The sequence below is a fragment of the Triturus cristatus genome, chromosome 7 (assembly GCF_964204655.1).
Source record: "Triturus cristatus chromosome 7, aTriCri1.1, whole genome shotgun sequence".
Taxonomy (NCBI): domain Eukaryota; kingdom Metazoa; phylum Chordata; class Amphibia; order Caudata; family Salamandridae; genus Triturus; species Triturus cristatus.
In genome coordinates, this window is record NC_140590.1 from 326134883 (window position 1) to 326206971 (window position 72089).

Genomic DNA, 72089 nt, shown 5'->3' on the forward strand with positions numbered 1-72089 from the left:
GCTTGGTTTTTCAAGCTTGTCTTCAAGCCCTCCTGGTTGCCTTGAATCTGACTGGGAGGCGAGGGCAGCACTACCCGCAAGACCATCGGACCACCTCCCATATATGGCATTTGGAAGCTCTATCTTTTTGTCTGCAGCAGTTTGCAATATGGGCATGTATTAGAGTATTCTGAGATTTGGCAGTGATTGAAGGAATCCTACTCATCTTTCCCGCTAGGTGATCGATGCATACAAAAATTTGAAAGAAACAAAGGGAGGAGACAGATAAAGAAATATTTGATAGCCTCTGGATACTTCCTCATGAGATACCTTACCAGTATATTTGCTTGGCTGTGAGATTTAATCCTCTGATGTATCCTGACTTGAATATATGCAAGAAAAAAGACTTGACTATATGGAATGAAATATTTTACAATTATAGCATAGTGGAGACTGCATTCAAGAATCGGTCACTTCTCATTAATGGCAGTTCGCTGGAAATATGTATAACAACATAAGATATTATATGGTTAAACATCCTGGTGAAGGTAGAGCAAATGTATTAAACTACTGAAACATTGATGTTCTGTATTACTGCCAACACATGGGAAGAGCCTAGACTGTACATGATAAAGATCACTCTTGGATGAAACAGTGCACATTCCATTCCATTACACTGAAACATAAAACTGTATAAGACACTATTACATTTAGTGCAGAATCTGTTTTATAGGTGAATGCATTTTTATGTGAAATTGTTTAATCTGGACATATTTTTAAATCTTGTGAAAAACATGTGTCTGATATATTGTTTGTGTGTACTAGCCACAGGTTGATTCGTTTAGGTAGTCAGTGCACGACTACCTGAATAGTCACAACTGACGGAAGTTAATTTTGACAGAAGGGCTGCATCCCTTTAAATCAGGAAGGAACTCTAAACTTGCCAGAATGCTGTCATTGCTATGAATTTCTCCAAGCAGCTGATGCCGGGCAGATGAAATTAGCCTGCGACTTCAGCTGATAAATAATCCACAAACTGTGTTTTTTCAGACAAAGATTGTTTTTTCCAGACCTGACCTCAGCTCCCAAGACACGATCAGAAAGAGCAACAACATTTGTCTGGAGCCAGTTGGTGAGGTAGACCCTTCCCTTGGATTTCTTCAGGAGAGTGAAGGAAAAACCAGTTTGACCCTCATTTTCAGCACCAATGCACCGCTGCAAATAAGGTGAACCGAGTGCTTACCTTTTGATGAAACTATTTGTTTCTCTTATCACACAAATTAATTCCCCCCCTTGAATCCCCTTCCAATGAAGAAGATGATGGAAGCAACCCTTTTTGTGCTTTTATCCCATTTATGAAAAATATGCTTACATCGCTCTGACAATAATGTGCACACCGCTTTCATGGGGCAGTGAGTCAGTGAGAAACATTAAAGCTCGTTTGGCATTGGGTTCCCTGAGAAATCTTATCTCTGTCCACTAAATTCTATGATTAGTAGGTACAATAGCATATTTTTGAGCATGCGGAAATATAAGGAGACTAGAACGCAATGAAGAGGAGACCTCAAACATCGCAAAATTGAAAATAGTAATAGCAGCCCATATGACTTGTGCTGACTTTGCCCCTGGTGACCAGGAAACATTTCACCTCTATCTCGAGCTAGTGATATGTTTACTTTAAAGGAAACTTCCTGCGGATCCTTTTCTCCTACACTGTGGTCCTCTGGTCAGTAGATGTCCTCCTAGAGAGAATGTACCTACCTAATGTTCACTGTACAAAGACACACTGAACCCAATTCTGCAAGATAAAGGTTCACATGTACATTTACTCATATGCATACTTACTCCTACATCTAGCATGTATCTCTCCACTTTTCACCATTTCCAAGTGGAGATTTACATCTAGGTGCTGACTTAGATGTCATCACCCCCTCCAATAAGGGGGTGAAATCCAATCATAGAATATATGACTGTAAAGTTACTCTTAGTAACTTTTCACCTATTGATGCATGTCTCCACCAGTGGGGTTGAACATTTCTCTATGGGAACATTTTGGGAAATTATTAAAATGTATTATTCTTTAAAAAGTTTAATACAAATGTTTTAATATAGAATGTAAATGAAAATTAGTTTAAAATATTGAGTATTAATTCAAAATAATGAAATAACATTTTACAGCACATTAAACCATCAAATAAAATCTGAACTAAATAATAAAACAATGTCATTATATATTAAGTTCTAAATATCAATTTTCAAACAAGAATGAGAAAATACTTCTCTATCTCTAATATTTAGTAAGTTCTTAAAAAGTTGTCTATTAATTCAGTTAAACATATTCTATTTAAAAAAAGCCATTATCTACTGGCAGTCGCCAGTAGGTAGTTATAGTTAGGACCTATTATCCATAGGAAAATCGTAACATTCTTTTCGCAATAACTTTGGCGCTGGTTGACGAATCTTCGCGAAATTTTCAAAACTCGTGGGGCGCTCCGGTCAGCTCCTATCTTAAAAGTTTCTGGGTGATTCGGCAAGCGTGGGCCGAGGAAAAAAGGGGGGTCACAAAATGTGTTTTCTTCATGTTAATTCTCATAGGAAACTTTAGACACGGCTACAGCCCGTACTGCTGAACGGAATTACACCAAATTTGGCAAAAAGGTAGCCCTTGGTTCAGAAAGATCTCTTTTTGTTAAATGGTGTAAATCTGTTTGGTAGTTCATGAGAAATTAGAAAAAGAAAAAGTTTCAATATCTGGGTGGAGCCTGATGACACATCTCATCGTGAGATCTGATTGGCTGTCAGCACCTCATCCTGGAATTTCTGGCAGCAATCTTGGGACCAATATACATGATAGTACCCCATTGAAATGCATTGTAGTGAATCGAAGATTTTGAGGGTTACCAAAAGGAGAACTATAAAGGGTGATAACAGACTTTAGTTACATTAGAATTCATTTGTTGATGGTACCATACTAATTTCAGGAATTGTGGTGTGTTCTAAGGTGATTTTACCCTGTGAAAAACCTTCTGCTGGGATATCATGAATCATGTGTGAGAGAAAACTGAAGCTAAAATGAGAGCATATTTTCTGTAAAATCACATTATCTTTCTCAGTCATGTGAGAATGAAGTCTGTCATTCTCAGTAAATCATGTACATCCAACAAGGGCAGAGATTGTCAGTTGATTCCTTTGTGTTCTACTGCAGCTCCCAGAGTGTTCTAAAGAACAACTAGAGCGCTAACAGCCTTTCTTATGACAAAAGTATAGCACACCTGAAGCCATCTTGATTGGAATAAACTGGTAACACTTAAAACATTTAATTTAAAAAGGAACAGAATGATGGGGTTCATTTTGTCATAGAAATTATGGTTAGTGCTGTAGAAAGAAAAATTAGGACATGTTTCAAATGTGATCTCAAATATCTTCCTGTTATATTTCACCAGGAGCAGCCTGTCAGTTGATGCCTTTGTGTTCTACTGCAGCTTCCCAGAGTGTTCTAAAGAACAACTAGAGCATTACCATCCTTACTTATGACAAAAGTATGGCACACCTGAAGCCATCTTGATTGGAATAGACTGGTAACACTTAAAACATTTAATTTAAATAGGAACAAAATGATGGGGTTCATTTTGTCATAGAAATTATGGTTAGTGCTGTAGAAAGAAAAATTAGGACATGTTTAAGTGAGATCTCAAATATCTTTCTGTTATATTTTAACAGGAGCAGCCTGTCAGTTGATGCCTTTGTGTTCTACTGCAGATTCCCAGAGTGTTCTAAAGAACAACTAGAGCATTAACATCCTTACTTCTGACAAAAGTATGGCACACCTGAAGCCATCTTGATTGGAATAAACTGGTAACACTTAAAACATTTAATTTAAAAAGGAACAAAATGATGGGGTTCATTTTGTCATAGAAATTATGGTTAGTGCTGTAGAAAGAAAAATTAGGACATGTTTCAAGTGTGATCTCAAATGTCTTCCTGTTATATTTCAACAGGAGCAGCCTGTCAGTTGATGCCTTTGTGTTCTACTGCAGCTTCCCAGAGTGTTCTAAAGAACAACTAGAGCGCTAACAGTCTTACTTATGACAAAATTATGGCACACCTGAAGCCATCTTGATTGGAATAAACTGGTAACTCTTAAAACATTTAATTTAAAAAGGAGCAAAATGAGGGGGTTCATTTTATCATAGAAATTATGGTTAGTGCTGTAGAAAGAAAAATTAGGACATGTTTTAAGTGAGATCTCAAATATCTTCCTGTTATATTTCAACAGGAGCAGCCTGTCAGTTAATGCCTTTGTGTTCTACTGCAGCTTCCCAGAGTGTTCTAAAGAACAACTAGAGAGCTAACAGCCTTACTTATGACAAAATTATGGCACACCTGCGGCCATCTTGATTGGAATAAATTGGTAACACTTAAAACATTTAATTTAAAAAGGAACAAAATGAGGGGGTTTATTTTGCCATAGAAATTATGGTTAGTGCTGTAGAAAGAAAAATTAGGACATGTTTCAAATGTGATCTCAAATATCTTCCTGTTATATTTCACCAGGAGCAGCCTGTCAGTTGATTCCTTTGTGTTCTACTGCAGCTTCCCAGAGTGTTCTAAAGAACAACTAGAGCATTAACATCCTTACTTATGACAAAAGTATGGCACACCTGAAGCCATCTTGATTGGAATAGACTGGTAACACTTAAAACATTTAATTTAAATAGGAACAAAATGATGGGGTTCATTTTGTCATAGAAATTATGGTTAGTGCTGTAGAAAGAAAAATTAGGACATGTTTAAGTGAGATCTCAAATATCTTTCTGTTATATTTTAACAGGAGCAGCCTGTCAGTTGATGCCTTTGTGTTCTACTGCAGATTCCCAGAGTGTTCTAAAGAACAACTAGAGCATTAACATCCTTACTTCTGACAAAAGTATGGCACACCTGAAGCCATCTTGATTGGAATAAACTGGTAACACTTAAAACATTTAATTTAAAAAGGAACAAAATGATGGGGTTCATTTTGTCATAGAAATTATGGTTAGTGCTGTAGAAAGAAAAATTAGGACATGTTTCAAGTGTGATCTCAAATGTCTTCCTGTTATATTTCAACAGGAGCAGCCTGTCAGTTGATGCCTTTGTGTTCTACTGCAGCTTCCCAGAGTGTTCTAAAGAACAACTAGAGCGCTAACAGTCTTACTTATGACAAAATTATGGCACACCTGAAGCCATCTTGATTGGAATAAACTGGTAACTCTTAAAACATTTAATTTAAAAAGGAGCAAAATGAGGGGGTTCATTTTATCATAGAAATTATGGTTAGTGCTGTAGAAAGAAAAATTAGGACATGTTTTAAGTGAGATCTCAAATATCTTCCTGTTATATTTCAACAGGAGCAGCCTGTCAGTTAATGCCTTTGTGTTCTACTGCAGCTTCCCAGAGTGTTCTAAAGAACAACTAGAGAGCTAACAGCCTTACTTATGACAAAATTATGTTACACCTGCGGCCATCTTGATTGGAATAAATTGGTAACACTTAAAACATTTAATTTAAAAAGGAACAAAATGAGGGGGTTTATTTTGCCATAGAAATTATGGTTAGTGCTGTAGAAAGAAAACTTAGGACATGTTTTAAGTGAGATCTCTAATATCTTCCTGTTATATTTCAACAGGTGCAGCCTCTCAGTTGATGCCTTTGTGTTCTACTGCAGCTTCCCAGAGTGTTCTAAAGAACAACTAGAGAGCTAACAGTCTTACTTATGACAAAATTATGGCACACCTGAAGCCATCTTGATTGGAATACACTGGTAACACTTAAAACATTTAATTTAAAAAGGAACAAAATGAGGGGGGTCATTTAGCCATAGAAATTATGGTTAGTGCTGCAGAAAGAAAATTTAGGGCATGTTTTAAGTGAGATCTCAAATCCTCTTCTATTTCATTAGAAAAGTCTGACATGCAGACAGAAACAATCACTTTCAATACCAGCAGTAGACTTCCAGTTAACTCCCTGGTGAGCAGTAGCTTTACTACAGTGATCTAATGAACAACTAAAGTGCTAACATTCTGAATTTATGGCAAATGTTTGACACATCTGAATGCCTTCTTGATGGAATCAAAGTAAAAAACTGAAAGCATTTCCTTCTGAGGAGACTGCAGTCAATGAGGAAATTAGGAAACGTAATAACAAATAAGTCTCCTAAGAAGGCCACCAGAGAAAAAAGAGCCCACATGTAGCACAAATACCACCCAGATGTAGCCCACATATAGGCCAATGACAGAAGTGTGCAAAACACTTTTTATTTTTAGTTTTTCTGCAGTTTTATATGGTGCAGACTGGTCAGGTATTGGAGCGTTACATCTTACTTGGACCCCTTATTACGCATTTTGCACGAAGTACATGATATTGACCTTGCGAAACATTGAACTTTACGATTCTGTTAACCTGATGTTGCTCTGAACCTTGCTCAGTATCACCCGTTTTTACCTACTGGTTTTAATTAATTCTCACTGTATTTTATTAGGAAAGAGGATTTACTGTTTTTATGTACACTTTTATGATCTATGTTTCTAAATCAGATCGAATAAAGTTTAATGAATTCTATGGCAGGACAGAGGCGAGGATTATGCATATCTTTCCTCACTTTATTTGCATAGCAGTTCAAAGAAAACGTAACACAATAATCATTAAACAAAAGACTACACAACCCATGAACCATTGGGGGGGTAGTCTCCAAGGCAACTATAGTCCAATCATATCACAGTCCATCGTATATAATATCGTGATGTCCCTTCCGCTTCCTCTTTCTTCACTGCTCGTCAGTTAAGTGCATTCCTTACATTCTTGGCTTAATCTGACGTTGTTGCTGTTTGTATAGCGGTTTCTTGTGCACGTTATTAGCATTATTGCCTTGGTATTGTTTCATATTCCCTGTGCAGCAGGCTCTTGCCCGAGAGCGTTCTCCCCCTCGCAGTTTCTCCCGCTGTGCACTCTGCGCGCAGTGAGATCCTGTCAGACGCGTCTGGTCGAGGCAGCTCCGTCGAGCGCTCCCGCTGGTCTTAACGCGCGTTTGGGAATCCGGTCACTCCTTTAGTGTCCGCTTGATTCCCGACCATCCCTCGCCTAATTTTGGCACCGCTACACAGTGATTTCCCCACACGGCCATGTTAGTGATTGGTATTGCGCCTCAGTTTATTCTTATAACAGCTTCGGGGAAAGCCCAGCCTCAAGGATTTTAAGTGCATTTGTTCTGTGCTCACAACGTCTGCTATCATGTCTTCTCCAGAAGACCATTTTTACTCAAGAGTGCGCGAACGCTAAAACATGCACCCTGCCGGGAGGAGGAGGAGTCCGGAGAAAATTGCGATGCTGTCACCACTATTGTAGTCTCCGACGGCGGGTTTCCCTTAGAGGGAGAGGGTGTATCGAAGGACGATCGATTTCTCCTCCGATGAGGATAAGGACTCGGGGCATCCCTGGCTTCCAGAGTCCCACTCCTCTCAGCCCCGGGTTGGGGACAGGGTCCACTCGGACATGTTTGAGCCTACCCAAATTTACCATCCTAGGTCGGCGGAGTGGACCCCTGACACCAAAGTGGCAGAGTATGAGGTGGGGAAAATCCATCAACCCCTTGAAATGGAGGTCAGGAATAGAATGAGGGGAGAATGCCCCAGGCCCTCACTGAAGGGGAAGGTGGCACACACGCCTGAAATTGATGAGAAACTATGTACCTTTTTCTCCAAATATATGAGGGATCCCAAGAAAGGAATTGTTAGGTCTTGGACGTGGTAGGGCCCTTGACCCAAATTATTCAATTGGCGGAGCGTTCAGAAGAGTCAGGATCCCCTTTGTCCACGGATATTGTGGCTCGTTGGGCGCACTACCCTAAACCCTAAAACACTACCCCCTCCACTACCCAAACACCACTGCACTACCCTAAACCCTAAAACACTACCCCCAGCACGACACCCTACACTACCGAAACATAACTGCACTACCCTAAACCCTAAAACACTACCACCAGCACGACTCCCTACTCTACCCAAAAACACACCACTGCACTGCCCTAAACCCTAAATCTACCCCATCACAACCCCCTACACTACACAAACACCACTGCACTACCCTAAACCCTAAAACACTACCCCCAGCACGACCCCCTTCACTACACAAAACACCACTGCACTGCCTTAAACCCTAAAACAGACCCCCTTCACTACCCAAACACCACTGCATGTCCCTAAACCCTAAAACACGACCGCCTACACTACACAAACACCACTGCACAACCCTAAACCCTAAAACACTAGAACCCAGCACGACACCCTACAGTACACCAATGCCACTGCACTACCCTACACCCTAAAACACTACCCCCTACACTACACAAACACCACTGCACTACCCTAAACCCTAAAACACTACCTCCAGCACTACCCACTACACTACACAAATACCACTGCACTACCCTAAACCCTAAAACCCTACCCCCACACTAATCCCTACACTACCCTAACACCACTGCACTACCCTAAACCCTAAATCTACCCCCAGCACGACCCCCTACACTACCCAAACACCACTGCACTACCCTATACCATAAAACAATACCCCCAGCACGACCCCCTACCCTACACAAACACCACTGCACTACCTTAAAACGCTACCACCAGCATGACCCCCTACACTACTCAAACACCACTGCACTACCCTAAACCCTAAAACACTACCCCAGCACGACCCCCTATATTACCCATACACCACTGCACTACCATAAACCCTAAAACACTATCCCCAGCACGACCCCCTACACTACTGCACTACTCTAAACCTGAAAACACTACCCCAGTACAACCCCCTACACTACCCAAACACCACTGCTCTACCCTAAACCCTAAAACACTACCCCAGCACGATCCCCTACACTACCCAAACACCACTGCACTACTCTAAACCCTAGAAAAAAAAAACACCCGATGCCCAATCCCCCTTACCTCTCACTCCTCGTGGTTCCTCTGTCCTCATGGTTCCTGCTTCACGTCGTCTCTGAGGGGCGGTGCACGTCGTTGTGAGGAAACAGAACAGCCTCTGTTTCCTTACAACAACGTCGATCGTCTACATGTTTTTTAGAACGCATGGTCATTTATCATACATACCTTTACAACAAAATTTGTTGTAAAGGCATGCGTGGTAAATGACCATGCGTTCTAGAAAAATATGTAGTAATGACTTCGCGATGTACAACGTATGCGTGATAAAGCACGTGTTGTAATGGTATCGCAAAGTAAAAAAGTCATTGTAACGGCTGTTTACCGATCAAAGCTGGCCCCTGTTCTTCAGTGAGACGTTTATTTGATTAACCCCTTCGCTGCCAGGCCTTTTCCCCCTCCTGTGCCAGGCCTTTTTTTGGCTATTTGGGGTAGTGCGCGCTTAGGCCCCTGTAACTTTTTGACCGCATTAGGTAGCCACGCCAAATTTGCGTCCTTTTCTTCCAACATCATGGGGACTCTAAAGGTACTCAGGGTTTGTGGATTCCCCTGGAGGGGTCACAGAAAAGAGCCAAAATACAGCAAAATTCTGTTTTTTTTCGGAAAAATTGGAAAAACGGGCTGCAAATGAAAGCATCTGGGTTTTTCCCTGCAAATGTTATCAAAAAGGGTTTGTGGGGTTGAAATCACAATTTTCCCAGCTTTTCGAGGATACCTGACTTTTGTCAGAAACCCAACATTTTTTACACAGTTTTGGCATTTTTCTGGGACATAGCCTATTTTTGCTATTTTTTGTGCTTTTGACCTCCTTCCAGTTAATGGCAGAAATGGGTACAAAAGCAATAATGGATCCTGGAAAGCTATACATTTTCGAAAAGAAGACAACATTCTGAATTCAGCAAGGGGTCATTTGTGTAGATCCATCAAGGTTTTTTTATAGAAACAAACAGTTAAATGTAGTATAAATTGAAATTTAGTTGAAAAAAACAGCCTTTTGTGTCAACGTTTTCACCTGTAACTTCTTCTAATTATGACAGCTCTTTGAAAGCAATATACCATTGCATCCGCTGGACATTACTGGTTGTGGGGATATATAGGACTTGTAGGTTCACAGAGAACCCGACGAACCCAGAGCCAAAAACTGAGTAGTAACTTGCAATGGTTTTTTATTATGTACCGGGTATATAGTAATTATTCTGTAAAAAAGTGTACATGGAAAAATCGGTATGAAAGACACCTATGTATTTCTGAAATGGGAACAAAATATAGAGTTTAGAAACAGTAGATATTTGCACATTTCTGAAATTGGGAATACTCATACTAGCATGAGAATTATCAGTCATTTTTTAGAATGACTTCCTTTTTACACAATATCTTTCATTTGGAAAGCAGAAATGCATGGAAAGTCAATAGATAATAACAGTTCCTTTACAAATCTGAATTACCCTAAGTCTCCCGATAAAAATGGTACCTCACTTGTGTGGGTAGGCATAGTGCCCACGACAGGAAACGGCGCAAAACGCAACGTGGTCACACCACATTTTCACAATGCAAAATTACCCTTGTTTTGCAAAGTGCCTAGCTCTAGTTTTTGAACCCTAGCTCTGCGGGCACCTTGGGAAACCTAGCAAACCTATACATTTTTGAAAACTAGACACCCAGGGGAATCCAGGATGGGGTGACTTGACTGCCTCCCACCAGGGTCTGTTACCCAAAATCCCTTGCAAACCTAAAAGATTGTAAAAAAAACCACATTTTCCCCACATTTCTGTCGTGGAAAGTTCCGGAATCTGCGTGGGTCCACAAATTTCCACCCACCCCGCGTTCCCCAAAGTCTTACAAGAAAAACGGTACCTCACTTGTGTGGGTCGGCCTAGTGCCCGCGACAGGAAACGGCGCAAAACGCAACCTGGTCACACCTCAATTTCGCAGTGAAAAATGACCCTTTTTTGGAAAAATGACTAGCTGTAGTTTTTGAACCCTACCTCTGCAGGCACCTTGGGAAACCTAGCAAACCTATACATTTTTGAAAACTAGACACCCAGGGGAATCCAGGATGGGGTGACTTGACTGCCTCCCACCAGGGTCTGTTACTCAGAATCCCTTGCACACCTAAAAAAGTGTAAAAAAAACCACATTTTCCCCACATTTCTGTCGTGGAAAGTTCCGGAATCTGCGTGGATCCACAAATTTCCACCCACCCCGCGTTCCCCAAAGTGTTACGAGAAAAACGGTACCTCACTTGTGTGGGTCGGCCTAGTGCCCGCGACAGGAAACGGTGCAAAACGCAACCTGGTCACACCTCAATTTTGCAGTGAAAAATGACCCTTTTTTGGCAAAATGACTAGCTGTAGTTTTTGAACCCTACCTCTGCGGACACCTTGGGAAACCTAGCAAACCTATACATTTTTGAAAACTAGACACCCAGAGGAATCCAGGATGGGGTGACTTGAGTGCCTCCCACCAGGGTCTGTTACCCAGAATCCCTTGCAAACCTAAAAAATTGTCAAAAAAACCACATTTTCCCCACATTTCTGTCGTGGAAAGTTCCGGAATCTGCGTGGATCCACAGATTTCCACCCACCCCGCGTTCCCCAAAGTCTTACGAGAAAAACGGTACCTCACTTGTGTGGGTCAGCCTAGTGCCCGCGACTGGAAGCACCGCAAAACGCAACCTGGTCACACCTCAATTTCGCAGTGAAAAATGATCCTTTTTTTGAAAAATGACTAGCTGTAGTTTTTGAACCCTACCTCTGCGGGCACCTTGGGAAACCTAGCAAACCTATACATTTTTGAAAACTAGACACCCGGGGGAATCCAGGATGGGGTGACTTGACTGCCTCCCACCAGGGTCTGTTACCCAGAATCCCTTGCAAACCTAAAAAATTGTCAAAAAAAACACATTTTCCCCACATTTCTGTCGTGGAAAGTTCCGGAATCTGCGTGGATCCACAAATTTCCACCCACCCCGCGTTTCCCAAAGTTTTACAAGAACAACCGTACCTCACTTGTGTGGGTCGGCCTAGTGCCCGCCACAGGAAACGGCGCAAAACGCAACCTGGTCACACCTCAATTTCGCAGTGAAAAATGACCCTTTTTTGGAAAAATGACTAGCTGTAGTTTTTGAACCCTAGATCTGCGGGCACCTTGGGAAACCTAGCAAACCTATACATTTTTTAAAACTAGACACCCAGGGGAATCCAGGATGGGGTGACTTGACTGCCTCCCACCAGGGTCTGTTACCCAGAATCCCTTGCAAACCTAAAAAATTGTCAAAAAAAACACATTTTCCCCACATTTCTGTCGTGGAAAGTTCCGGAATCTGCATGGATCCACAAATTTCCACCCACCCCGCGTTCCCCAAAGTCTTCCGAGAAAAACGGTACCTCACTTGTGTGGGTCGGCCTAGTGCCCGCGACAGGAAACGGCGCAAAACGCAACCTGGTCACACCTCAATTTCGCAGTGAAAAATGACCCTTTTTTGGAAAAATGACTAGCTGTAGTTTTTGAACCCTAGCTCTGCGGGCACCTTGGGAAACCTAACAAACCTATACATTTTTGAAAACTAGACACCCAGGGGAATCCAGGATGGGGTGACTTGACTGCCTCCCACCAGGGTCTGTTACCCAGAATCCCTTGCAAACCTAAAAAATTGTCAAAAAAAACACATTTTCCCCACATTTCTGTCGTGGAAAGTTCCGGAATCTGTGTGGATCCACAAATTTCCACCCACCCCGCGTTCCCCAAAGTCTTACGAGAAAAACGGTACCTCACTTGTGTGGGTCCGCCTAGTGCCGGCGACAGGAAATGGCGCAAAACGCAACCTGGTCACACCTCAATTTCGCAGTGAAAAATGACCCTTTTTTGGAAAAATGACTAGCTGTAGTTTTTGAACCCTAGGTCTGCGGGCACCTTGGGAAACCTGGCAAACCTATACATTTTTGGAAACTAGACACCCAGGGGAACTAAGGATGGGGTGACTTGACTGCCTCCCACCAGGGTCTGTTACCCAGAATCCCTTGCAAACCTAAAAAATTGTCAAAAAAACCACATTTTCCCCACATTTCTGTCGTGGAAAGTTCCGGAATCTGCGTGGATACACAAATTTCCACCCACCCCACGTTCCCCAAAGTCTTACGAGAAAAACGGTACCTCACTTGTGTGGGTCGACCTAGTGCCCGCGACAGGAAACGGCGCAAAACCCAACCTGGTCACACCTCAATTTCGCAGTGAAAAATGACCCTTTTTTGGAAAAATGACTAGCTGTAGTTTTTGAACCCTAGCTCTGCGGGCACCTTGGGAAACCTAGCAAACCTATACATTTTTGAAAACTAGACACCCAGGGGAATCCAGGATAGGGTGACTTGACTGCCTCCCACCAGGGTCTGTTACCCAGAATCCCTTGCAAACCTAAAAAATTGTCCAAAAAAACACATTTTCCCCATATTTCTGTCGTGGAAAGTTCCGGAATCTGCGTAGGTCCACAAATTTCCACCCAACCCGCGTTCCCCAAAGTCTTACGAGAAAAATGGTACCTCACTTGTGTGGGTCGGCCTAGTGCCCGCGACAGGAAACGGCGCAAAACGCAACCTGGTCACACCACAATTTCGCAGTGAAAAATGACCCTTTTTTGGAAAAATGACTAGCTGTAGTTTTTGAACCCTAGCTCTGCGGGCACCTTGGGAAACCTAGCAAACCTATACATTTTTGAAAACCAGACACCCAGGGGAATCCAGGATGGGGTGACTTGACTGCCTCCCACCAGGGTCTGTTACCCAGAATCCCTTGCAAACCTAAAAAATTGTCAATAAAAACACATTTTCCCCACATTTCTGTCGTGGAAAGTTCCGGAATCTGCGTGGGTCCACAAATTTCCACCCACCCCGCGTTCCCCAAAGTCTTACGAGAAAAATTGGACCTCACTTGTGTGGGTCGGCCTAGTGCCCGCGACAGGAAACGGCGCAAAACGCAACCTGGTCACACCTCAATTTCGCAGTGAAAAATGACCCTTTTTTGGAAAAATGACTAGCTGTAGTTTTTGAACCCTAGCTCTGCGGGCACCTTGGGAAACCTAGCAAACCTATACATTTTTGAAAGCTAGACACCCAGGGGAATCCAGGATAGGGTGACTTGACTGCCTCCCACCAGGGTCTGTTACCCAGAATCCCTTGCAAACCTAAAAAATTGTCAAAAAAAACACATTTTCCCCACATTTCTGTCGTGGAAAGTTCCCGAATCTGCGTGGGTCCACAAATTTCCACCCACCCCGCGTTCCCCAAAGTCTTACGAGAAAAACGGTACCTCACTTGTGTGGGTCGGTCTAGTGCCCGCGACAGGAAACGGCGCAAAACGCAACCTGGTCACACCTCAATTTCGCAGTGAAAAATGACCCTTTTTCGGCAAAATGACTAGCTGTAGTTTCTGAACCCTAGCTCTGCGGGCACCTTGGGAAACCTAGCAAACCTATACATTTTTGAAAACTAGACACCCAGGGGAATCCAGGATGGGGTGACTTGACTGCCTCCCACCAGGGTCTGTTAGCCATAATCCCTTGCAAACCTAAAAAAGTGTCAAAAAACACATTTTCCCCACATTTCTGTCGTGGAAAGTTCCAGAATCTGCGTGGGTCCACAAATTTCCACCCACCCCGCGTTCCCCAAAGTCTTACGAGAAAAAGGGTACCTCACTTGTGTGGGTCGGCCTAGTGCCCGCGACAGGAAACTGCGCAAAACGCAACGTGGTCACACCTCAATTTTGCAGTGAAAAATGACCCTTTTTTGGCAAAAAGACTAGCTGTACTTTTTGAACCCTAGCTCTGTGGGTACAGTGGGAAACCTAGCAAACCTATACATTTTTGAAAACTAGACACCCAGGGGAATCCAGGATGGGGTGACTTGGCTGCCTCCCACCAGGGTCTGTTACCCAGAATCACCTGCAAACCTCAATTTTAGCTGAAAAAATCACTTTTTTCACACTTTTTTGTGTGGGAAAGTTGTGGCATCACCGGGCTCACTCAAATTTCCCACCTCCAAGCGTTCCCCTGGGTCTCCCGGTAAAAATGGTGCCTCACTTGTGTGGGAGGCCCAAGTACCCGCGACAGGCAAGGGCCCAAAACGTAGTGATGCGACATTTGGGATAGGCAAACCCAAGAGACCCCCCTTGCAAAACCAGGTGGTTTTGAGATAGGCAATGTTGATGTCGCATCACTACGTTTTGGTCCCTTGCCTGTCGCGGGTACTTGGGCCTCCCACACAAGTGAGGCACCATTTTTACCGGGAGACCCAGGGGAATGCTGGGAGGTGTGAAATTTGAGTGAGCCCAGTGATGCCACAACTTTCCCACACAAAAAAGTATGAAAAAAGTGATTTTTCAGCTAAAATTGAGGTTTGCAGGGGATTCTGGGTAAGGAAACGTTGGGGGATCCACGCAAGCCATACCTCCCTGGAAGCCCCCGGGTGTCTAGTTTTCAGAAATGTATGGGTTTGGTAGGTTTCCCTAGATGGCCGCCGTGCACCGGGCCAAAAACCCAAGAGACCCCCCTTGCAAAACCAGGTGGTTTTGAGATAGGCAATGTTGATGTCGCATCACTACGTTTTGGGCCCTTGCCTGTCGCGGGTACTTGGGCCTCCCACACAAGTGAGGCACCATTTTTACCGGGAGACCCAGGGGAACGCTGGGAGGTGGGAAATTTGAGTGAGCCCGGTGATGCCACAACTTTCCCACACAAAAAAGTGTGAAAAAAGTGATTTTTTCAGCTAAAATTGAGGTTTGCAGGGGATTCTGGGTAAGGAAATGTTGGGGGATCCACGCAAGCCAAACCTCCCTGGAAGCCTCCGGGTGTCTAGCTTTCAGAAATGTATGGGTTTGGTAGGTTTCCCTAGATGGCCGCCGTGCACCGGGCCAAAAACCGAAGAGACCCCCCTTGCAAAACCAGGTGGTTTTGAGATAGGCAATGTTGATGTCGCATCACTACGTTTTGGGCCCTTGCCTGTTGCGGGTACTTGGGCCTCCCACACAAGTGAGGCACCATTTTTACCGGGAGACCCAGGGGAACGCTTGGAGGTGGGAAATTTGAGTGAGCCCGGTGATGCCACAACTTTCCCACACAAAAAAGTGTGAAAAAAGTGATTTTTTCAGCTAAAATTGAGGTTTGCAGGGGATTCTGGGTAAGGAAACGTTGGGGGATCTACGCAAGCCATACCTCCCTGGAAGCCACCGGGTGTAGAAATGTATGGGTTTGGTAGGTTTCCCTAGATGGCCGCCGTGCACCGGGCCAAAAACCCAAGAGACCCCCCTTGCAAAACCAGGTGGTTTTGAGATAGGCAATGTTGATGTCGCATCACTACGTTTTGGGCCCTTGCCTGTCGCGGGTACTTGGGCCTCCCACACAAGTGAGGCACCATTTTTACCGGGAGACCCAGGGGAACGCTGGGAGGTGGGAAATTTGAGTGAGCCCGGTGATGCCACAACTTTCCCACACAAAAAAGTGTGAAAAAAGTGATTTTTTCAGCTAAAATTGAGGTTTGCAGGGGATTCTGGGTAAGGAAACGTTGGGGGATCCACGCAAGCCAAACCTCCTTGGAAGCCCCCGGGTGTCTAGCTTTCAGAAATGTATGAGTTTGGTAGGTTTCCCTAGATGGCCGCCGTGCACCGGGCCAAAAACCCAAGAGACCCCCCTTGCAAAACCAGGTGGTTTTGAGATAGGCAATGTTGATGTTGCATCACTACGTTTTGGACACCTTGCCTGTCGCGGGTACTTGGGCCTCCCACACAAGTGAGGCACCATTTTTACCGGGAGACCCAGGGGAACGCTGGGAGGTGTGAAATTTGAGTGAGCCCGGTGATGCCACAACTTTCCCACACAAAAAAGTGTGAAAAAAGTGATTTTTTCAGCTGAAATTGAGGTTTGCAGGGGATTCTGGGTAAGGAAACGTTGGGGGATCCACGCAAGCCATACCTCCCTGGAAGCCCCCGGGTGTCTAGTTTTCAGAAATGTATGGGTTTGGTAGGTTTTCCTAGATGGCCGCCGTGCACCGGGCCAAAAACCCAAGAGACCCCCCTTGCAAAACCAGGTGGTTTTGAGATAGGCAATGTTGATGTCGCATCACTACGTTTTGGGCCCTTGCCTGTCGCGGGTACTTGGGCCTCCCACACAAGTGAGGCACCATTTTTACCGGGAGACCCAGGGGAACACTGGGAGGTGGGAAATTTGAGTGAGCCCGGTGATGCCACAACTTTCCCACACAAAAAAGTGTGAAAAAAGTGATTTTTTCAGCTAAAATTGAGGTTTGCAGGGGATTCTGGGTAAGGAAACATTGGGGGATCCATGCAAGCCATACCTCCCTGGAAGCCCCCGGGTGTCTAGCTTTCAGAAATGTATGGGTTTGGTAGGTTTCCCTAGATGGCCGCCGTGCACCGGGCCACAAACCCAAGATACCCCCCTTGCAAAACCAGGTGGTTTTGAGATAGGCAATGTTGATGTCGCATCACTACGTTTTGGGCCCTTGCCTGTCGCGGGTACTTGGGCCTCCCACACAAGTGAGGCACCATTTTTACCGGGAGACCCAGGGGAACACTGGGAGGTGGGAAATTTGAGTGAGCCTGGTGATGCCACAACTTTCCCACACAAAAAAGTGTGAAAAAAGTGATTTTTTCAGCTAAAATTGAGGTTTGCAGGGGATTCTGGGTAAGGAAACGTTGGGGGATCCACGCAAGCCAAACCTCCCTGGAAGCCCCCGGGTGTCTAGCTTTCAGAAATGTATGGGTTTGGTAGGTTTCCCTAGATGGCCGCCGTGCACCGGGCCAAAAACCCAAGAGACCCCCCTTGCAAAACCAGGTGGTTTTGAGATAGGCAATGTTGATGTCGCATCACTACGTTTTGGGCCCTTGCCTGTCGCGGGTACTTGGGCCTCCCACACAAGTGAGGCACAATTTTTACCGGGAGACCCAGGGGAACGCTGGGAGGTGGGAAATTTGAGTGAGCCCGGTGATGCCACAACTTTCCCACACAAAAAAGTGTGAAAAAAGTGATTTTTTCAGCTAAAATTGAGGTTTGCAGGGGATTTTGGGTAAGGAAACGTTGGGGGATCCACGCAAGCCATACCTCCCTGGAAGCCCCCGGGTGTCTAGTTTTCAGAAATGTATGGGTTTGGTAGGTTTCCCTAGATGGCCGCCGAGCACGGGCCTAAAAGACAGTTGACCCCCTTGCAAAACCAGAACGTTTTGACATTGTTTCTACAACGTGAGAATTTCGGCACAATATTGCATGGACAATGTGACAGATATTTTGAGGGTTGCAGGACATTGAGGATAAAAAACCTTTTTGGAATTCACAAGAGAGACATCACCATGAACTCCCATGGGTTTACGACAATATCTACAGTTGGTGGGTTATTTTTACATGGAACATACACCTTGGCAGAGAAACTAAAAAGACAAAGAATCCTGCACAGCCACCTATTCCTCAAACGCACACACATACTGGTTGGATTTGGCACGAGGGCGAGTGATGGTTCAGTATATTACATTTTATTAACAAGAGACTTCACAAAAATGAAATGCACTGTCAATAATTCAATGGAGAAAAAACTGAACCAATGACTCGCAGCTCGTGAGCTGTAAAGCCACGGCAAGGCACCAACCGCTTTACAGGCCATTCACACACCTTTCATACGTGATACACACAAGACCATTTGCACCACCAGGCACAAAAACAACACATTACAAAATTCACAAAAGGGACAAGGTACACACTGCTTCAGAAAGGCAAATATTACTGCACAGCCATCTAATCCTCAAGCACACACACATACTGGTTGGATTTGGCACGAGGGTGAGTGATGGTTCAGAATATACAATTGTATTAGCAAGTGATTTCACAAAAATGAAATGCACTGTTAATAATTGAAAGGGCGAGAAACTGAACCATTGACTCACAGCTCGTGAGCTGTAGAGCCACGACAAGGCACCAACCTCTTTACAGGCCATTCATACACCTTTCATACGCGTGAGACATACAAAACCATTCACACCGCCAGCCGCGGGCCCATCACATAACAAAACTCACACCAGCACACAGCGCCATTCAAGGGCCCATCACTTTCACACGCCCACATTCCTGACACAGCAACTACACAAGCAGATGGATTGCGTGGAGTGGCACTCAGCTAGCAGTGTGTGTAGTGACCAGCAGCAAGTCACTACTCACACACAGCCAGCCGAGCGCCAGTCCACGCACACCGCTAGCCAAGCACCAGTCCACGCACACCGCTAGCTAAACACCAGTCCACGCACACCGCTAGCCAAGCGCCAGTCCAGGCACACCACCAGCCAATCGCCAGTCCACGCACACCGCCAGCCAAGCACCAGTCCACGCACACCGCCAGCCAAGCACCAGTCCACACACACCACCAGCCAAGTACCAGTCCACGCACACCGCCAGCCAAGCACCAGTCCACGCACACCACCAGCCAAGCACCAGTCCATGCGCACCGCCAGCCAAGCACCAGTCCACGCACACCGCCATCCAAGCACCAGTCCACGCACACCGCCAGCCAAGCACCTGTCCACGCACACCACCAGCCAAGCACCAGTCCATGCACACCGCCAGCCAAGCACCATTCCACGTACACCGCCAAAGAAGTGCCAGTCCACACACATTGCCAACACATTTAGGATTTTTTTAGACAAAAATAAAAACACAAACAAATCACAAATAGATACAAATCTACAAACACAAAATCAGAAACTAAACACATTGCACTAACGCCAACCTTGAAACAGAATCAAATTTTTCAAAGAATACAAACCAATCAGTTAACTTTACCACTCATGAATGCTCCCAAAAATTCTTTTGCGTATGGTACGCTCTAAAACAAGCAGGGACACACAGCCCAGGTTTAGATGGACAGTCGGGGCAGTACATACGAATCTCCTTCCGCGTACCTCTTCGCCAACAGACTCTGCATCTCCTAGTGGGAAAATCTTTTGCCGGTGTGGGAGGGATGAAATCAGGAAAGTGGCGATCTTTCAATCGAACCACATCCTCCACCACTACAAATCTAGGAACACTTGCCTGTTCCACAACAACACGGCTAGCTATCACAGAGTGCTGAAACTGAAGAAATGTCAACTTTGACGCAGGAGAACACTCCTTGAACACAATAAAAGCATTGAACATTGCTAATTCGAAGAAAGGGATGGACAACTTCTTATACCAAACATAAGCCTTTCCGAATAGCAGAGTAAGGTTCCAACCTCTGATCTACTCTGTCAACACCACCCATGTGCTTATTGTAGTCTAGAATGTACACAGGTTTGCGCACTTCAGCAACCTGACCCCAAACAGCCACAGGTGAAGTACTCTCATCATGGATGGTAGTAAGCATGTACACATCCCTCCTGTCCACAAATTTTACAGCTAGTAGTTCATCACTACGCAAGGAACTGCACTGCCCCCTCTGAAGTTTTTTTGCAAACAAGCTCTTTCGGATAAGCTTTACGGTTAGAGCAGATTGTGCCACATGCAAAAGTGTCCACTTTATACAATTCCTTAAATAATTGCACAGCAGTATAGAAGTTATCAAGGTACAAATGGTGGCCTCTGTTAAACAGTCTCCTGGCAAGATCCCACACAATTTTCTCTGCAACTCCAAAAGTGGACGGACAACCTGGGGGGTCAATAGTAGAATCTCTACCAGTGTACACACGAAAATTAAAAACATATCCTGTCCTACTCTCAGACAACATATACAGCTTAATTCCATAGCGTGCCCTCTTGCTAGGGATGTACTGCCTAAAAACCAAACGGCCCTTGAACAAGACCAAAGACTCATCAATAGATATTTCTTTCCCTGGAGTATAGATCTCAGAAAATCGATCCACAAAGTGATCAAGAACGGGCCGAATCTTAAAATGACGGTCACAGTCAGGGTGATCTCGTGGCAACGCCATAGAATTATCAACAAAATGCAGCATACGTAGCAAAAGTAAATACCGATTACGAGTCATAACTGCAGGAAATATGGCAGTTGCCAACAAGGGGCTAGTAGACCAATATGAAGCCAAGGTTGGCTTCCTTACCACACCCATCAATAAAGTCAAACCCAAAAACTTCTTAATCTCTTCCAGATATGTGGGAGTCCACCGGGTAGCTCTAGACTGGGGCCTAAGTTTGTCGCTGTTGTTCCTCAAAAACTGTTCAGCATACAAATTCGTCTGCTCAACAATCTCACCCAAAAATACATCATCCATAAACAACTGAAAAAACTGTATAGGCAAAAAGTTTTCACAATTCACTGTACACCCTGCATCACCGCTAAAGGCAGGCAACACCGGCTGCACCATGTTTGGATCAACCCAAAGTCCAGCACTTCCAGTAGGAAGCCTAGCAGTCTCAGACTGCAATCCAGATGCCTCTTGCACCATCGGCACAGCAGTTTCCTCCTCTAAGACAGGCACTTCATCCGCACTGAGAGTTGCTTCATCCACACCAAGAGTACCTTCATCTGCACTGAGAGTACCTTCATCATCCGATGATTCCATGTTGAGTGAAAACTCACTGCCAGAATCTTCCCCTCCCTCCTCTCCCTCAGACGCACTGTCAGTCTCATAATCATGCTCAGAGGAAGATTCAAGAAGCATACCGACCACCTGTTGAGCAGTCATTCTACGGCTAGCCATATTGCTTACTAATAAAGGTAACTTGTCAAACAAGTCAACAACAACAAACTCTTTGTAAAATAAGTAATAAACAAAAAGCACCTTTATCAAAAACTCAAATATACTCCAAAACAATACCACTCACTTGCCAGAGGCAGCTAAACTACTCACCACCACCAACTCTGTACAGACACAGTATGGATCAACAATATCCCACTAAAAAAGAAAGAGAAAAGCAATTACACATAAGACTATGCAAAACACATCGCAAAGAATTTCATGCTCAAACCACTAACTAAATATGCCGCCATTATGACATCACTTACAAAAAAATTCATTCAGACATTATATTATTACTCATTTAGTGTAAATACAACAACAAAAAATTTCTTACCAACACAATGCAACTACACAAAACTGCAGAACAGCCACCGTCGAAAAGCTTTAGACTAGAATAAAAAGAAGAAAAAAAACTTTATTGTAACATATGCATATAATGCTCTAGACCATCACGTACTGCGCAAAATTTATTGCTTGAACCTCCCACTTTCAAAAAGGAAAGATCGATGGCCCAATCCTTTACAAGCAACGCGGCGAGAATCTGGAACTGAGCCTCAGCTCCGGACCACCCCCTCCCTCTTCCCAGTCCTTCAAAACTAACCTCACAGTTCTCCTCCTGCAAAGACACTTCCAAACTTAATTCACACCCTCTCTATTGTGTGAAGGAAGTCTTTACATTATAGGAAATTCTGTTCTCCATGCCCGTAGAAGTGCCTACCCAGTGTGTTCCTGTGTTTTGCGTGTCTGCCATTTATTGCACTTTTATACCTCTACTTGTACTTTGTACTCTTTTGTAAGTTGACACCACTACAGTACACCTGCTTGTGCTAAGACATCAAACCTTCTAAGGTCTAGTGGGGCCTTCTACGGTCTAGCATGGGAATGTGCTCCCTCAGTACAGTGGTGTGGTGGACTGGTCATGAATGCTGAACCCGGTTCCCCATTTCCAAATTCAACAGCTCCGGCCATAGTGCCACATCCCCACTGAACGCCATACTTGCCCACTGAGAGAAACTCGCACTGCTTTCAGCTATAACCTAATTGTGCCCGCTATAAACACTTGGATGTGGCTCAATTCAAATTATGCACTTGATAAGAGTAATACGCTGCCTAAAAAAAAAACCAACTCCTAGGGAATGCAAAGCATGTGAAATGTAAGCAGAAACAACATGGTTACCTAAACGATCTCTCACTAACTATTCAGAAATCAGCGAGTGGTTTCACCTGAAAAGTTATGGACATGACTAGAGGGCCCTGAAGGGAACCGTTTCACTGTCCATTGCTTACATCCTTACAAAACATAAGCAGTATGGTAGACCACATCCATAAACACAGAACCATGGTGCACATTGTGTTTTCCAATTCACCCATCAACCAGGTATTGCAGTACCTCCAGAAATGGTACACTCTCCCACCCTGGAAACAACAATGCTGTTCAAAGGAAGACGAGAAAACGAAAGTAGCACTACACTGGCAAACTCTGATGCTGGTGTACTTGGATGCAAATAAAATCAATCTGGCCACTTTGCAACCCCTCTGTCTTACTTTATTTCGCCCCCCCTGGGAACAACAATGCTGTTCAAAGTTAGACGAGAAAACGAAAGTAGCACTTCACTGGCAAACTCTGATGCTGGTGTACTTGGATGCAAATAAAAACAATCTGGCCACTTTGCAACCCCTCTGTCTTACTTTATTTCATCCCCCCTGGGAACAACAATGCTGTTCAAAGTTAGACGAGAAAACGAAAGTAGCACTTCACTGGCAAACTCAGATGCTGGTGTACTTGGATGCAAATAAAATCAATCTGGCCATTTTGCAACCCCTCTGTCTTACTTTATTTCGCCCCCCCTGGGAACAACAATACTGTTCAAAGGAAGACGAGAAAACGAAAGTAGCACTTCACTGGCAAACTCTGATGCTGGTGTACTTGGATGCAAATAAAATCAATCTGGCCACTTTGCAACCCCTCTGTCTTACTTTATTTCACCCCCCCTGGGAACAACAATACTGTTCAAAGGAAGACGAGAAAACAAAAGTAGCACTTCACTGGCAAACTCTGATGCTGGTGTACTTGGATGCAAATAAAATCAATCTGGCCACTTTGCAAGCCCTCAGTCTTACTTTATTACGCCCCCCCTGGGAACAACAATACTGTTCAAAGGAAGACGAGAAAACGAAAGTAGCACTTCACTGGCAAACTCTGATGCTGGTGTACTTGGATGCAAATAAAATCAATCTGGCCACTTTGCAACCCCTCTGTCTTACTTTATTTCGCCCCCCCTGGGAACAACAATACTGTTCAAAGGAAGACGAGAAAACGAAAGTAGCACTTCACTGGCAAACTCTGATGCTGGTGTAATTGGATGCAAATAAAATCAATCTGGCCACTTTGCAACCCCTCTGTCTTACTTTATTTCGCCCCCCCTGGGAACAACAATGCTGTTCAAAGTTAGACGAGAAAACGAAAGTAGCACTTCACTGGCAAACTCTGATGCTGGTGTACTTGGATGCAACTAAAATCAATCTGGCCACTTTGCAACCCCTCTGTCTTACTTTATTTTGCCCCCCCTGGGAACAACAATACTGTTCAAAGTTGGACGAGAAAACGAAAGTAGCACTTCACTGGCAAACTCTGATGCTGGTGTACTTGGATGCAAATAAAATCAATCTGGCCACTTTGCAACCCCTCTGTCTTACTTTATTTCACCCCCCCTGGGAACAACAATACTGTTCAAAGGAAGACGAGAAAACGAAAGTAGCACTTCACTGGCAAACTCTGATGCTGGTGTACTTGGATGCAAATAAAATCAATCTGGCCACTTTGCAACCCCTCTGTCTTACTTTATTTCGCCCCCCCTGGGAACAACAATACAGTTCAAAGGAAGACGAGAAAACGAAAGTAGCACTTCACTGGCAAACTCTGATGCTGGTGTACTTGGATGCAAATAAAATCAATCTGGCCACTTTGCAACCCCTCTGTCTTACTTTATTTCGCCCCCCCTGGGAACAACAATGCTGTTCAAAGTTAGACGAGAAAACGAAAGTAGCACTTCACTGGCAAACTCTGATGCTGGTGTACTTGGATGCAAATAAAAACAATCTGGCCACTTTGCAACCCCTCTGTCTTACTTTATTTCGCCCCCCCTGGGAACAACAATGCTTTTCAAAGTTAGACGAGAAAACGAAAGTAGCACTTCACTGGCAAACTCAGATGCTGGTGTACTTGGATGCAAATAAAATCAATCTGGCCATTTTGCAACCCCTCTGTCTTACTTTATTTCGCCCCCCCTGGGAACAACAATACTGTTCAAAGGAAGACGAGAAAACGAAAGTAGCACTTCACTGGCAAACTCTGATGCTGGTGTACTTGGATGCAAATAAAATCAATCTGGCCACTTTGCAACCCCTCTGTCTTACTTTATTTCACCCCCCCTGGGAACAACAATACTGTTCAAAGGAAGACGAGAAAACAAAAGTAGCACTTCACTGGCAAACTCTGATGCTGGTGTACTTGGATGCAAATAAAATCAATCTGGCCACTTTGCAACCCCTCAGTCTTACTTTATTACGCCCCCCCCTGGGAACAACAATACTGTTCAAAGGAAGACGAGAAAACGAAAGTAGCACTTCACTGGCAAACTCTGATGCTGGTGTACTTGGATGCAAATAAAATCAATCTGGCCACTTTGCAACCCCTCTGTCTTACTTTATTTCGCCCCCCCTGGGAACAACAATACTGTTCAAAGGAAGACGAGAAAACGAAAGTAGCACTTCACTGGCAAACTCTGATGCTGGTGTAATTGGATGCAAATAAAATCAATCTGGCCACTTTGCAACCCCTCTGTCTTACTTTATTTCGCCCCCCCTGGGAACAACAATGCTGTTCAAAGTTAGACGAGAAAACGAAAGTAGCACTTCACTGGCAAACTCTGATGCTGGTGTACTTGGATGCAACTAAAATCAATCTGGCCACTTTGCAACCCCTCTGTCTTACTTTATTTCGCCCCCCCTGGGAACAACAATACTGTTCAAAGTTGGACGAGAAAACGAAAGTAGCACTTCACTGGCAAACTCTGATGCTGGTGTACTTGGATGCAAATAAAATCAATCTGGCCACTTTGCAACCCCTCTGTCTTACTTTATTTCGCCCCCCCTGGGAACAACAAAACTGTTCAAAGGAAGACGAGAAAACGAAAGTAGCACTTCACTGGCAAACTGATGCTGGTGTACTTGGATGCAAATAAAATCAATCTGGCCACTTTGCAACCCCTCTGTCTTACTTTATTTCGCCCCCCCTTGGTACAACAATGCTGTTCAAAGGAAGACGAGAAAACGAAAGTAGCGCTTCACTGGCAAACTCTGATGCTGGTTTACTTGGATGCAAATAAAATCAATCTGGCCACTTTGCAACCCCTCTGTCTTACTTTATTTTGCCCCCCCCTGGGAACAACAATGCTGTTCATAGTTGGACGAGAAAACGAAAGTAGCACTTCACTGGCAAACTCTGATGCTGGTGTACTTGGATGCAAATAAAATCAATCTGGCCACTTTGCAACCCCTCTGTCTTACTTTATGTCGCCCCCCCTGGGAACAACAATACTGTTCAAAGTTAGACGAGTAAACGAAAGTAGCACTTCACTGTCAAACTCTGATGCTGGTGTACTTGGAAGCAAATAAAATCAATCTGGCCACTTTGCAACCCCTCTGTCTCACTTTATTTCGCCCCCCTGGGAACAACAATGCTCTTCAACGTTACACGAGTAAACGAAAGTAGCACTTCACTGGCAAACTCTGATGCTGGTGTACTTGGATACAAATAAAATCAATCTGGCCACTTTGAAACCCCTCAGTCTTACTTTATTACGCCCCCCCTGGGAACAACAATACTGTTCAAAGGAAGACGAGAAAACGAAAGTAGCACTTCACTGGCAAACTCTGATGCTGGTGTAATTGGATGCAAATAAAATCAATCTGGCCACTTTGCAACCCCTCTGTCTTACTTTATTTCGCCCCCCCCGGGAACAACAATGCTGTTCAAAGTTAGACGAGAAAACGAAAGTAGCACTTCACTGGCAAACTCTGATGCTGGTGTACTTGGATGCAAATAAAATCAATCTGGCCACTTTGCAACCCCTCTGTCTTACTTTATTTCGCCCCCCCTGGGAACAACAATACTGTTCAAAGGAAGACGAGAAAACGAAAGTAGCACTTCACTGGCAAACTCTGATGCTGGTGTACTTGGATGCAAATAAAATCAATCTGGCCACTTTGCAACCCCTCTGTCTTACTTTATTTCGCCCCCCCTGGGAACAACAATGCTGTTCAAAGTTAGACGAGAAAACGAAAGTAGCACTTCACTGGCAAACTCTGATGCTGGTGTACTTGGATGCAAATAAAATCAATCTGGCCACTTTGCAACCCCTCTGTCTTACTTTATTTCACCCCCCCTGGGAACAACAATACTGTTCAAAGGAAGACGAGAAAACGAAAGTAGCACTTCACTGGCAAACTCTGATGCTGGTGTACTTGGATGCAAATAAAATCAATCTGGCCACTTTGCAACCCCTCTGTCTTACTTTATTTCGCCCCCCCCTGGGAACAACAATACTGTTCAAAGGAAGACGAGAAAACGAAAGTAGCACTTCACTGGCAAACTCTGATACTGGTGTACTTGGATGCAAATAAAATCAATCTGGCCACTTTGCAACCCCTCTGTCTTACTTTATTTCGCCCCCCCTGGGAACAACAATGCTGTTCAAAGTTAGACGAGAAAACGAAAGTAGCACTTCACTGGCAAACTCTGATGCTGGTGTACTTGGATGCAAATAAAATCAATCTGGCCACTTTGCAACCCCTCTGTCTTACTTTATTTCGCCCCTCCTGGGAACAACAATACTGTTCAAAGGAAGACGAGAAAACGAAAGTAGCACGTCACTGGCAAACCGATGCTGGTGTACTTGGATGCAAATAAAATCAATCTGGCCACTTTGCAACCCCTCTGTCTTACTTTATTTCGCCCCCCCTTGGTACAACAATGCTGTTCAAAGTTAGACGAGAAAACGAAAGTAGCACTTCACTGGCAAACTCTGATGCTGGTGTACTTGGATGCTAATAAAATCAATATGGCCACTTTGCAACCCCTCTGTCTTACTTTATTTTGCCCCCCCTGGGAACAACAATGCTGTTCAAAGTTGGACGAGAAAACGAAAGTAGCACTTCACTGGCAAACTCTGATGCTGGTGTACTTGGATGCAAATAAAATCAATCTGGCCACTTTGCAACCCCTCTGTCTTACTTTATTTCGCCCCCCCTGGGAACAACAATACTGTTCAAAGTTAGACGAGTAAACGAAAGTAGCACTTCACTGGCAAACTCTGATGCTGGTGTACTTGGAAGCAAATAAAATCAATCTGGCCACTTTGCAATCCCTCTGTCTCACTTTATTTCGCCCCCCCTGGGAACAACAATGCTCTTCAACGTTACACGAGTAAACGAAAGTAGCACTTCACTGGCAAACTCTGTGATGCTGGTGTATTTGTATACTAAAAAATAAAATCAGGGCACTTTGCAACCCCTCTGACTTATTTTGTTTCACCCCCCACCCCCCTACGCTACCAGCACCCACCGATCACAAGATAGCCCCCCTCCCCAGCCCCCTTAACTGACCTTTACTCTCCGACGCGCAGGAAGCAAATGGCTTCCTGCGCCTCGGAGAGCAAAGGGGAAGCCTCCGATGACGTCAGCGCGCCACGCGCGCTGACGTCATTGATGACGCGGGCGTGCTCCATGACGAGACCATCTCGTCATGGGCACAGAAGGGGTTAATTAGGAGGAAGGAATGTGTTTTGTTTACAGGAAAGTGCATTCCCAGCTGTTGTATTGTGAAAGTGTCCGCGTGGCCTGGTTTCACTCCCGGTGAGAAAGTGGAAGAGTCTGTTTGGATCTAAAGGAGTTCTGTTGTTGGACGGGGCCGGCGCGACACGTCATCAGAAAACATAGCTAATGGAAAACGCCCTCCCTGAAGTGTGGAGCACTGCCATGAGAGGTTAACGAGTGTGCGTCTCACCGCAGTATGACCGTAACCGCGTGACCCATGTGCCGCCTCCAGGGTACGGGAGGCAGAAGCGGCATCGCAGGTCCTCTTGAAGACCGTTGTAGCACTAATTCTACATTTGGGAACTAGGGCATTTTAACCTCGTTGTTCCTGCTAGATACAAAGAGAAGATCCTGTGTTATTCAGTGCCCTCATTACCTTTTCTGTGGGTTGTGGTGCTTGTCACTTCGCTGCCCCGCCGGTGCACACGACTGGGCACCCCACCTCGTGTGCCATCTGCAGGGCCTCTGTCCTCGGATCACTGGTTTCAGTTTCTGGAGTGGCAACATAAACAGTTGCTCCCAAAGGACTAGCCTGAACACTTAGGTGAATATCCCCTGCACCAGCATTCCATGGAAATTCTTTCCTAGCTCTCCCACGTCGATGAGGATGTCATAATAGCACTGCTCCGCTCGCTACACCGTATGACGTCATCGGAGCCATAAGATGACCTCGTTGGCATGCTGACATCAGTTCCACCCATTTTTTCAGTGCCACCGAGGCAAACTGGTGGACCGAGAAATTTTCACATGTATACATAGTATACTAAATATATATATATTCACTGAAAAAACCATAGGTTTCAGGCACATTACAGTTAGAAATTAGAATTTAAAAAACCTTAGAAATTCACTGAAAAAAACATAGGTTTCAGGGGCTTTATAGTTAGTTGAACATTTCACTCATACAGAACCATACAAATTCCCCCGTTATAGTTAGTTCAGCTAACTATAACTCGTGCGCCTGCAATGCACTGCTGATGACGTCACATATTACATCACTCATGACATGGTCAGTGACATCACTCATGACATCACTGATGACATCTCAAATGACATCACTGATGACATCATCCAGTGAATGTCTAAATGGATGATTTTATTTTTGTAAAATTGATTGTATAACTGACTGATTAAGTGTATCTTAGTGAATACTTGGGTTAGTGAGTAATGTTTAAATATGTAAATATCTATATCAGTCTCTCACTTTGTGTATAAGTGGCTGCATCGGTTGGTGAGTAGCTACATGAGTGTCTATATGGGTTATTAGTTGGATTTGTGAGTATCATTATGAGTGTCTGTATGGTTCTTTGTGGGGTATTACTTAGTGCATAGATGCATGAATGAGTGAATCACTGTTTGTATGTGTTGAAGACAGCATGTGTGCAGGACTGTATAGGTGGATGAGTGTGTGTATGGGTGTGATGGTGAGTGAATGACTGTCTCAATAGTGTCTTTATGAGTAACTACATATGTTTTAAACTAGTATATGTGAGTAGTGGTGTATATAAGTGAGTATATGTGACAGTGAGAGATTGGAAGAGTTCCTGTACAAATAAGTAGGTGTTTCTATAAGTGATTGTTTAAGAGAGTAAGTATGTGTAAGTTTCTGTAGAAGTAAGTGTAGTAGTGTGTGTACAACTGTATATGCAAGTAAACAGATGTTTGATACTTTGTTTGCATGTGTGACTATGTGTGTGAGTAACTCTATGGATGAGTGGCGGTGTGTAACAAGATGTATAGGTGTATGAGTAGATATGATGAGTGAGTACATGTATGAGTGACTTATTGGGACTGTTGGTGAATGAGTGGATGTGTGTGTAGATCTTGGAATTACTGAATAGTTGTGTTATAACTGGTATTGGTATGTCCATTGTTTTGAAAATGTTAGTTTGTATTTTTGAGTGTGTGTATCAAAGGTTATATTAGGGTGAGAGTAGGTCTGCCATTCTATCACAAGGATGTCATCAGTGATGTCATCAGTGATGTCATTTGAGATGTCATCAGTGATGTCATGAGTGATGTCACTGACCATGTCATGAGTGATGTAATATGTGACATCATCAGCAGTGCATTGCGGGCGCGTGAGTTATAGTTAGCTGAACTAACTATAACGGGGGAATTTCTATGGTTTTGTATTAGTGAAATGTCCAACTAACTATAACGCCCCTGAAACCTATGGTTTTTTCAGTGAATATATATATATGTGTATATATATATATATATATATATATATATATATATATATATATATACATATATATATATATATATATACACTGATAAAAAGCAAAGGTTACAGGGACGTTATGGTTAGGCTTAGATGTCACATGCACAAAACCAGAGGAATTCAGCAGTTATAGTTAGCTGAGCTAACTATAACTCGCGCCCCCGCGATGCAGTGCTTATGACCTCGCATATTACATCACTCATGACATGGACAGTGACTTCACTCATGACATCTCAAATGACATTACTGATGAAATCACTGATGATATCATATAGTGACTGTGAGTATCTTTTAAAATGTTTGAGTGTTACATATACATACCAAGGTGTATTGGTGAATCAGTGGGTGCATAAGTCCCTGATTGGATGATTCAGTGGGTGCGTGAGTAACTGTATAAGTGAATAATTAGATACCTCAGTGAACATATGGGTAAGGGACTTGTGTGAATATCTGTAGCTGTCATTCAGTTGGTGTCTAAGTGGTTGTATAGGTGTGTGAGTGGGTACGTGAGTTTCTGTATGGGTGAGTGATTGCTTGTCTGAGTACATGTATGGGTGTCTCAATGTCTGTGTTGGTGGGTGAAGGGGTGAGTAATTGCCTGTATGGATGAGTGCGTGGGTGAGTCAGTGGCTCTATATTTTAGTGAATGTGAATGCAAGTGGCTGTATGTGTGAGTGAGTGTGTGTATAGCTGTGTCTGTGAGTGAATGGATGTGTTAGTTGTATATGGGTGAGTAACTGGAAATGTAAAAGGCAGTATAGGTGAGTGTTGGAGTATATGAGTGACTGTATGTGTGACTGAGTGTTTGCAAGAGTGGCCCTTTGGGTGATTATGAGCTTTTGTCAGTGACTGTATAGGTGGGTGAGTATGTGTTAGTGTCTCAATGAATAAATGAGTGGATGATTGTATATAACTGTATAGGTGAGTTAGTGGCTGTGTGATTGGATCTCTAGGTGAGTGAGTAGGTGTGTGAGTACTCTATGAGTGACTTGTTTGTGTAAGTACCGGTATGGGTATGTCAATGGTTTTGAGAATGCTAGTGTAGAAGTTGAATTGGGTGTATGAAAGGTTATATTGGGGTGTGAGTGGGTGCATCAGAGATTCAGTGGATGATGTCATCAGTGATGTCATTTGAGATGTCATCTGCCACTGACCATGTCACAAGTGATCTAATATAAGAGGTCATAAGCAGTGCATTGCAGGGGCGCAAGTTTTAGTTAGCAAAGCTAACTATAACTGCTGAATTTATCTGGTTTTGTGCGTGTGAAATTTGAGCCTAACTATAAAGTCCCTGTAACCTTTAGTTTTTACAGTGAATTTCTAAGGTTTTTTAAAATTCTATTTCCTAACTATATCAGCCCTGTAACCTTTGTTTTTGCCACTGTCTTGGTGTACTCTAACGTATGCCAAAGACAGAAATGGAAGTTGTCCAATCAATTCTGTCCACAGATTGACAAAGCCAGGAAACATCTTAATAAAACTGTGTGTGCTGTATCTCTGTGGTTTGACATGCATGGAATTTATAGAAATGATGAAGTGCTCTTGGCAGATGAAGGCAACAGGGTGTTTCTAAGTAACCTGAAACTCTGCATACGTTCTTATGTGTAGCAGCCATATACACACTGTCAAACCAACAAATAGCTTTTGTCAGAGCTACCCTAGTACCTGAAATATTGTGAAGTTTTTTTCTAAAGATTTTTGTTTTTGTTATTGAGAATCTTCGAGAGGACGTCGCGATCCCTGTGGATACATCGCGAAAACGGAAAACAAAAGCAGACATCCAAAAATAATCCATTCTGAACATTGCATTACACATATTAATATCTCCATACTTCTTTCAAAACATATTTAAACTCATGTTTTTGTACAAAGTTTCCTTAAAAACCATCTTTCAGACCTATTTTCCATTTTCATGGTAATTCGGGACATCGCAATGATGTTGTTAACCGCGACTATCGTGCCTTTTCCATCAAAGTCAAAAACACATTTATCCACACACATTACAGTATTTTACACACTAGGGGTTTCCAACAGTAGTCTCTAAAATCATGTCTTTCTATAGAGTATCTAGAAAAACTATCTCTAAAACCTATTTTCTGTGTTCGCGGCAACGCCGGAGATCGCATGATGTTGGTACCTGCGATGTTATGTTATTGGCACTTATAACACGCACAGCTACTCCAAGGTGTGGCCTGGCTCATGCCTAGGAGGTAGACTGAACAGCTTAGGAGAACTTATCTAAAGAGAAATGTTTTGAGCTTCTTCCTAAATGTGCTTGGAGCATGGACAGCTTGAAGCTACACGGAGGTTGATTCCAAGCCATAGCCCCCAGACGAGACAAGGAACTACCACCGGACCTCTATTTGTGGGCCCTTGGAACAGCTTCTTAGATGAATGAAACTACCTGACAGGAGAGTAGAAATCAAATCTGGATTGAAGGTAGGCCGGACCATGGCCATATAAAGCAGAGTGAACCCTCAAAAGGGCCTTAAATTTCACCCTTGCACCCACTGGTAACCAGTGCAGATCACGAAGATGCAACCTGACGTTTGCTCGCTTGTGGAGGTTAAATAATAGTCTAGCCGCAGCATTCTGGATCACCTGAAAATTACTAAGCAGGTAGACGGGCAGACCGACATATAGAGCATTGGCAAAATCTATGTGGGAGGTAATCAACGCTTGGATGACAGTTTTCCTGGAGTTTATAGGGAGCAGTGGAAGACATTTTTAAAGAGATTTCAGGATACCGAAACATAAGCCTGATATCCTTTTGATCTGAGGACCAAAACAGAGTTTTTCATCAAACAATATGCCCAGGTTTTTTACTGGACCGCCATGGGGAGATAGCATGGGGAATTCCTCTGGTCAGAAAGAACGCCAGAGCTGAGAGGCACATTCCTGAAAAGAAGAATCTCTGTCTTGTCCATGTTGCATTTTACTTGTGCCTTTGCCAACCAATGAAAAATTGAAGAGCTCGGAAGCCTGATTGAGCTGGGTGGAGAAGTTCAAATCTCTCAACAAAACCAGATAAGTAAATGTTAACCTGCTTTTCAAAGATTTTGGGTACTGCAGGAAGAAGCGAGATAAGTCAGCAGTTGGAGGGCAGTGCTGGATGCAGTGCCGGTTTCTTGAGTAGAGGGATGATCATGGCCTGCTTTCAGGCCAAAGGAACCCTGACACAGGATAGAGATAGATCATCGCGGCTATGTCAAGAAAATACAAAGCAAAAACAGGAATTCCTTAGCCACCACCACATTCAACAATTATAACTATCTTACTAATTCAAACCATCACACTAGATAAATCACTATCTAATTAACTCTGTAAAAACAGTTATGAGAATCTCAAAATCTCTATAACATTGTGTATTAATGATTCACTGATATATATGTGCTTTATATTTCCCCCAATATTAGCAAAGACATCTTGATAGTCACGACGTCTCTGCGACGGTACATGGAGGGCAGCGCTGGCGGTCGCAGCGTCATCACGAATATCACGCGCGATTAAAAAAATCTATTTTGGACAAATAACTTGTGTCACAAATACCCCCATTTCTCAAACATTAGGTCAGAGTACCTCTACTCTGATCCCTTATGTTAGCTTTTTCAGAAATATTCCGCCCCGGGAAGCATTCCCGATCAATAAAATGGCAGCCACAACAATTCCTGTTGGCGCATGCATTCGTGATTAATCGCAAAACCGTTGCGAAATATCTGCGACCAGAGATATCACTATAGTTTTTGGCTTAACATTCTCAAACATTACTGAACAGATTTACACCAAAGTCCTTGAACCAACATCTACCTCCCTGCCAAATTTGGTGTAAATCCTTTCAGCAGTTTGGGTTGTAGGTGTGGCTAAAGGTTCCTACAGGAATTATTATTCCAAACGCACTATATATATATATATATATATATATATATATATATAGTTACTGAAAAAAACACAGGTTTCAGGGACATTACAGTTAATTGGACATTTCACTTGTACAAAACCAGAGAAATGTGGCCATTATAGTTAGTTGAGCTAACTATAACTTGCGCCCCCGCAATGCACTGCCATTCATGACATCGTCAGTGACATCACTGAAGGCATCACTGATGACATCTCAAATGATATCACTGATGACATCATCCAGTGACTGTGTGTTTCTGTAAAGTTTAAATATGATATATATATTGAGATGTCACTGACCATGTCATAGCTCAACTAACTATAACGGACAAATGTCTCTCTATCTATCTATCTATCTATCTATCTATCTATCTATCTATCTATCTATCTATCTATCTATCTATCTATCTATCTATCTATCTATCTATCTATCTATCTATCTATCTATCTATCTATCTATCTATCTATCTATCTATCTATCTATCTATCTATTTATCTATCTATCTATCTCTATATATATATATATATATATATATATATATATATATATATATATATATATATATATATATACCGAGGTGTATTGAAGATTGAGTGGGTGTATAAGTGTCTGAATGGATGATTTAATAGGTGCGTGGCTGACTGTATAATTGAGTGATTAAACGTATCTTACTGAATGTATGGGTTAGTGACTAAACTGTGTGAATGTCTGTATCAGTCTGTCAGTTGGTGTGTAAGCAGCTGCATGGGTTGGTGAGTAGCTACATGAGTGTCTATTGATTGGTTGTCTGATTTTCTGCATGGGTGCCTGAGCGTCTGTGTGGGTGGGTGGGTAGGAGGTCTGTGACTGTGCATAGATGTGTGAGTGGGTGATTCACTGGGTGTATGGGTTCAAGAGTGCATCTGTGAAGGGGTGCATGGGTGGGTGAGTGTGTGTATGGGTGTGTTGGTGAGTGAATGGATGTTTCTGTGGTACATGTGTGATTAACTACATACAGGAAAGGCAACATATATGAGTATTGGAGTATATAAAATGACTATATGTGAGAGTGAGTGATTGTGAGAGTGGCTGCATGGATGAGTGTGTGCTTGTATCATTGATTGTATAAGAGAGTAAGTATGTGTTAGTATCTGTATGAATAAGTGAGGGGGTTTGTGTGTAACTGTACAAGTGAGTAAATGGGAGTGTGATTCATTCTTTGCATGACTGACTAGTTGTGTGAGTAACTCTGGATGAGTGGTGGTGTGTGAGTGTCTGCATAGGTGTATGAGTGCATATGATAGTGTTGTATTGATGAGTGACTGCATGTATGAGTGACTGTATGGGTGAATGAGTGGATGTGTGTGTAGACCTAGGAATCAGTGAGTGGGTATGTAGTAACTGATATTGGTGTGTCTATGGTTTCGAAAATGGTAGTCTGTATTTTAGGGTAGGTGTATCAAAGGTTATATTAGGGTGTGAGGAGGTGCATGAGATTAACTCGTGGATTATGTCATCAGTGATGTCATCAGTGATGTCATTTGAGATGTCATCAGTGATGTCACTGACCATGTCATGAATGATGTAATATGTTCATTGCAGGGGCGTGAGTTATAGTTAGTTCAATTAACTATAATGGCCAAATTTCTCTGGTTTTGTATGAGTGAAATGTCCAACTAACTATAACATCCCTGAAACCTGTGGTTTTTTCAGTGAATTTCTAAGGTTTTTCTAAATGCTAATTTCTAACTATAATATGCCTGAAACCTATGGTTATTTTCAGTTAATTTCCAAGGTCTTTTAAATGCTAATTTCTAACTATAACTTCTCTGAAATCTATGGTTTTTTCAGTGAATTTCTAAGGTTTTTTAGTACAAATTCCTAAGTGTAACGTCTCTCTAAGCTTTGGTTTTATGTATGATGTTTTAGTGTTGTTTTAAAAAACAAAATGATTAGAAGATATTTTTTCTTTTTTCACTTTTTCATTAGTCAATGTTTAAATATCTATTAAAAAAATTACAAATTTGAATAAGCAGTTTAAAAAAAATATATAACATACCTGACGTAACATTTATATCCTTATTTCTGTCAATTAATTTTTTTTTCTTGTGTGCAATTTAGTACAGTGCGATATTATATCACAGCATTTATAAATGAAACACATTTAAGAAAATATGTTTAACATATTTTTTTTGCTATTATTTGATAAATCCAACTGTCCATAATTACTTTTAAAAGTATAAAAGCGGGTGAGGCGGTATTGAGTGATTGCATAAGCTCTTTTGTACTGTGTAAGGCATTCTCTGACTATAACTTAACTGTGTTGCAGATTACAGAAATACATGCATACTCCTGTAGTGAAAAAATTACTGTCACTGTACTGCCTCACAGTTTCTATGAGTCCTAGTGTATTTCCAGACTAATTGGAGAAATGCTTCCATTGTACCTCACTGAATGGATAAGTGCATAGATTGTACTTCAAGAAATTAATCTCTGCATACATAGTGCCTGAGTGAATGCTTGAGTGCAAAAGTAGTGCCTCACTCATTGCATGACTGCATAAGTAATCCATGATTTATTTAATTTGTGTGGTAGTAGTGCCTGCTTGATTCTATGAGTGCATGGCTACTGCCTAAGTGACTATATCAGTGAAAAGATAATACCTACCTGTTTAGAGCACTGCATGTAAACTGTCTACAAAGTACAAAGATGACTTAAAGAATAATTTTGTGGTCATTGTAGGAGTGCATGGGTGGTATCTGAGGGAATCCATGAGTGCTTTGGTACTGTCTGAGTGATTAATTAAGTGCAAGAATAGAAACGGGGGGATTGCATAATTGTATTGGTAATGTCTGATTAATTGGATGTGTGTATAGCACTGCCTCCTTGATTGCATAAAACATTACCCCTTTTGTACATTTAACTACCTTGAAACTACTTTTATTCACGAATTGGATTCGTTGGTTTTGTATTTTGCTGTCAGAATGAAGATACGTAAGTTTTCCTAACAGAGAACCACAGTGTTTGATCTGTTGAATATTCTTTAGTTTGTACACAAGTTAAATTAAACAGAAATTGTAACTTTCCGCCCGCAATTTAAACTTTTTTTTAAACAAACTTCAGTAGCTGCTGTTATTCCCACGCTCAGTGTGCTTTTCAACAGCAGTTATCTGTTGCAAGTGCTGTGGCTTACAAGCAGGCGTCCCGTACATACCAACTCATACATGTTGCACCAATGTCTTTTGTCCTCCCCACATGCGTTTGCAGATAGTTTGGTCTGGCCTTCCATTCTTACTGTGAAAACAGATTTTAATAGTGTACACTAACTCAAAGCGCTATTGTTTCAACAAGAAATGGCTCTCACATCAGCTTGTGAGACCTTCAAATAGCAGGTGGCTAAACCACCAAGTGACATTGACTCACTGCTCTATACCAATCTCACACTACATTTTTCAGAATTAATACGGCAAATATTTAATGAGTCTCAAACCGAAGGCCTAGCACATTTTTTTAAACTAGTCGACTCCCGCCTTGTTATCTCTTTTCAGACTATTTTTCTAATAATACTGGATTTTATTAATTCTAATTTTGCATGTGCATTTGGTGGGTTTCCTTGCTGATGTTCCTGGTTTGCGCAGTGCTCGTTCTTCAGCTCCTACTACAAAATGGCTGCCCATCCTATGCTTCAACCCCATCCAGGTCAATTGCAGCTGTACTGTAAACAGATGCTATAACTTTTTGGATGCCTGCCATTGGAGATTTTTGGCATCAGATATAGGCTGAATTCGCCCTACATGTATTTCACCTGCGTGCAACCTGTGTTCTACTGTCTCTGGTGCCCCTTTGAATGCGACCTGCATGTCTGCCTCTCTACTACTTCACGCGGTCACCTGGATTATGACCTGTTGGTGAGACCATTGCTAGCTCATGACCACGACTGTTCTGGAGAGACAGGCTTGATGGGTGCGTTTTTTCATGCAATAAGGGGGAACTGGAGTACGTGCGTTCATACGCAGCGCCTCTTGCAGAAGACTATCATCGAATATCACGCAAGTTGCCCTGACATGCTCCTGCTTGCAGAAGATTACGATGACCATGTCTGTTCTTTCGACTTGCTGAATTCAATGGCGACCCTCTTTGCTTGGAGAGGTGCGGATGACCTTTGGGAGCTGATTGCATTTCAAGGTGCTGGTGAGTTCTTGAACTTCGATGGATCTCCATAAGTGCGCATGGTAACCCGATTTGAAGGCCTTTCTACACTTCAGGAACACTGTTTTCTTATAACTTTTTTCATTTAGCTTTTCGTTCGTTTTTTATATTTTCAGATATTGACTTTCTTTACGAATTGCCCTTTACAGACTTGATTTCACTCTCTTTATGTTTGTGCTCTGTTTGCCTGGGTGTTAGAGAGCTAGCCAATGAAACGGGCAACTTGGCCGTAGGGGATAATATCGACTTCACTAAGTTATCATCAACCATGCATCCATTATCCAGCTTTTGTGCACGATAACACAAACGTATATTTTACTAAATACCTGGTTCGTACTTTTCACATGAGATCTATCTGCTGTGTTTGTGTTGAGCATTTTTTTGAACTTTAAATTGAACATGTTAGGCAAAGTCGACGAACAGTGTCCCTTGTTATTTTGTAATGGTTATGGCCTAGCACTTGTATAAAAATATGCACTGAAATTCTTGTTGAACACCCGTACTGTGATACAATTGGGATATAAGAATAAGTGGCACACATACCTGGATAGAACCGTTTCCAAGGAGAACAGCGAAACAGATTCTGCAATTTACAATTACTATCTATATTAAAAGTAATGTAGTCTGCAGACAAAGATCTGAGATAATCTATTTTATTATAATACTTCTTTTTAGCAGGGAGAGGGACGTTACGCAAGATAGTCTTTATACAAGATAGTCTTTTCTCTACTCCCATGGGTGAGCAAAATTCTCGAGAGATACATCAACCTCCATCTGGTGAATTTTCTCGAGAACAACCAGCTGTTAGACGCCACCCAGACGGGTTTCAGACCCAGACATGGAACAGAGACTGCCCTACTGGCAGTCACTGAGGAAACCAGAAAAATCTTGGATCAAGGGGGATCAGTGGCAGTGATCCTCCTTGATCTAAGTGCGGCTTTCGATACAGTCAGCCACGACACCCTGCTGAGCCGCCTCTCGAGTGTCGGAATAGTTGATGGAGCATGGCTATGGCTCAAATCCTTTTTGAGTGACAGATCCTTCCAAGTTTTTGATGGAGATACAGTATCCACGAGCAGACCTTTGAGGTGCGGAGTCCCACAGGGCTCCTCCTTTAGCCCCGCGCTTTTTAACATCTACATGAGACCACTAGCTGAGATTGTCCGTCCGTTTGGGGTTAAAATAATTTCTTACGCGGACGACACCCAGCTAGTGGTCTCCTTGGCGCAGGAGGCTGGTCTGTCATCTTCAGGTGGGCTAACAAAATGCTTGGAGGAGGTAAAGGGATGGATGACTTCCTCCTCCCTTAAGCTCAATGGGGACAAAACTGAGCTGATGCTCCTGGATCCCACAAATCCCACCTTTTTCATCTCCTTGTGGCCCTCTTGTTTAGGTGCTCCCCCTATACCCAAGGACAATATTAAGAGCCTTGGGGTCTGGCTTGATAAAACCCTCTCATTTAACACTACTAAACTCTCGGCTACCTGCTTCGGACTTCTTAGGATGTTGAAGAAAGTCCTCCCTCTTCTACCTGTGGAGGCAAAGCAGGTGGCCATTCAAGACTTGATTCAGTCCCGTTTAGACTTTAATAATGTCCTTTATCTCGGTGCCCCGGAATACACCTTGCGCAAACTACAGATAGTCCAGAATTGTGCGGCTCGCACACTGCTCCAGCTGCCGCGCAGACAGTCAGCCAAACCTGGACTGAGCAGGCTGCATTGGTTTCCAGTGCGACAAAGAATCACCTTCAAGGCCATGTGTATTTCTCACCAGGCCTTTTGGGACACAGGACCGATGATTTCCCGGAACTTAGTAAAACAGTACCATCCCAGCAGAAACCTCCGCTCTAGCCAGGCATGTGTGGCCATAGTCCCCAGAATAAAAAAGGTAAGAGCTGGCGGCAGGACGTTCGCCTACAATGCCGCCAAGACATGGAATTCACTTCCTCTTTATCTTAGGTCCAACTCTAACCTCTCCTCTTTTCGAAAACAGCTGAAGACTTTTTTGTTTAATGCCCCTCATTAACTTCCCGCTATTCTTTTTTTCTTCCTCTGGCAAGCAACTCACTCTGGCCTCTAGCGCTTGGACGCCTCTGGGCAGCAACCGCGCTATATAAATTTACTTTTCATTTCATTTCTATTCTCTTTTTATGATGACATCTCCCTTTATCAGATATCGATTCACTGCCATACTGATTATAAATCTATCATTCAATTTTTTTTTGTTGTGGCACATATACTGCACATCACGCCATATTATTTAAAACACTTTTTAAAAAATGTTTTGTGTCTGTGTACTCATTCCATTTAAATATATAGTGCGTACTCCAACAATACCTTCCAAAAGACTCATACAAAGTACCATAATCACTAACTCCTATGCCACCATGTCTTTAACCACATTTGCCTGTTGCATCTTCACTACTCAGCAACTACTAACAATGTTGAGCCTACCCAAATGCAAACCAGAAACCCTTTCCATGGCACAGTTGAAAGTCTCACCATATTACTGAAAGGATGCATGCATCTCCCTATGCCTTTTCCAGGTTGGCATCATACTTAAAAGAAGCATACAAATAGATGTATACCTGTGTTTTATAGGTATCGGATCTTCCGATACATAACTCGTGTGAAAATACATGTTGAAGCATAGACATATCTCAGCAAAGTTAGACTGTTAGAATGAATCGTCGAGCAATGTAAATTGGGCCGATATGTACGTTGCAACTTTGTGCAGCTTTTTTGTATAGCGGAGAAGTCGATTACGACTTTCTCTGTGCTCGTCAGATGCCGCCAGCAGCCCAGTGAGGGTCTAAGTGGTATTTTTACAAACTAGGGGAGAGGAAGCGTTAGAGAGTGGAGGGAAGGGGGGAGGGTTCCAAGGGACATGTCATTCCCAGTCTCTCGATCTGCCGGCCCTGTGATGTAGGCAGCTTCAGCACAAGAAGAAAGCCTGACAATTACCTTGACTTATATTCACGTGTGCTTCACAAGTGTGAGCAAACCCGTGCACCAAGTGTGCAGGCAACATTTAATTTTTTTCATCTCGCTGAAGTTAATAAAGCATGTCCCTTGTTAAGCCCCCCCATACTTTTCCGACAAGGTACAATCTGCAAAAGGCCATTTCTTATTCGTTTCCTGGCCGATTTTGGACCCCAATTCATCCCTGTACCTTAGTCACAAGACCATGTAGTCCTTGCAACATGACACACTGCACTCGTGTAGTATTGAAACCGATTACGACTTTCTCTGTGCTGTACAGATGCCGCCAACAGTCTAAGTGGTATTTTTCACGGTAGATGGTCCTCTGTTATTTTCCTTTTAGAAAGAAGAGATGGAGGAAGCATTGGGGGGGAGAGAATGAGGGGGAGTCAAGGAACGTGTCATTTCAAAACTATCGATCTGCCGGCCCTCTAATATACGCGGATTCAGCACAGGGAGAGAGCCTGATAATTACATTCACTTACATTCACATGTACTTCACCAGTGTGAACAAATCCGTACAAAAAATGTGCAGGCAACATTTTCATTTCTTTTTTTATCTCCCAGACATTCATAATACATATCTCTTATAAAGAACCCCCTGTATTTTCCGACAAGGCACAATCTACAAACAAAGTACCATAATCACCAATCCCTTTGCCAGCATGTCTTTGACCTCATTTGTCTTTTGCATCTTCACTACTCAGCAACTACTAACAGTGTTGACTCTACCCAAATGCAAAGCAGAAACCCTTTCCATGTCACAGTTGAAAGTCTCACCATATTACTGAAAGCATGCATGCATCTCTCTGTGCCTTTTCCTAGTGGCATTATACTGAAAAGAAATATACAAAGAGATGTAGACCAGTGTTTTGAAAGATATTGCATCTTCAGATGCATAAAACGTGTGAAAATGCATGTAGAGGCATAGATATACCTCACCAAAGTCAAAATGTGAAAACAAACACTAGAGCAATATACAATGGGCCGGTATGTAACTTGCAACGGTGTGAGGCTTTTTTGTATAGCATAGAAGCCGATTGGGACTTTTATGTGCTGGTCACATGACGCCAGCAGCCCAGTGAGGGTCTAAGTGGTATTTTTCAATGCAGATGAACCTCTGTTACCTTCCTTTTACAAACAGGGGAGAGAAAGCGTTAGGAAGGGGCAGGAGGGAGGGGCAGGGGGTCAAGGGATGTATCATTCCCAGTCTCTCGATCTGTCGGCCCTGTAAGATACGCAGATTCAGCGCGAGCAGGAAGCCTGACAACTACCTTCACTTATATTCATGTGTGCTTCACAAGTGTCATCAAACCTGTGCACCAAGTGTCCTGGCAACATTTCATTTTTTTTCTATCTCCCTGAAGTTAATAAAACATGTGACTTCTAAAGCTCCCTTGCCCTAACCAAGTATTTTCCGACAAGGTACAATCTGCAAACGTGGGCCATTTGCTTTACGTTCCCCGCGCCGATTTTGGACCCCAATTCACCCCGGAACCTCAGTCACAAGACCATGTACTCCTTTCAACAAGACACACTGTACTCGTGTAGCATTGAAACCAATTGCCACTTTCTCTGTGCTGTACAGATGCCGCTAAAAGGCCAGTGAAGGTCTAGTGGTATTTTTCAAAGCAGATGGGCCTCTGTCACCTTCCTTTTACAAACAGGAGAGGGAGGAAGCATTGGGATGGGAAGGGGGAGTCGAGGAACGTGTCATTCCCAATCCCTCGTTCTCCCGGCCCTGTAATATACGCAGATTCAGCACGAGCAGAGAGCCTGACAGTTACCTTCACTGATAGTCACATATAGTATACAAATATAAACAAATCTGTGCGCACGGCCAATGTACAATAGGCCGGAATATATGTTGAAACTGTGTGCCGCTTTTTTCTGTAGCATAAAAGGCGATTGGGACTTTCTCTCTGCTGTTCAGGTGGTACCAGGAGCCCAGTGAGGGTCCAAGTATTATTTTTCAAAGCAAATACGCCTCTGTTACCTTCCTTTTACAAACGGGGAGGTGGAGGAAGCGTTGAGGGGAGAAAATGAGGAGTCAAGGGACGTGTCATTCCCAGTCTCTCGATCTGCCGCCCTTCTAATCCCTGCAGTGTCTGCACGGGCAGGGAGTGTGACAGTTACCTTCACTTATATTCAAATATAGCTCACCAGTGTGAAAAGTCAGAGCACAACGTCTGCACACAACATTTCCATTTTTTTTTATCTCTCTCAAGTTAATAAAACATGCCTCTTCTAAACCCACCCAGTTCCCCAGTATTTTCGACAAGCCACAATCTGAAAACGTGCGCCATTTCCTTTACATTGCCCAGGTCGATTTTGGAACCCAAATCAACCCTGTACCCAACTCTCAAAACCATGCACTCCTTTCAACACGACAAACTGCACTCCTTCTTTCTCGAAGAAACCTATACATATATGGGGTACTTCACCCATACCTTTTGACAAAATCATACAAAGTACCCTAATCAGTAATGCCTCAACCAGCATTTCTTAAACCTCACTTTTGTCTTGCACGTCGACTGTTCACCAACTACTCACAGTTTATGCACATTTTGTAACAAATGTAAAACAGCACACTTCTGTTATAATATATTATTTAAAAAATATATATATTTTCAAACTTAAAAATATTAGCCCAAAGACTTAACCACTACTACACAATATGTAACACACCTTATTCATTTGTAACTCACCTCTGTAGTTGGTATGCAGATTTCAAATTTCACAAACACATGCAATATTTTCTTTCTGACACAATAAATGTAATGCAGCACTCTCATCAAGGATAAAACCAATAATGGCAAACGTTGCCTCTCTTTCCGCACAGAAATAGATGTAAATAACAAATCAAAATCGTTCCTTCATTATTTCAAATTGCAAAACACATTTCTATTGGTTACTCATATTAACCCTCTCTAACTCTCTTCTAAAATGCCTCAAACTGGTTCTCTTATTTTGTGGATTGGAGACTCCCCCACACTGCCGCATCGCCATAGAGGCCCGAAGCCTTACGACAGTTCAGAAACCTATTTCTAATAATACTACTGCAAATTTTGAACAACACACTTCTTCTAGACATACTACTGATTTTGAAAAACTAACTTTAATAGCTTATAAGTTGTAACAAAATTTGCATTTCATATTTTAATACCACAGTTATTTCTACTCCTCCCCAGTCACCTTATTGCCAGTTTCCATAACAACATTTTCTGCAACATTCAACGGCAGGTGTGGGTCGCAAGTTCACCATATTTCATCCCAACAGTTTCTGCAACATTCAATGGCAGGTGCAGGGCACAAGTTCACAATTTTTAGGTCGAGCCTAAACAGCGCTTTCTCTGTAGGTGATCTGTTGTATTACTTTGTGGAGTGATGGAGTATTGGCTCGCTGCTTGTTCTCTTTATTCTTCTGCATTCTTTTTCAATTTAACTCTCTGTTGCTGTAGTTTTCCTGAATAGACACACGAGGGCAGCAGTGCACTGTAAACATGCACCCTTGTTTTAATTCTGCATGTAGAGCCTACAGGGCACAGCGGGAGCTGTAAGTGGGCAAAATCCAGCACTCTTAGCCAACATCGTAGGCACATTGGGAAGGGTAGACGCGGCATGCGCAACGGTTTGCCTACGCTATATAGCGAGTGCGCAGTCATCCAAAAGGTCGGCACTGCCCGGAGGGTAGGACTTCTTTGGAATTGTGAATAAATATATGTCAATGGAAACATCTTGCTAATTTTCACGTACATAGCAGCATAATCTCAAGTAGCTTCTTGCACATAATCCGTAGTTCACTCGCTACTGTTTTTTCCCTTTTATTCTGTTCTGTTTGTTTTCACTATTTACAAAAAGTGCCTATTTCAAGCTAATAAAAGTCGAAATGATCTGTTTAAAAACCACTAGAAAAACCTAGCTTATGGCTGCTTCTGCTTATCTTTTTGAAGCTTTTCTCTTTTTTTAGGAACTCGAGTAAAACCGAATTTGACTGTTCAATGCTCCCACGTTAGTCTGCGCTGATGGTTCTGGGGAATAAAACATTCACTTCAGGAATATGTATTTAATGGCATAGTCACAGGTTGAACCCCTTTGACTCCTCTCAGCCTTTAGGAGGGGTGTGGCATAATAAACAAAGCTGCTGACTTTGGTCCTGGAGACATGGCTTTGAGCCTCCCCGTAGGCCCCCAGGAAAGTATGCTGGCGTTATTACATATTTGCCAGCGCAGGCAGGTGCTGCTACACCCCCCCCCCCCCACATTATTGAATGGCACCTGCCTGTGTTGCCCACGGAGGTTGGCAGTGCAGCCTGGCCTTTCATCCTGCAGGTCCTGTTGTACACTCGGCTGGATAAGACTGTATTTTAGGCATTTGCAAGCAGGTGTCTGTTGCACCCCACAACATTTGAACAGCACCAACAGGTTTGCTTCCAACCGGAGACCCACGGGGAAATCCAGACCTGCCGGAAGACGTACAGATGGTGAGAAGAGCACAGAACCCTGTAGTGAACATCTCGTCCTACACACTTAATGAAGAAGAAATCAGCGTCTTAAGCAAGGGCCTTTCCTTTGTACCCACAGCCCGCCCAAATGAATTTGCCCTTAAAACTGAACTACACCGTTTCTTTCGGAAAGTCTGTCTCAGATTTTTTTTCAAACACTCTCCGCCATCCCCACAGACATCACAGACAGGTCTACGGACACCGTCTACTTTTGTACCACCAGGGCATAAAATGACCACCAAAATTCTTGCATACGAAAGCGTTGTCCTGCGTGATGTATCGAAGATACTCAAAGATTCCAACCATACAAAGGATAACATCACCAAGATGGAGAAAGATGCGCTGGTCTCGCTTAAACACAACAAGGCAATAGTGATCAAGCCGCCGGATAAGGGCGGTGCTATTGTAGTCCAGGATGTCTCGAACTACAAGATAGAAATCTTGAACCAACTACAAGATGGAGTTAGCTACAGGAGACAAAACACAGACCCTTCAAAATAAATCACCAAGGATATCTTGATCTTGACCACAAAGGGCCTTGACCAAGGCTTTTTGACTAACTATGAGTTCCAGTACCTCAATCAAAAAACAAGCGACTTCCGACCCTGTATACCTTACCGAAAATCCACAAGGACCCATTAAAACCACCTGGTCGTCCCATAGTCTCGGGATGTGGATCAATGCTTGAACCGCTGTGCAGATACATAGACCACTTCCTTCAGCCTATAGCAGAAACTACCCGTGCCTACTTGAGGGATACGATGCAAACCATACATTTGATTGATCATCCCCCATACAATCCGCATGACCAACTTTTGGTGACCTAAGATGTGATATCACTATATACCAGTATACCCCAACAAGCTGCTCTTGATGTGATGACAGAGGTACTTAACCAACGATCGGCACCCATGCCAGTACCCACTGACTTCATCATTGACCTTTTACGTCTAGCAATGATGCAGAATTTCTTTTTCTTCAATGGCCACTTGTATTATCAAACGAAAGGAGTAGCCATGGGCGCGGCCTTCGCACCGGATCTAGCCATCATCTTTATAGATCACTATGAAAGATCATTCGTCTTCAGTGAAACAAACCCTTTCATTTCCAATGTGTCCTTTTCGAGACGGTATTTCTTCCTCACTTTGTTTTTCCCGCCGGGTCTCCCGCCCAAAGTGGGGGGTAGAACCAGTGGGGACCAGTTGCTGAGTACAGCAAGTGGTCTGGAGAAGCTCACAAGGGCGGCATGCCTTTGAAGCTTCTCATTCGTGAACCCTGCCCATCCTGGGGGAGGAGGCTTGGCACCTCATCCTAGGATGTGCATTGTTTCAGGCCCCCGAGAGCAGCAAGCTCTCGACCCAGGGGTCCAGAAACATGTCTGGTGGTGGCAGCCTGCGCAGCCACTCAGTCAGGTCACTGGGAGTTGGTCGTGTTTCAGGGGGCATCTCTAAGATGCCCTCTGTCGTGCATTTTACATTAAATCCCACACTGGCATCAGTGTGGGTTTAATGTGCTGAGAAGTGTGAAACCAAACTTCCCAGTCTTCAGTGCAGCCATTATGGTGCTGTGGAGTTCGTAATGACAACCTCCCAGCACCATATACTCTTAATGGCAGTACTGCACTTACAGGGCCCAGAAATGGACCTGGGCACTGCAGGGGTACAGGGCTCATGCACCTGTACCCTCACAACTGGAATAGGGCACCCAGCTAGAAGGGTGATTGATGTATGCCAGGGCAGTGGGTTGTGAGCATGGCACACAGGGATGTGTACCATGCTGTCTCTTTGTTTTGTTCTGCACCCAGACACTCAGCCTGCAAAGTCAGTGTGTGTGTGTCAGGGTACAGGGCCTCTAAGGGTGGCACAATAAGTGCTGCAGCCCTTGGGGGCCTTCTCTGGTCACAGTGCCCTGGGTACCTATGGTACCATTTACCAGGAGCTGACATGTGGCCAGAGATGCCAATTGGGTTTAGGCTTTAATGCAGTTTTAGGGAAGGAACACAAGCCCTGGGTAGCTGATTGGCAGGAGCCCAGGGCACACTCAGTCAACAATTCAGCAAAAAGTGGTGGCATACCATGCAAGAAAGAGGGGACTTTCTCACAGGCGAATGCTGCATTTTACATTTGGCTGTCACGCTAGAGTAAACACCCGGTCATGCAATTAGTAAGCACAATCTGTTTAACTAGGCGGATGCTGCCTTTCACATTTACATTTGGTGGTTGTAAACGTATTTTCTGACACTCTTCATCTCCAATATATTTTACCTGCAGAACCCTCTGTGCAGATCAGGGCCGTTCTATGTGTGGACAGCTTTGTATTATTGGGAACGGGCCGCTTTCGGTTTGGTGCTCAATCTGTAAAGCGATCTTCTTTCTTTGCAAACCCTACGTTAACAAACAACACGTCCTTTCTTGCGAAGAGCAAAACATTTTTAAACTTCATTGTTTTGCACATTGACCCTTGTACGTTCCGTCCTGTGGCCTGCACTGTGATTGGTGGCTTTCACTAACCACCACCCTTGTCTAAATGCACACATTCCGAGCGCGCAACTCAGTTGATATCTGTTATTGATTAGGACACACGCCATGACTCTAGGTACTGTGTACCTTAATTTGATTAACTCTTTACACCTACTATTCATTGTTCTCTTTGTTGGTTTGATCCACAGACTAATTTGTATGGAGCTTCTATGCCCAGTGTGAAGACATCAAACTACTTTGAATGCTTCTAGGCCTAGGTTGATTGACACTCCTGGCTTACGGACCAATCACTAGGGATTTGGACCCTTTATGTGTACGTAATGTATTTGGGCTCAACTTATTCAATTGATTGTAGTGGGCCACTGACCCCTTTCTGAACCTGCCCATTTCTTTGCAGGTTTCTGTTCTCGCTCATTTAACTGGAGCCTACGCGCCCATCTTCTTCACGCCCAGGCACACAAAGGCCTTTTCAGGGTAAGGCGTAAGGAACGGACTCATCTAGTTATATTGGGGTCGAAACGTCGACACTTGAGAACTTTAGCCAGTGACAACAGCAGCGATAAATCACTGTGCTCTTTGTTATGTGATCATGGCTTTTGGAATTATTGATACATTGTGAATAACTTGGCTTATTTTTGAGCCTCCTTTTAGTGTAAGTATCATATTGTATGATTCACACTTCTGTATTTTTCACTCCCATATCCTCACTCTAAATCACCACACTCCTACCTTCCCTCTCCCCTCCTGGGGCACCATTTTTAACATTGTGATAACAAATGTATGAATCTCTTATGAGTCCAGTCTGATTGAATAACACTGTGCACTAAGTAAACAACGTTTTCATTCTTTTTTTTTTAAAGAAACTACTGTTTCTTTCAATGGATATGAAACTATTCACTGAGACCACTGTTCCTGTGTACTTTTTGATACCCAGGTCCCAGTGACCACTTTGGGCTTCCCCTTCTAGGTAACTCCCATGAATGTGGGCAGTGCAGCCCCGCCTTTCATCATACGGTTCGCTGGATAAGAAAGCTTTATCATTCGTGGGAAAGCAGTGCAGCTCAGCCTTACATCCTTCAAGGATCTGTGCACATTGCCAGATAAAGCAAGTTGTCATCGTAGGTGTGTGGGCAGGTGTCCGTGACACGCCCTCATGTGTGCACAGTACCTAATTATGTTAACAAGATAGAGCTTTACAACTTGATCTGCCGATTGTGGGATGAGAAGCCAGGTTTCGAGTCCCCTCATAGGCTCAACATCCGGTGACTCCGGTCAAGTCACTTAATTCCCTAGGTACATAAAAACATGAAGATGCCCTTGTTTCCCGCAGAGGATGTGGCATACTAACTAGAGTGATGATGGGGGGATAGGGAGCAAGGTTAGAGTCCTGCCATACGCACAACATGCGGTGATGCTGGGCAATTCATGTATTTTCACACGCAGACAACAAACATAAATATATCCATGTTTTCTTTTGGGGGGGGGCCTACATTCTGCCATAGTGATGTTCTCGTTCTATGTATTTGCAACCAGGTGTTGTACACTTCCAATCAATCAATCAATCAATCATGGCATTTGTAAAGCACACTACATACCCGCGAGGGTCTCAAGCCGCTGGGGGGGGGGGGGGGGGGGGAAGCTGCTACTGTTCGAAAAGCCAGGTCTTGAGAAGTCTTCTGAAGGTCAGAAGGTCTTCGGTCTGCCGTAGGCGGATGGAGAGGGTGTTCCATGTCTTGGTGGCGAGGTGGGAGAATGATCTTCCACCGGCAGTCACTCTTCGGATGCAGGGGGCGGTGGCGAGGGCGCAGTCTGCGGAGCAGAGCTGGCGGGTGGGGGTGTAGAGGCTGAGTCGGCTGTTGAGGTACGTTGGTCCGGTGTTGTGGAATGCCTTGTGTGCGTGGGTGAGGAGTTTGAAGGTTATCCTCTTGTTGACAGGGAGCCAGTGCAGGTCTCTCAGGTGGGGTGTGATGTGGCTGCGGTGAGGGATGTCGAGGATTAGGCGTGTGGAGTTGTTCTGGATGCGTTGAAGCCGTTTCAGGAGTTTGGCCAGGGCTCCTGCGTAGAGTGCGTTTCCGTAGTCCAGTCTACTGCTGACGAGGGCCTGGGTGACCGTCCTTCTTGTTTCGGTGGGGATTCACTTGAAGATCCTGGGAAGCATGCAGAGGGTGTTGAAGCAGGAGGAGGATACGGCATTGACCTGCTTCGTCATAGAGAGGGTAGAGTCGAGGATGACCTCTAGGTTGCGTGCGTGGTCGGTGGGTGTTGGGGGTGTTCCTAGTGCAGTCGGCCACCAGGAGTCGTCCAAGGCGGAGGGGGTGGATCCGAGGATGAGGACCTCCGTCTAGTCCGAGTTCAGCTTCAGTCGGCTGTTCCTCATCCAGTCGGCGACAGCCTTCATTCCTTCGTGGAGGTTGGTTTTGGCGGTGTGGGGGTCCTTGGTGAGGGAGAGGATCAGCTGGGTGTCGTTGGTGTAGGAGATGATGTTGAGGTTGTGCCGTCGTGCGATGTGGGCGAGTGGTGCCATGTAGACGTTGAACAACGTTGGGCTGAGGGATGAGCCTTGGGGTATGCCGCAGATGATCTCGGTGGCTTTGGAGTGGAAAGGGGGGGGAGGCGGACACTCTGTGTTCTGCCGGAGAGGAAGGAGGAGGTCCAGTCCAGGGCCTTCTCTTGGATTCCGGCGTCGTAGAGGCGTGTACGTAGTGTGCGGTGGCAGACCGTGTCGAAGGCGGCTGACAGGTCCAGGAGGATGAGGGCTGCGGTTTCTCTGTTGTCTAGCAGGGTCCTGATGTCATCGGTGGCGGCGATGAGGGCAGTTTCGGTGCTGTGGTTGCTGCGGAACCCGGACTGGGACGGGTCCAGGATGCTGTTCTCCTTGAGGAAGCTGGTCAGTTGTTTGTTGACGGCCTTTTCAATGATCTTCATCGGGAATGGGAGCAGGGAGATGGGTCGGAAGTTCTTGAGGTCCTTGGGGTCCGCCTTGGGTTTCTTAAGTAAGGTGTTGATCTCTTCGTGCTTCCAGCTCTCCGGGAAGGTCACTGTTTCGAAGGAGATGTTGATGGTTTTCCGGAGATGGGGTGCGATGGTGCTGCTGGCTTTGTTGAAGATGTGGTGTGGGCATTGGTCTTCCGGGGATCCGGAGTGGACGGTGTTCATGATCTTGATGGTGTTGTCGTCGTTGATGTTGGTCCCGGTGATCAGGCGGTTGGTGCGGGTGGTGGTCATGGGTGCGGGGGTCTCAGTGGTTGCCGGGGTGGTGACGGCATTGAAGCTGTCGTGGATGCCTGCGATCTTGCGATGGAAGAAGGTGGCAAGCGAGTCGCACAGGTCTTGCGAAGGTGAGATGTCGTTGGTGTTGGAGCTGGGGTTGGAGAGTTCCTTCATGATGTTGAAGAGGTCTTTGCTGTTGTGCGCGTTGTTGTCTAGGCAGTCTTTGAAGGCGGTCCTTTTGGCGGATCTGATAAGATGGTGGTGTCTGCGGGTGGCGTTCTTATGGGCTGTGTAGCTTTCCGGTGTTCATTCCAAGTTGATGCATAGACCCTGCTCGTGTTGTCTGCCTAAAGGGCAGTGCATTTCAGCCTTTTATCCTTGTGGGTCGCTACAGTCTGCCATACATATGGCAAGTTAATATTACGTGTTTGTGGGCAGATGTCAGGGCATGTTTTAAAGGCCTGCAGCACGGGGTGTGTTGAGGAGAACACTCATCCGTAAATGGACACGTTACCAAAGGCATTTGTGAAAGGCACTGTTAACCACAGGAAACGCCGGTATTTACCTTTAACAGTCTGCATACTGGGAACACATACCATGGGGTAAGAAGTTGTACAACCTACCCTCAACTGAATCAAGTTGTTCCCTTTTAAACCCATTGTACAAGGGTCACTGCAATCATATTAAACCACTTCCCAACGATAGGCAGTGTTTAATTTAGTAAGGTAAACAGCATGTGCGTCCAAGATGTGATGTACCAAAAGACCTCCTGCGCTTATTAATACCTGATGCAATTAGCTGCATTTGGAATAAAAAAGGCAAGACTATGGTTTATGATTTGGTTTGAAATCCTTTCTTTTGATTATCACTGCCTCAGACCACGGTACTCAGATCCTCTTGCTTCAGTAGTATATGAGGAGACCCCAGCCATATGAGACTATCTGACTAAAGAACTTGGCAAACCATCCCTTCTGACAGCCTCCAGGAAACCCCTGCAGACATGGCAGTGCTCCAAACCACCCAGCCCAGTCCAAGAGTCATTACATGTAAAGGGGATTGTTGTCCTAGTGATGTCTTTGCTTTATATAAACGTTAAAAAAACACACACACATAAAAAACCTAGCCTACTCTTCCAGGAGGCATTGGGTGATGAGTTGATATGATGATTAGTCCAGCTAAAGCAACTTAAAGATATATTTACGGACAGCAATCATTGGCATCAGCAGCCGCTTTATCACCCATGATTTTAGGTCTCGCGTAGGCAGCGCTTGTGCCTTTTTAGGTTGAGCATTCAAGACTTCTTGTATATACTTTAGTATATACTTATATGTGTATGTACTTTGTGGGCTCTGGAGATCTGCCCTAGGACTTGTCTGCTTCCGCTTAGAGACTTTTTTTCCGTTCAACTGCCTCTATTTAAGTGTCTTGATAGAAAGGGACCAGCAGAGGCCAGTAAAATACCAGAATGGCTTTCTGCTTAGGGACTTTCTTTTTAAAAAATTTCTGGCAACTGCCTCTATTCAACTTTCTTGATAGAAAACGACCAGCAGAGGTCAGTAAAATACCAGAATCACTTTAGCATTCTCTAGATTCCAGTCCATAGAAATTATCTTCCATGAGCACCCATAGACAATAATATTTTTTTCAAATCTTGTATTTTCAGTGATACGACCACGGACGGCCCTGATTTTATATTGAAAACAGAGATTTGGACTAAACCATTTCCCACTGAAAGGCAATATTTCTCCACATGTTTTCCCATACCTGACATGTCAAACAGTTTGGTGCTTATTTGGTGTTTTGCAGTTTTTACATGCAGAGCAGAGCATGTAAAAACTGCAAAAGAGTTCTCACATTTAACATTCCAGGGGTTAGGCAACCAAGGCGTATAGACAAATTCATCACTTGTTCAACTACCCATGTAGTGTACTGTCTCACCTGCCCGTGTGGGCTCAAATACATTGGCAGCACTATCAACAGCGTTAAAATGCGCATTTTGGAACACCAACGTGCCATCAATAAGAATGATGTAAATTACCCTGTAGCTAGGCATTTTGCCATTATGCACCAGAGCAATCGGGATCTCCTACAGTACTTCGGTCTAGATCAAGTACCCGCAAACATCAGGGGAGGTGACCGAGTCCAAAGATTGCGTAGACTGGAATCCCGTTACATCATAGACCTATACACAAAGGCCCCACACGGTCTCAATAGTGGGGAAGAACTGAGTGCACACCTGGGTAGATAAGGGCAGGGAACCACACACTGTCTCTCGCTGACCAGTCTTTATACTTGGGATTATTTGAATCCTATGGTTGCATGAATTATGAAACAAGTTTGAAATCCCAACATGCAATGCTTGATATTATTATACTGTTGGATTCCTCAATTTTCCTTGTCTTTCCTGTACAGTGTCTCCCATGTTTCCTACCCTCTCTCTCCCATTTCTTTCTCTCTTTATTTCTGTCCATCACCTGTCTCCTTAAATGTACAGGGAGCTATGGCCAATACATGGCGTTATATGGTTTTTTGCATGACATGGTATATACCTTTCTATGGCGTTCCGTTGATTTATTTAATTATGCAGTATGATTTAATGAATTATGTTTCACATGACTGCTAACTGTATCATGGCTCCTTTGAGCATAAGACTTAAGTTGCTTGGACATGATAAGTGAATGTATCACTCCAAGATGGCCGCCCCAAGAATGCTGTAAATAATGGGATTTGAGCCATCCTCTGTTTCAGTGGCTGTCAATTGATTATGTCTCACGCTGTCGCGCAATAGATGACGCAATGTATATTTAAATGTGAGCGCGCGGTCTAACCGCTGAGACACTGATGAAGATTGATTTGAAACGCGTCTGTCTCGCTGCTATTTGGATTTCTGCCGAAATAAATTAATTATTGATACAGAACCCCTCCTGTGAGTGCTTAACTCTGTGCGAACAACGAGAGTTTTTGGGAGCTGCAATATATATATATATATATATATATATATATATATATATATATATATATATATATATATATATCTTCAAGGTCCGTACATGTGGAGACTCTGTGCGAACAACGAGAGTTTTTGGGAGCTGCAATATATATATATATATATATATATATATATATATATATATATATATATATATATATATCTTCAAGGTCCGTACATGTGGAGTTAGATATAGTAACTCTATAGTTCCGTATTTGCACTTACCGTTTGATATTTTGTGCCTTGATGTCCGCAATAGACTTGAAAGTTGATATTTAGCAGTGAAACGCATTGAAGTAAAGGTGTCAGTGGATTATCAGCTCACATTATCGTTCACCTGGAGATACAACACAAATCGATGATGGGGTTCTTCACGCTGACCAGGTTCTCCTCAAAATTGCGTCCCATTAAGAAACAAGGGTTATTTCCTTTCTATAAAGTTAGACCACAGCCTGCATGCTCCCACTGCCACTATGCTTTTACATTTTGGGGCATATTTACGTAATTATGACGCAGTGCAGTGCATCAGGTCACCTTGCTGCTCTGTGTGACAGGTAAAGGGCAGACATGCACTATATTTAAGTCAATATGGCGCATTCCTGCCTTCTCCCCTGGGCTGGCGCCCTTTTGGCAGCCTAGCGCCAACGCAGGCACCGTTGTATCATGGTGCAAGGGTGCCTCCGTTGCATGCAGGATAGTTTTTGTGTAGGAGGCGGCACCTTCCTGCACAAAAACAATCCCCCGAAGCATAGTCCTCTTTTATTGTGTGTTGCAGACTGCAGCACACATAGAAAGAGGAAGTAAAGAGGAGAAGTAAAGCTATTTCTCCTCGTTACGCCTCCCCTTGGAAGGAGTATCATGTTGGAGCATTCCCAGGTTAACCAATTCTGCTAAATCTGGGACTGCGTAAAAATCCATGGTAATTGCGGGGGAAAATCCACACAACACCCATGGAACACCTTCCCAGGGCAGAGAAAGGCAATGCAGCGATTTGCTTTACTCCAGATTTATGGAGCCACTTAGGGCCACCAAAGTGGCCTTGCGTGGCTTCATAAATCTTGCGTCTCGCATATGCCACGTTGCATGACAAACGCAACGTAAACCAGGTCATAAATATGCTCCTGTAGGTGTTGTTGCTGCTGGCAGCAGATGGCTGCTTCCCTACATCTGCCCAATGATATGTACAACACCTTTAGCAGCATTTTTACATTTTATCAGTTTTAAACTTGTAATGCTTATTGATTTTGATTGCACAAAATAAAAAAAAAAACGAAGGCATTGCCAAAGCTTAATTCCACTGTCAGGAGCTGCAATTTGTGACACTAGAAGATCTGACAAATTCATCTTTCTACTTTTTTGAAAGCCTGATGTGCATACATCACTGACTGCCTATTAAATTGAATAAAAATATAATACATACACCACGACCTCCTATTTGATTTCAAAATAAACACTCACACGAGATTCAAGGAATCAAAACTTTGTAGAGTCAAGTACTTCGTTGAACTTCAGTAAAACCTGTTCACTGGGGACAAGGAGCCTGCCCCTACTCCCTCGAGAAAATGTTTCTTTCTAGCCCGGCTATGATGGAAAACGAATGCTCCCTTCTCTGTCATTGGGGTGACATTAGCGGCTCGTGATGCAGGCTGGAGCCCGCTGCTCTCAGCGCCCTAGGCGACTGCCTGTTGTGATCTCGCCTGAGAACCTGCCCACGCTCGCCCCGCTGGCCGTGCGGTGTAGGAATGCCCACGGACAGGTTTCAGTTCGTACCGACAACATTCCAAAACGCAAATTATGCATTATGAATTCGTGGCGGTTAAACGAGAAGTGCACTAAAATAACTTCAACTCGCTCAATGTGGGTGTCAAGGTCGTGAATAATATATCAGAGTAAACTATAAGCTAAGGGGGACTACAGATGGCTAAATTCATTGGGGGAGGTCAGTGAGACGGTGGGTGTGGGGCAAATTAGCCTGTCTGTCTTCCAAGAAGATACTCTTTACTCCAATTTGCTTTGTGCATCATATAGTTGTCTTCCAGATGTAAGACAGAGCAGGTTTCCGGGTGGTCCATGAGATGGACAGAATTAGCGATGTGATCAATTTGGTGCACTCGGCCAGGACGCCAGGCCACAATGGTTGCTCTTTAGAAACTTTTAAGAAACGTGCCTCATCTGTTAGTCATTTACTGAAGCTGTGCAGACCGTTTCCAGTGCCCTAAATTTAGTGGACTTAGAAATAGTGTAGAGTTTCTTCTAAAAGGTTTTTGAGAAGATGAACTTCTTTCCTGTTATGTCATGTTATATTTACTATATTTGTAAACCGCACTATTATCCGTGACGGTATCCTGGCGCTGAGCAGGTGTGTGTTCCTAGCCTTGCCTATGGTAGTTTTTTAATGGAAAAGCCGCGTTTTCGTCTCACTGAATTAATGAAGAGCGGAGGAGGCCCTGATGTGGAGTGGGAGGCCATTCCACGCTTATGGAGTGATGTAAGAGAACACCGTCCTACTGATCTGGTTCTATGCATGCGTCCTGCGGTAGGTGTCTGGGTGGGTCCTAGATTTTTTGGATATATAACAGTACTATGCAATAAGTCCTAGGCTCAAGTTAATGTGAACAGTGACCTTTCTATTCCTTTTGCAATAGAGAGGAGGACCGCCCTTGTTGCCACAACCTTTTGCTCTAGTGACAGAACCATCAGCAGCTTGGATATGGAGAGAAGACATGATTCAGGGGATTCAATGGGAAGGTAACATTAAGGACCAAGTACACGCAATTGTGATGATATGCTCCTATTATTACGCTACCGATACTGAACACTGAAGACTTATGAAAATTCTAGATCTGTATGATGAGGCCTCAGGCCCAGTTGTCACCTGGGATACAACAGTCAATGTCCCTGTAAAACGGGGAGGACTAGCAAACTACTGACAGACTATATTGTGAATTTACACCTGAGGTTAAAAATATTTAGTGATGCATGCTACCTTTGTTCTCAAAGTGGGCTGGGGGCCTAAAACGTTGCTCTATTTCTGGAGATCTTGTGGAGACATGTCCATGGCTAGGACCCTCTACCCTTCACTTATCCTTGGCAGGTTGCTCAGTTGAAAATGGTCGCTCTACCAAAACTGTTCTATATCCTTCAGAACTACCCTTACAAGGTCCTCAACCAATTTTGTGACAAGGTTCACATTTTCCTATGAGCAGGTAGGCAGCCCCGACTTGCCTTGGTTAAATGTATTCAATTTGTGTATGATGTTGGGCAAGATACAACTTTATTACCAGGCTGCTCAGCTTCCTGTCATAAATGAATGGCTGTTTATGGTTTTAGGTGTGACTCTTTGCTATGGCTAAAGTATTGAATCTTGGTGTGTGGAACATTCACTATGTCATTGTATGATGTATTGGTGTTCTATGAGCACGTGGGATGCTGTGGGGAACGTTGTTCTGGCAGGTGAAGGTATGATCGTGGTCTGGTACGGTTGATACGCTGTACTTGAAGAAATAAACTTACTTGGAAAACGACATGGAACTCAGAAATGTATTAACTTAACATTGGTGACGACTGGGAGCAAATACCATTAACTCTAATTACAAAAGATAAATTTAGGACCTACGTTTTGGGAGAACCGACTCTTCCTGATACAAACTACTCAGATTTATTGGAATACCTCAGAAGATACTGCAACAAGAAGTATCTTCTTGCGGGAACTCTGGAGACCAGCAAGCAGAGGTTCTGTGAACCAGATCGGTGTGGAAACGCACAGTGACCAACGATCCGATCGGATGTGGTTGGTACGATGTCCTGTTCCCTTGTGATGACATCGTGGGATCTTTCCAACCAACATCACGCGAATCCTGTCTTGATCTTGGAGGAGTCCGAAGAGTGAGGCACGTCAACGTCATCACGCGGCCCTTGACACTAGACTGTCAACTTCAGCAGCCATATTGGGTGTTGAATTTTGTTCTTCAACAGGAAGCACGTCGACGTGATGACGTACCTGGCTGTGGTGGCCATATTGGATGTGATTTCTCACTGGAGGTGCATGCGGTGATGCATATACCTTGCTTCTCTTTTGTTGTAAATCCGGTGAAGTGCTGGCAAAGAGACAACTGATCGGAGGTGCCCACAGTGATGCACACACCTTAATTTTTTATCATTGGAAGTATCGGTAAACGTGTCAAGTCCTGGTTGGAGGTCCACACGTTGATGTCTACACCGTGTTTTTTATTAACATCGGAGTGATGTCGAAGGCGTCGTAGTCTTGTGTTGTCACATACATTACAGGTGATGTACTTAATCTGATTCTGTGCTTAATTTCCAAGAAACCTTAACTTTGTCTAATGTGCAACAAAGTCCAAGGTGCTTGCCGTGATGTGCACACTTTATTTTACTGTGGGTCGATCTATTTATTCATATTAGCTAGTGAGACCGGGGGCTGAGTTTACTGTTGTTGTGTCCATTTTAGTATTGAACTGTGCATACACTTTTTGACTCTACCAATTTTTTTTTCTCTTCTCTTGTAATAACAAAGCTTGAACTGTTTTTTTTTTTATAGGGGTGGTTTTGTTCCTTACATTAGATGATTTGTGTTTTCCTTCCATTGGTTTTTTTTCTGCAATTATCACCTTATTTAATTGATGGCTTTGTGATATTGAGAGTCATTTTCTTTTGGTTGTTCTCTGTGAATTGTTTGGAACTTTTCCTTAAGTGGATTGTTATACTCACCATGTCAACCTCATCTGGCCCTCCTCATTTTCTATCGGATAAAGGTGACCATATCCTATCTTGGAAAAGATGGAAACAAATTTTTGATTCGTACCTGTGAAGTAATGAGGAGCCAGGAACACTTTGTAGATCGTCAGTGTTTCTTTAATTCGTATAAATGAACACCCACAACCAGACGCTCCCGCCGCATACCAGGATCTCTGACAACTGAATAACGTTGTCAGAATCCTGGCATGCAACGTTCAGCACCAGATCATGGAACATAGTTTAAACGAATACATAACACACAACAAACGCCCTCGAGCCAAGCTTCCGGCACGAGGATGCCGGTCAGCGTACATACTACAACTTCTCCCTCCCCACAAGGAATTAAACACAAAGAACAATTAAGCAAAATTAACTGAATCCATTATAGTACAAAAGACATGAATTCAAAATGAATAAAAGCTTATTAGAAGCGATAAATCACAGCATCATGACAAAACATAGTCATTTAATTTTGTGGGCAATCTCCTACAACGAACTCCCAATTCTGATGAAGAGGAACATGCATCCACGTTGGTAACAACAGTGCGAGTACCTGCACAATGTTCCGGACTAGGATGAGTAATGGGAAACTGAGTGGAAGAATTTCCAACATCAGCAGGTGAATCGTGTAGTAAATGAACCCAATCAGAATCCTCTAATTCTTGACTGGATAATTTAAGTAAGGAATCAGCCTGAGAATTAGAAAGATGAACCAGCGATCTTTTATTCCACCATCCTTTATGACCAAGCAAGGCTGAGCCCTTACTGACACCAGTGACCTGCACTGGGGGAGAAAATCTTGAAGACCCCTTTGGTACTTTTTTGGGATTCGTAATGAGAACCCAACTACCAACTTCCAGGTGTGGGGAATTGAAACGTTTACCATCATCATGAATACTTTTCATGAGACTCTGTCTTTGAGCAACCCTAGAAGTTACCTCCCTGTTGCAAGAAGAATGTTTGTCATGTTTGTTAATCAACCACTTTGGGAACAAATTAGTGTGAGCAGCCCTTCCTCTTAGAAGCGAAAATGGTGAAACCCCGGTGGTACAATGAGGAGAAATGTTGTAAGCCCATAATTTTGCTTCAAGAAAGTCTTGAGCATCTTGTTGAGAGGAAAGAGCTGTTTGAATGGCGTCTTTAACTAATCTATTTGCTCTTTCAACCAAACCGTTGGACGTTGGCGAGTAAAGAGCAACTTTAAAGTGTGTGACATCACAATCAGTGAGAAATGAAATGAGTGCCATTATCTGAAACTAAAACCGAAGGCGAACCTTCAAGAGAAAATACCTTCTTCAAAAAGTTTATGGCATTATGAGAACTGGGTGAGTCACAAAACATGTGATAAATCCACTTAGAGTGGTAATCAATCAACAAAATGATATACTTAAGATCATGTTGCAAAAGATCGTAAGACCCAGAAAAATCTAAACCAACGTTGTCCCAAGGTTTTGTGGGATAAGGAACAGGGTGTAGTGGTGTATTCATGACTTTCCATTTCTTATCCGATAATAGACACTCCGGGCATGAATCAATAAAACATTTGACATGGGATTCTAAGGATGGCCACCAATAGTATAACTTAATGAGCTGAGAAGTCTTTGAAATTCCTAAATGACCTTTGTGAGCAAACTTAATAATGTCAGTCCTAAGACTGGAAGGGGGAACAAACCAATCATGTCTCATGACCATGTTGTTGACTAAAGATAATTCAGATGCAACCATGGCAAAAGCTTTCAACTCATTGGAAAGTTTCCTATTTTCTGGCCAACCTTTAACAATATACTCAGATACAAGTTTAAGATTGTCATCTCTATGCTGTGCTTCTAACCAAGATTCTTCAGTGATATTTTGACAAGAATATACAGCATCAAGAGTAGCAATGACACATTCCGTATCCTCTGAATTGTCAACCTATGAGGGATCATGAAAAGCCATGCGAGAAAGGCAATCAGCTCTAAAGTTCCTCCCTCCAGAAATATGTTTAATGGAGAAATGGAATTCTTGTAACTTAGACAGCAGTCTAACTAACCTAGCCGATGCTGTGCCAAGACCATTACCAGTTAATAACTGCGTCAGAGGTTTGTGATCAGTGAAAAGATCAAACTGACGTCCCCAAATGTAATTCCTGAACTTTTCAGTGGCCCAAACACAGGCAAGAACCTCGCTTTCTAAAGTTTTAGATGGTTTTAACATTCTTGAGGAGAAAGCTATGGTGTGCTCTTTACCTGAAACCCATTGACCAAGAACAGCACCTAACCCAGTGAGGCTGGCGTCTACCATAATGAAACATTTTGAGGAGTCGTGAAAAGGGTGCAGGGCAAGTGCATCCATAATAAGTTTCTTAACTTGAAAAAAAGAATTCGAAACTTCTTCAGACCAATCAAATTTTGAACCTTTACGGAGGAGAGAACGCAAAGACTCCACTGTTTGTGCATACCGTTTAACAAAACGGGCGTAATACTCTGCTAAGCCTAAGAAAAACCGAAGTGCGTCTTTGTCTTTGGGAGGAGTAGCATGACTAATAGCTTTGATGAGAGACATTTTGGGCTTGATACCCTCCGGAGAAAGTGTATGACCCAAATATTCCAACTGCTGTGTGACAAATCTACATTTTTCTGCCCTGATTGTCACGCCTACCTCATCCAATTTGCTTAAGACAGAAGATAAGTTGTTCAAATGAGTCTCCCAGGCATTAGCATAGACCAGAATATCATCTTGGTAGGCTTTGACTCCTGGAATGTTTTCAAAAAGATTATCCATGATTTTTTTAAATACACTGGCTTCAGAGGCTAAGCCAAAAGGTAATTTAAGGTATTTGAACACACCAAATGGCGTGACAAAAGTTGTGAGCTCCTGAGAATCAGCTGTTAAGGGAACCTGATGATAAGCTGAACGCAAATCAATGAGTGAGAAAAACTTGGCCCCTCCCAAATTGGCCAGGAGTTCATGAATTTTGGGAAGGGGATGGCAGTCAAAAAGAATGTTATTATTCAAAGTGCGTAAGTCCGCACATAATCTGACCTCACCAGATTTTTTGCGAACAATAATGATGGAAGAAACCCACTCAGAGGAGTCACAAGGAGCAATGACGCCATCATCAAATAATTTTTTAAGGCCAGATTTAAGTTCATCCTTTGCACTAAGAGGCAAAGGGCGCACATTATGGACAAAAGGTTGAGCATCAGATTTCAACCTAATTTGGAGTTGAAAACCTTAAACAGTTCCTAACTTTTCAGAAAATAAATTTGGAAATGTATCCAAGAGCTTTTTAATATCAGAATTTTGGTCTGTGAGACATAAACAATCAGTATTGGGATGCAAATCATTCCTAGAGCCAGCAGGACTGTAGCCCTGAGGGGGATCACCAAGAGCAATTGGATTATCAGAACCTGGAATACGACGTAAACCCATTTTCGCCAAATCCTGCCAGCCAATGATATTACGTCCTCTAACTACAACGTACACCTTAGTAAAAATGGATCTTCCTAAACATTCCAGTCTGTAATTAAAAGATCCCAACATGTCTATGTCAAACTCCCCGAAAGCCTTGGGGTTGATGTCAGTTTGACATATAGTGATGGAACCTTCCCATTTATCATGAAATATAACATCTGAGAAAATGGTTATGGGAGAACCAGAGTCTGCCATTATGGGAATTTCCACGTTACCAAAGCATGCAGTTCCTAAAGGGCCTTTCACACAGTGAGGAGTAAAAACGGAATTGCATTCAATAGAAACTACCACATCTTGAAACTGATCTGAACAATCATTAATGGCTCCAGAGTAGTCTACGCTATTGATGCTGGTGGATCTTTTTGAGGATCTGCATGAACCTTGAAAATGACCAATCTTTTTACAAAGAACACATCTTTTCCCGATAGCCAGGCACATAGGATAACTGCTTAAGTGCGATTTAGAACCACATCTATAGCAGAATGTATTTCCTTTTTTGACAAATGGTTTAGTAGGTTTATGCGTAGAAATAGCATTCACAGAGTAGACAATGTCTTGTGTAGGAGTCTTAAATGAGTTGAGAGATTGATCTTGTTGAAGAACCTTAGAGGTAACGATAGATCTCTCAATACTCTTGGCGATATCAATTGTCTCTTGGAGAGATGGTTTTCTAGAACTAAGAAGGCGTTGCTGAATTTTTCTTGAGAAGCAAGCAAAAACAAATTGATCACAAATGTACATTTCAGGGTCAGCTTCAAACTCGCAGGTGGACGCTAAAACTCGCAACTGTGCGATATACTCTTCCACAGATTCGTCTTCACCTTGTTTTCTTCTAAAGAAATTATGTCTCTCAAGCATAATATTTGACTCCTGATCATAGTGATTTGCAAGCCGTGATAATGCCTCTTTATAAACGTTCCAATGATCAGCATCACCGGCTTCACTAGCAGGAGTTGGGAATTTAGGTAAATTCCCAAAAACGTGTTGTGCAGCAAGACCAAGACAACCATAAAGAATTGCTACCTTACGCTGTGGAGAAAATTTAACGGCATCAATGGCTACTATGTGGTTTTCAAAAGCTTTTACCCATTGACGCCATGGAATGCTGGGTTTTCCAGGTTGCTGCAAGAAAGGAGGCGGTTGTGCAAATTGCTGAGAAGAAGCCATTGTTGTGAGTAAAATTATCAATGAGAATGTAGAGAAGATGTTGATGTAAAGACAAAAAAAAAATTATTTACATAATGAAATAAATGCAATTGCTGATGTAAAATGATAAAGAAAATCAACACTATAGGTAGGCAAAAGTAAATAACATCATGTAAAGTAATGTTGTAAGGTGAGCCTATCACCGAATCTGAAGGCTCAAGCGTGTAGATAAACCAGTACTTTGAAATAGACAAGGTGTGCCTGTCACCGTTGAAGCGTGCAGGCTGGATCCTACCTGGGAACGAAGTAAGGATGAGACATCAGATGATAGTCAGAGAACGAAGTAATCAGCTGTTCCTCCGCGGCGTAGCGTTGTTTCTCTCAGGTTACCAGGGAAACAAAGAAGCAAACCGCAAGATGGCTGCCAGCGTCGTTGCGCGTACGCGTCATGCGTTAGTGCGCATGTGCGAAAATGCGAGGAAAGATTGTGAAGCGTTGATGGGAAGTGACGGGGAACCACGTAACGGTTCCCAAAACGCTGGTCTGCCCAAAGCTGCCAAAACCGACGTCTGCACGAGAAATTAATCCGGAGAAGGAACTGTTGAGGGCCTCCGCTTGGGGCAGATCCTGGAAACTACGAGGTGGACACTAAATAAATCAGAGTGAAGAAAAGTCTTGGCTGGTGGGTGCTGGACGCGCAGCTTCGTCTGCTTGTCGCCAAATGAAGTAATGAGGATCCAGGAACCCTTTGTAGATCGTAAGTGTTTCTTTAATTCGTATAAATGAACACCCACAACCAGATGCTCCCGCCGCATACCAGGATCTCTGACAACTGAATAACGTTGTCAGAATCCTGGCATGCAACGTTCAGCACCAGATCATGGAACATAGTTTAAACGAATACATAACACACAACAAACGCCCTCGAGCCAAGCTTCCGGCACGAGGATGCCGGTCAGCGTACATACTACAACCTGATAGCTATTGGGGGCGAGAAATATTCAGCAAACCGTAAGCAAGCTATACTTTTACACAATCTAGATATTGAGGGAAGGTGTATATATGAAAGCCTCGATGTGATAGAGATAGGTGATGGCAGTGATGAACCTGGTAATGTCTATGATATGTCAGTGATGATGCTTGAAAAGCATTTTGGTTCACAAATCAATGTTGTGTTGGAAAGATACAAGTTCTTTTCAAGGGTGCAGGGGAAGTTAGAAAAGATTAGTGGCTGTGTGGCTGCTCTTAAAACTTTAGCTCGTTCATGTGATTTTGAACATCTTACAAATTCTTTGATCAGAGATCAAATTGTTAGATGTACTAATAATGTCAAAGTACAGGAAAAGCTGTTAAGCAAAAACCCTAATTTGAAAGATACTGTAGCTATCATAGAAGGTATGAAGAATTCAAGCCTGTGGGTACGTGAAATGCGTGATGAGAAAGGGAAGGATGGTGCTGGCGTGGAATTATCTGTGAATGAGGTTAAAGGTGCGGACAGACATGTGGAGAAGGATACTGACAAAGGTGGGGTTGTTGTCAAAAACCCTAATTTGAAAGATACTGTAGCTATCATAGAAGGTATGAAGAATACAAGCATGTGGGTACGTGAGATGCATGATGAGAAAGGGGAGGATGGTGCTGGCATGGAATTAACTGAGAATGAGGTTAAAGGTGCGGACAGATGTGTGGAGAAGGATACTGACAAAGGTGAGGTTGTTGTCAACAAAGACTTTGACAAGAAATTCGACAAAACAAAATATCCACAGATGGATTCTAGAAGTGAGGGATCTGAAGTGTTTCAGATGTGGTAGTGAGGGTCATTTGCCAAACATTCTGCAAAAAGTGTGGTAAGGAAGGACCCTATGCTCGGGTGTGCAGAGGATCCAAACAGCTAGGGGTGAATTATCTGGAAGAGGAGGTAAAAAGTGTCTCGAGCGTGCGTGATGATGGGTGTGTGGATGTAGATCCTATTGAGATGCCTGAATGTGAGGTTATGATTGGTGGAAACAAAAATATTAGTTCTTGTTGATTCTGGTTCACCCTACACCATGATTGGTGACAAGAATTGGGCTACTACGTTTGGTAGCGGTGATGTTGAATTGCTGCCTCCTGATGTCAATCCTGTGGGCTATGGTGGTGTGGGAATTAATGTGCATGGTAATTGTGTGAGGAAGATTCAATTTGCTGATCGTGAAACGGTTTGAGAAGTTTATGTTGCAAAGAGGGGTGACAACCTTCTTGGATGGAGACATCAGAGACATGGGCATTACACTCAATCTCAACAGCAAACAGACGGTAATAATCCTGGCCAGGGAGGAGTTGCCTAAGGATAGATGTTCTAAATTTCCTAAGGTATTTGGTAGCGGTCTGGGTTTACTGAAAAATTTTGAACATAGAATTATTTTGAAGAATGGTGCCATACCGTGCATCTCTAAAGTGAGGAAGGTTCCACACATGCTGCTAGCTCCATTAGAACAGGAAATCAAGAAACTTAGAGAGAACAGAGTAATTGAGGAAATTGAGAGCTCCAAGTGGTTGGCTCTAGTGGTGTTGGCACCCAAGGATGGGGGTAAGGAAATTTGTTTGTGTGCAGATTTGATTTGAGAGGTTTGAATAAATGTATTTGGGTGGATAGACAAACTCTACCTAATATCACAGAGACTTTGGCTCTCATAAAAGATGCACAGATTTTTAATGTGATAGATTTGTCCTCCACTGACCACCAGGTTAAGCTCCATCCGGACTCCAAACCCTTGACATCGTTTGTGACATCTTTAGGTGCATTCCAATTTATTCGAATGCCTTTTGGACTTGCCTCGGCAGCAGCGTGTTTTTAGAGAGTGATGAAACAGGTATTGGAGAGTTTGGACAAGGTTCTGTTTTTCCAGGATGATATACTTGTGTTGGAGTAAATTGGGTATGTGAGACTGCATTGGATGACAAGGATTGGGTAGATGCATATTCAAGTGATCCTGATTTTGGTGTTTTAAAAGACTTTATTGTGAAAGGCTGGCCAGAGAAGAAGATGTTGTCATCTACTCTTGAAGGTTTCTTTAGAGTGAAAGATGAGTTGAGTTTCTTGGATGGTAAGATCTTTAGAGGTAAAATTGTGGTGGCTCCAAACGAATTGAAGAGCAAACTGATCAATCTGGCACATGAAGGGCATTTGGGTAGAAACAAGACCAAAGCTAGACTTTGTGAATAGTATTGGTGGCCTGATATGGACCATGACGTGGAAGAAGTTGTGAAGGCTTGCTGGCAATGTGCAAACAATGACAAATCAAAGAAAACTCACACAGCACCAATATCACCGGTTGAGGTACCTGTGGAACCTTGAACCAAATCGGGTCTGGACATTTCTGGTCCATTTGAATTGTTAGCTCTAGAGGAATGTTATGTTATTTTTTGCTTGTGGATTATATGTCCAAATGGGTTGTGACTATATGTGTCCCTGTAGTGAATACCAGGACCGTCATTGAATTTTTGAAAGAAGAGTTTTGTAGAGAAGGAATTCCCAAAAACTTGGTCACTGACAATGGGGTACAGTTTGTGTCCCAGGAGATGGAGTGTTTTCTGTCTGATTCAGCTATTGTACATCTCAAAGCTGCTCTTTACTCGCCGTAAGCTAATGGTTTGGCTGAGAGCATGAATAAAGTTGTGAAAGATTGTGCTCGAAGTGCCATTCTTAGTAAGAAATCTTTAAAAATGGCTTTGAGAGAAAAACTTGGTAGGGCACATAGAGTTACACCCAATAGTGTGACTTCTGTGTCACCTTTTGCTGCCCTCAGAGGGAGAAAACCTCATTGCAAATTGAACCCAGCTTGGTTGAAATTGGATACTACTGTTTCCAATCAACTCTCTTCTGTTGAGTTGAGATTACATCGAGAGGAGTATCAGCACAAGTACAAAACCAATTTTGACAAAAGACTTTGTACAAAAGTGTGTAGCTGGAGTGACAAGGAAAGGGCGTACAAGGTTCATGGGTCCTTTCGTTATTGCCAGTGTTAAAAAGAATGTTGTTGTGTTAGATTCCAGTGATATTTGGAACATGACCAGGTTGGTGAAAGTTTCCAATCAACAATTTTTCAAACTGGTGCCGGTTTTACTGCCAATGGTTTGGGTGGTTCTACTAATCTGAATTCTGGGAGAGTGAGAGTCAAGCCCAATTGGCATAAAGGCTATATGATGTCTTTACACTAGTTTTTAATTTATTTGAGATTGTCATTTGATTTTTATTGTATGTTTTTAATTCTATGTACATTATCCCGCATTGTTCTTTGCTTTCTTTGCATCGTTCATTGCTTTTCTTTATTCTTTTTATTCTTCTGGATCTTTATTCTATATTAAATCTTCATAACATTTTTTCACTTGTTCTTCACATTTTTGTGTTATTTGCTTTTCATTATTCAAAGGGGGAAAGATGTACTATGGTTAAAGTATTGAATATCTTTGCGTGGAACATTCACTATGTCGTATGATGTATTGGGGTTCGATGAGCTCGTGGGATATTGTGGGGAACGTTGTTCTGGCAGTTGAAGGTTGGATCGTGGTCTGGTAGGGTTGATGGGCTGTACTTGAGGAAATAAACTTACTTGGAAAACGACATGGAACTCAGAAATTCATTAACTCAACACTTTTCTTTCTGACTAGAACTAGACTGTTTGAAAGTTCTAGCCCTGTGGGTTTTTGACATTGATCCCCAGTCTCAAACGTGTTTCTCCCTGCAACCAGCATCTTACTTATTTGTTGGTGCAAAGCTCTTGCATGGTGAAACTCCCTCGTGACAGGACATGTGACTGATACGTTCAGATGATCTACAAGACTTCTGGGTGTGGGATCTCTAAGCTTGAGAGTATCGGAATGGAGACCACATAAGGGCTTTTGGGGATAGTTCTAAAGAACTTGAGTTCCGAAAACCACTGTTCTATAGCTGTCACAAGCTGAGACATACTCTGTAACAGTACAAACCAGACATACATGGCAAACTGAACCCTTAGGTAGGCGAGGCAAATTGCGGATATACCACTCACTGGTGGCTATTGCTCCAGACCAGTTCTTGGACCTTAGATCCAGCTCGGAGCTTGACTTAGGAGAGTTAGTTGAGGAGGAGGAGTGAAGGAAGGTGAAAATGGCAACCCGGCAACTAGCTGTTTTTGCCCACTTGTATCTTATAAAATTAGAGTACCTTTGCAGGGTATACACTCCCCCCACAAGCTGTGGATGTTAGGAGGGATTAGCTTGCTAGCTTGTCAGAGCTGATGCTTCAAAAAATGCAGACTTCTTTCATGTAGTATGAGGATGTCCAGTAGTTCATGATTACGGGCAAGAGGTGAGGTCCACCCTCTGTAGAGTGATAGGTCATTCCATTGACCGTACCCCAAAGACAGAACTCTTCGGTATTATGAAGGACTGAAATGATTCACATGGTGCATGGACTTTGACAGGGTTGGAGTTTTTTCCTACTTGAATGAGACATCTCCTGTAATGTCCCAGTCCCTCTACTAATGGATAAGGTGCATGGATTACTGTTCATGAGTCAAGAAACGAGCTATCGTGCTAGAAGGTGCTCTGCTAAACATGATGAGATAAGGGGATCTTGACTGACTCAACTTATGACGTGATATGCTCTCTCGAATCTTCCTGCTGTATGTGCACTTGCTATTGTTTCACTGCTATGCTCACTTGTGACCAGCCTTCCTAATGTACGTTGTGTGTTACAACCAGTGCACTGCCTGTTATTGGTGTTAAAAAAAGCAAAATAATGGCTATAAAAAGAAAAAAGGAAGAATTACTGACATTATGCCAAGGTCAGCATTTTACTTGTGGTGGTCAAGGGTATGCTATGGATATCCACATTCTGCCAATAATTAACAACCATGTCAATGGCAGTGTTATGGGAGAAGTGGTTACCTTAAACCAGTGTGTGTCTACAGTATAAAGAGAACCCCCACAATTGTAGCATAGCCTGCATTGTGCTGTGGGTGGTCACCACTATGCCAAGCATGCCCACATTAAGCATTTGTCAATTCTTATTTGTTGGTACCTAAGGCCATTTATGATGTAACTGTCTAAGAAGTTGGTCTGTTCCATGATGCCTGTCTTGTTCTTTTCACCTGGTTTTGAAATAAAGAAAAGCGTACAATAGTTAGCTCATATGCCTCTCACGTGTCACATTCAACTACAAATGCAAGCAAAGAATTGTGTGTGACCCAGCAAAAATGCATATTGAAGGCATACCATCATAATAATAACGTTCTGTAGCAAACAGCAAACAGATGTTTACTGTTAGAAATTGGGTTTCTGGTTGACAGAGGTATGCACCCTGTTCAAGAAGGAACCACAATCGTAGTCAGGATAAGCTAGATACACACTAAAAGATTACCAGTGCTCCCCCTCTGGTAGCTTGGCACAGAGCAGTCAGGCTTATCTAAAGAGGCAATGTGTAAAGTATTTGTGCAACACGCACACACACAGAAACACAATTAAAACACCACAAAAAAACTCCACACTGGTTTAGAAAATAGACAAGAATTTTATAAATAAATAAATCCAGTCCAAAATTACAAAAATCCAATAAGTAGAACTAAAGTTCTAAATTACAAAAGAATAAAGCTTCAATCAGGGATATCTGGTCACGCTTGACTGGGGTTAATACAAAAGCTCAGGCCAACCGTGATGGAGTGCGGGTCTGATACAGGGACCAGCCGTGGCCCTCTGAAATAGTACCTTTTGTATGGGGACTGTGTCGACATCGAGGATGAGATGTGAGAAGCAGGAAGACAATGAGTCGTCGCCGATCTGAGGAATTGGTAGGTGATGCATTGTTGTTGAGCCATGTACTCGGGGAAAGCTATGTTGTCAAGTAGCACTGAAGATGGGTGATGCATTGTTGTTGAGCCGCATACTTGGGGGAGCTTTGGCATCGAGCAGTGCTGAAGATGGGTGAATACACCGGTTCTGATTGGAGTAGAGGGTTGCAGCATAGAAAACCTCGCTTCCAAAGGCCCCGGGCTGGATTGGTACAACTTGGCTGGGCAGATCTCACAGGTGGCAGAGTCCAGCTGCTTTTATAGGGTTGTAGGAAGTCTTTGATGTCCCTGAGACTTCAGAACAGGGGGCAAGCCAGCATGCCCTTGGGGTCACGCTGGGTTCAAGTGAGGTGGGTATTTTTCTTAGCAGGCCATAGGGTAGCAGGCAGCAGGGCAGCACAAGAGAGCAGAAAATCAGTTTTTCCAGAGCAGCAGTCCAGCAGAGTGGCAGTTCTTGTAGCAGCACATCAGTCCTTCTTCATGGCAGAGTTCTTCACTGGTTCAGTATTGTTTGATTTGGTTGGGTCAGAGACCGGTACTTATACCCAGCTGTGCCTATAAAGAAGTAGGGCTAACTTCAAAGAGGGGTCTTTGAAGTGCACAGAGGTCCTTTCCTCCCAGCCCTGGCGCCAGACTATCAGTAAGAGGTAATCAGCCCTTTGTGTGGGGATAGGGCACTGCCTATTCAGGTGTATGTGTCAATCCCTCCCTCCCTTCCTGGCCAGGAAGGGCCATCACAATGCAGATGAGTACACAGACACACCTAACCTTCCAATGTTTGTGAAAGTCTAGAGGGAATACACAAAGTGTAGCTGCCACCCACCCCAGATGTGCATTGGAGACAGACTGCAGGCACAGAGACCTTTAAGAGCAGACAAATGTCCACCTTC